Raw genomic sequence first — 72,089 nt, 5'->3', positions numbered from 1 at the left:
AGTTGGGTTGACTGCTTGAAGTTCCAACTCTATTGGATGCTCTTTGACTTTCAAACATTCTGAGAACACACAAATTTGCATTTTTCATCAGCACACACATATTTGTCAACACACCACTACTTTAAGATAAACTATATGATAAGCTACACAAATAGAAAAGGCTGATATAGAATACACTATATGGTAACAAACTCATTTTTCATAATAACACAATGATTTTTCACAAGATAGGCATAGACATTGCAACAAATTGATGCATGATCCCAAATTTCAGAATAACATATACATATTTACTATAAACTTTACATAAAAAACTGAAAGACACAGGGAAGCATTGCTTGATGATGTAAGTGTTATAAGCTCCTATTCACTTAGCTGTAGTGACATAACAAGATTTGAAATACGGAAATACAACTATAATCTACACATTCTACCACATATCCCTAATTATTTTTTAAATTACACAAAGCTAAAGGCTAAAGCAAAGAAACTATAGATACTGCAAACTATGAATATTAGATCACTAACCATCCAACACAACCATATGCTTAAGTGAAGAATGCACAACTGTTCAGTTAAGCACGGTCTGTGAGTCTATGATCACTCTATTTCAATCATGCATTATCATAATTAATGGTTGATTAGTACCATACAAAATGGTTGATTAATCGATCTATTAACACGGTTGGTTCTCAATGACATCTCTCAAAGTCAAATAACCTAATCTGAGGCACATCAGTCACTCTGTGGGAAAATTTAAGATGAATGGGTCCCAACATTTTCACAACCAAACGGTCTGTGAGTCTATGATTTGTCTACTTCAATCATGCGTCATTTAATTACAAGTGCAATCTAAAGTCTAAAGTCTGAAAGTTCAGAACAAATGTACATTCACAGCTCTATTAAAAATTTATAAACAGATCAACTATTGGGACACTAACAGTTAGTGAAGAATCAACCCAAAATCACCAGTGTCACGGCAAATATAATGCTCATAGAATTCTTACAGCACACGACAAAAACAACAGATCAAAAAACATTACCTGGATGAGCAGATTTTGTTGCTTTCCCTAGTGGTGATTCTTTCTGTTAAGGGGACAAACATAACTACCTAAGTGAGAATACAATCTTGCAAAACATATTGTCTAGTAGAAAGAATACTATCGAAAATCCAAATAATCCACAAGGAGATGCAGGACGACTAAAATCAACAATGCACTGATTGTTAATTGGCTGGCTAACATTTCACATATACTCAACCAAAATCAAATTGAAGAAAACCCTTACTATTCAACTCAAAAGAATAGAAAGTCCCAAAAATCGAAACCCTAATTTTCTCAGGAAAAAAATTGATTCTCAAAATTAAACATAGAATTATAGAAACATTCATGACTTACTTAGGTTTTCGATTAGATTAGAATCATTAGAAGAACATCAAAATCATACATCAAAATATGCAATCGATTTGGGGAAAAAAGAAACCTAACTTTGAAACATTAGAATCATTAGATTCATGACTTACTTAGTTACTTCTCTGAGAGTCTCTGATAATCACTCAGTTCGTCTCTCCCAATCTTCTCAAACTTCTCGATCTGATTCTCTTCTGTGTTAGATGTAGAATGAAAAAAAAGGAAGATAATATAGTAGTCAGTAGAGAAAGTGGAGATTAGAGAATATACATTCTCACTTCTCCGAGTCGATAGATAATACCTAGGGGTAGGAAATTAAAAGTACACCCCTAGGCTATCGGATGTCGGATATTAACCTAACGGAAAGACCCCAATCCGATTTCGATAAGAGGTATTATCCGATAGCTTATCGGATTCCGATATCCGATATGTCGGATTAAATCCTATAGGATATCGGATTTTCGGAAACGTATCTCGGATTTCGGCTATCCATTGTCATCCCTAGCAGCAGTTCACATTTACACTCTAGACAGTGGCACTGGTTGGAGAAACCTTGGAAAATTCAATATTGATTTCCGCCTACATCTTCCTGTACAAGGCGTTTTTGCTAATGGAACTCTTTATTGGATTGGCAAAAATTCAGAAATAATCATTCTTTCGATTTGGATGAAGAGAAATTTATTGATCATCTTTCAGCGCCTCCATTGCCACCGAACGGTAATCGGAGTCTAAATAAATAGGAGTTTTGCATGTGTTCTTGTATTTTGTTGTTTGGCTTACGGAAGGATATACTTGCGGTAGTTGTGACATATGGCTATTAGAAAACAAGAATGACATGAAAAAAGGAAAGGATCGTCAGTCATTAGGTTGTAGTTGGACTAAAAAGTTTAAGCTACAAGATATCCTACCAGTAACTGTTACGATCAATGGTGGTGCATTAACTCTCTATTGTGGTGACCATCTTAATATTTACGACCCGGAAACTTCTATCTCTAAAAGGCTTGTGGATTTCATGGAAATAATTGGTGAAATATTTTCTCACAAGAACACCTTAGTTTCTTTGAAACAATTAGGAGAAGAGGGTACAAAGATAATGGAGTCGATTGAAATTGAGAAGACAGAAAGCTGTGATTCGCCTTTGGAGCATCCGGAAGAGGATACCTAGTTTCGAAGAAGATCCATAACTTAGTTGGATCATGTAATGTCAAACATAGGTTGCTTGGACCTAATTCTTTTTTTTTTGTGTGTGCATGATATCCTTTGTGTCAACACCTAAATTAACAGTCTGAAAGTTTGATAGTTTAAGTACCGTGCTCTTTCCCATTAGGGTATACTCTTGAGTTTAAGATAGTCTATTGTCTTTTCTATTCAAGTTACAGTATATGGCTTCGTAGTGGACTTATTGGTTTGACTCGATGAAACTGGCATTTAAAATCAAATACTGTAATAATCTTAGCTGCTGTTGAATTTGTTATGTTCCCTGTGAAGTTGATCACTGATAGATTCGGCTTCAGTGCATGTAAAATCCCTAGCATTGAAACATAATAAGCAAGAACTCAAGGGGCCGGGACTAGAACTTGGAGTGAGGCTGCTGATATATTATTTGATCTATAGGATCTGGCAAGTGTTTCATGGATGTATCATGCATGAATTCGATCATCTATTAATATTTTGTTGCCAAGTTTCCAAACATGCACAAGTAGAGAGTACCCTTGAGTTTTACAGCCAGTGTAAAATCCCCTCTGATCATTATTTTGAGCTCTGGTACTTAAAATCTCCATCATCTCGATGATTTGGCGAATTTAACCCACAAACACGACATCCGTAGACGCATACCTCCTTTTTTTTTGAGCAGTGGGTTCGTAAGCGTAATCATAAGCATTTCGTTCTTCTATGATCATGTGTAACATATATATTCAAACTCGTTTGTAGCATTACTATACAACGATTCATCTTTACCATTTGAAGCTTCACCCACTTCATTATTTGGACCAGAATTGAGAAACAAACACTCGTTCCCCCCTCCCAAAACTTCTCCTCCTTCTCTCAACACCAACAATTCTAACTCTAAACTTCTAATCCTAACCATAATATATAACTCCCCATTACCGAAAATTTAGGCTAATTTAAGGGGCTTTCTGGATTACTTCAAAAAGTCCATATTTTGACATGTAGTGTGTAGGATCGAGCAAGAGAAAGGAGAGCACACACAGAAGCAATAAAACGATTACATTGATAATCAGTTTGGTGTACAATTCTGATGGCTCAATAGCCTACTTATAGTCTCACAAACTTGATGATCACTCAAAATACTTTCCTAATAAAAACAAACTTTAAATAAAGCACACTTCTAGAAACACAAAGAAACTCTAAATATAGTAAAACTCTAAAAACAAGCAACCGACACAACTTGCTCTTCTAGTTAACTCGAACTTCCAAATATCGCACAGTGTGTCAACAACGTATGTTGATCCAACTTGACTGTGTCAACTGCAGTAGTTGATCCACTTGGACTGGATAAACATCATATGTTGATCCACGAACCAAATCACCATATCTTGGTTTAACTTCCAACATCCTCCCTTAAACCAAGATATCATTCAACGAGAATTCTGTGACCCTCTTCTTCCATTGATAAACGTTTGCACGTCCTTGTCTTTTCTCATTTACCATTCCTCTTCTTCCATTGATAAACGTAAACACGTTCTTTCTTTTCTCATACCAGAATTCCGTCATCATTATCAAACTCAATTCACAACCACATCTCAAACTGTAACTCGGCTAACAAACCAATCTTCTTCATTTTCTTAACAGCAATCATCAAACATTCACTTCGTCCTACTATCATACCAAAAGAATAATCACAAACTTCTTTCACGTTCTTCTTCATCGCAGCGAAACACCATCTTTAACAAGCTAGAAACACCTTGTTGTGCTCTATTCAACTTGCTAACCAATTTGTTTAACTCATCACCGAGCATTGTAGCTCACCTTCAACTTTCTTCACTGAGCATTGTAGCTCAAACTCATCTCTTGTTTACCCACTTCACTTGCAGGATTTCCACTAAACTCTTCAAATTCCACACTGGAATTTCTTCACTTCTTGTGTGGGTAAAATACCCGATGACCACGTGTCAACATCTCAAGGGATGAATATATGATGAGATGATAAGGTAGGAGCACCGAATCATTCTCTAAAAAGGAGGATTTGTCTCAGTCGAGGAAACTGCACATGCGCCACATGAATGACGCGTGTAGGTAAAGGTCTAGTCCGCTCAGACGGTCAAGTATAAAAAGCAAGACCACATTCAATGACGGATAAGAACGGGACAGGGATAGTTGCACATCATGATGGAAGACTCGGACGATTTATACTACGACCCCGAGGCAATAGAGCACGAGGTTCTCCACAGAAGGCCAACACGATCTAGGGGAGAGCGAGATAACTCGGAGGGAGAACCAAGCAATCCATCACGAGGGATAGTATAGAACCAGCCCGAGGGAACTAGCATGATGGAAGACATCTCACCCAACTCGGACGATCAAGCCATCACGAGTTTATTTAGACTATAAATACCAGTCCATGTACAAGGAGATGACAACTTATGTAACATTAGATGGTCTTTCTACAGAGAATTCCAGAGAGAGATCTAGAAGATATCTGTAATACTTTCAAGGGTAAGACCTTATAATCAATAAGAAAACATCTTCTTCTCCGTGGACGTAGGTCTTCAAGGCCGAACCACATTATATGTTTGTGTCAATATTTACATTTCATGCTATTTACATCTTGTTCATATTGAATTTTGTATGTTTAAGTAGTTTGTAGTCTTATGTTTCACTTGGGTGTAGTAGTCAGAAAAGATGCAACTACATTTTGGCGCTAGAAACAGGGAGGTATGAAGATCTAGTCTACCTCCCTAACAACAACACTATATTGTTTTTCATAATCTCTGTAAGAGAAGTGTTTTCACACTACAAAGTAGATTTCTGTTGAGATGAATGAGTTGAGCTCGGACTCAAAAATGATCTTCACAATCTAAGAAGTCTAGTATAACCTCAAAATCAACAGATCTACAATTTTCTGCCGTTTTTCTTTAAGATTTCTTGTTATTTTCAAGTTTTTTAAGCCTTCCTCAAGTAGCTCAGGAGAGTTGCAGATCGGAGCAAATATGGAGCTTCAAACGCTTCGGTGCTCAAACGATCTCCTCCATGAAAGAGCTGGGAAGAGATGCTAGTCAGTAAGCCACATAAGGAATAAATCACCTTATGAGAGTTGAAAAGATAAATTTTCCATGATGTTCATCATCAAACTCAACATAATCTCCGATCTCCTTCTTAAAAGTCTAAGTTGAAGTCAAGGGAAGGAATTAATGAGTATATAATCATTCATCAAGCTCAAAGTTTGTTTTAAATCAAAAGTTAAAAGATGATGAGGTATATTTCTTAGAATGGGAAAACATACTCAATCGTCATAATTAGATTCTTTCCCTATAAGGGTATGGTGTGTTGAAGGAGATATTACCTCGAAAAAAGGGGACGGGAAAAACACCTTTTTCTCCATCATCAACACCTCATGCAAAGAGGGAATGTTTTGACATTTTCACAAGTCTCCAAAATTTACTGCATAGTCTTTTTGTACTAAACTGTCCAGTCTGAACTATGGCTTAGTAATTGCACGTGACCTGCAAACTTAGGGTCCCACTTTTCTGAAGAAAAGACAAATTAATTATTATTGCATATGTTGCAGGGAAGGTAATGGTTACACGACGATCTGCTGGCGTGAGCCAAGGTGAAAATGGTGGAGCCCAAACAGAAGGACTCGACGATATGGAGCCAGGAGAAGCTCTAGTCCCAAACGAGGGACAACCCGATGACCAGTATTGGGAAGGACTAACTTACAATTCTAGCTCCGAAGGCGAGGGAAACCCCTTCGAGAAGCATGATGACATCCATCTTACTCAACCAGGAGGGTTGAATCGCTTGCCAAGGCAAGTACTAAACACTGAGGTCAAGAAGGACAACCCTTCAGATCTCGCCGATGTTAATGCTGCCATAGCAGCCATCCTGAAAACCCAAGGAGCTCAGGTTGAGAAAATGGTGAAACTCGAAAGGCGTAGCAGGAGGCTAAAACGGAAAGCCAAGAAGAAGGTGACACTCACTACTATCAACGAAATCCCAGAGGAGGAAAGTCCCTTTGGACAATTACAAGATGACAAACGCGTTAACATCCCTGACACCTCAAACGAGGAAACAGCAGATCGGTTTCCTAAGGGGAGCCAAGGTGATCTTGATCACAAGGATAGTCCATCCGAAAGGTACTCAGACGTTAATCCCAAATGAATCCGAGAAGAGGACCAAATCGACGAAGTCCAAATTCACTACGAGACTGAGAATCTCGCAGTCGCAATCCCCAAACAATTGGAGAGCTTGAGGACAACTCGTCCCAGAATTGTGTCATATGGTGAATAACCAGAACGAACCGAAAACGGAACTGACTTCTGTGAATACCATCAGTTCCATAGCCACACGAAAGACTCGTTCAACGGCTTAAAGAAGGCGCTACGAGATATGAAAAGCGAGGAAACGCTCGCCGGGGCACCCATACATCGTGTGGAGATCCCCTGCGAGAAACAGTACCTAGGTTGTAATACCGTGTCACACTCGGAGATTACCATCCCCGTACGAGAAGGAAACATTACAGGGCGTATCCACAAGCACAACTTTAAAGGTGATGAAGTTTTCAGTATAGCCAGAGAACCCCCAATGGCGGAGTGGATGAAACTCCCCATAAGCTTTTTATCCTCGGAGGCACCAGAAGGACACAGCCACAACGATCCTCTAGTGGTCACGATGGCCATTGCACTCCAAGAACACGAGGGCGAGGACACAAGAAATAGAGCACTACCATGGGCAATGCCCAAAATCTTGATTGATGGCAGCAACTCAGTTGTTCTATGAAACATTCAAACAAATGGGTCTCGCCCGAAAGGTGAGATAACGTTAGAAATTCGAGTGGGAAAGATTCTCACCCTAACCACCTTCTGCGTGGTAGATGTCTTATCACCTTACACAGCCATCGTGGGGCGATCCTGGGTCCATGGGATCAAAGGAGTAGCCTTGACCTACCATCAAAGGCTAAGATTCCCGACGCCTGATGGGGTGGCAGAAACCACTGGAGATCCCGGAGAAGCAAAATACTGCTATGGGATAGAAGTTCAATACGGAGAGAACAAAGTAAATTCTGCCAGAGCAAAAAACAGGCGAGCTAAGAATGCCAAACACCAAGCCGAAATCGATGCCTACATAGCTAGAACCAACGAGGTAAGACGGTTAGGCAATGAATTCGTGACAGAAAAAGACCTCCCATCAGACTCACCCATGGGACCCGTCCAGAACCTCTCCGATGTAGGGGAGATCAAATCAAATTTCTCGGCCGCAGAGCCAACCAAAGAGGTCAACATCAGAACACCCGAAAATCCGGGTGTGGTAAAAATAGGAACACTCCTCGACGAGGAAGAAGAAGAGAAAATAATACAAGTTCTAAGGGAATATTATGATATCTTTTCATGGCGCATGGAAGATATGCCAGGAATAGACTCCGAAGTATGCAGTCATCACCTAAAAATCGATCCAAGCATAAGCCCATGCGGCAAAAAATGAGGAAGGTGGCACCGGAATATCATGAAGCCATCCAAAAGGAATTAAAGAAAATGGAAGCATCAGGGGTGATACAAGAAGTACAATATCCAACATGGTAATCGTACCAAAGAAGAACGTAGAAGTAAGGATCTGTCTTGACTTTAGCGATCTTAACAAAGCTTGTCCTAAAGACAGCTTCCCACTCCCTAACATTGACCAACTCGTGGAGGCAACCTCGGGATATGGATTGCTATCTCTCATGGATGGATACTCTAGCTATAACCAGATCCCCCTCGCCGAGGAATATCAAGAGCATACCGCTTTCTTCACTCCCCGTGTCCTATACTGCTACACCAAAATGCCATTCGCGATAAAAAAACGCAGGGCCCACATACCAAAGAATGGTGGAAAAGATGTTTGACGATTGGATACATAAAACCCTAGAGGTATATGTAGATGATATTCTTGTTAAGATCAAGCTTCCACAAGATCATGCACACGATCTTAAAGAAATCTTCGCACAAATGAGAAAATTTAACATGAAGATCAATCCAGCAAAGTGTGCCTTCGGAGTGACCTCAGGTAGATTCTTGGGATACCTAGTCACCAAACGAGGAATTAAGGTCGACCCCGAGAAGATACGAGCTATAGTATAAATGCCCTCCCCAGCAACGATCAAAGACGTGCAAAGACTAAATGGCAGACTGGCGGCCTTGGGTAGATTTATCGCCCGATCCTCCGACAAATGCAGAGACTTTTTCAATACCTTAAAAAAGGGTGAAAATTTTTCATGGACAAGTGCCTGTGAGGAAGATTTCCAAAAAATCAAGGAACATTTGGAAACTTTGCCAATTCTCCAAAAACCCAACCCGGGTGAAAATCTCTACATCTATATATCGGCGACAAATACTTTGATCACTGGAGTACTCACTCGCATGGATACAGAAGTAGAGAAGCCAATTTATTTCATCAGCAAAACTCTGACGTCAGCTGAGAAAAACTATTCAAAGATCGAGAAGATCGTACTATCTTTGGTCTACGCAACACAAAAGCTGCGTGCTTATTTCCATGCGCACACTGTGATAGTCATCACAAAGGCCCCCATAGAGTCTGTGCTCGATCATGCTGACAGAGCAGGAAGAATTTCCAAATGGGGAGCCCAAATCAAACAATTTGTTGTCAAATACCAAGCCCAAACGGCAATCAAGACCCAGGTGGTCGCAGACTTCCTGGACGATTTCCCGATCGACGATGCTGACGAAATCGAGGAAATCCCAGGAATAGAAGATGAACTATATGACACTCCCGAACTACTTTGCTCCGAGGACCCCAGCCGATGGGAAGTCTTCGTCGATGGGTCGTGTAACTTGGAAGGATCAGGCATCATAATGGTTTTTACAACCCCAACTCGCCGAAGAATCGTCTATATCTTTAGGCTCGAATTCCCCGCCACCAACAATATCGTTGAGTACGAGGAATTAATACATTCCATCCGAGTAATCATCGCGTTGGGCATCCATAACGTACGTCTGACAAGTGATTACCAACTCATTATCAGACAGATAGATGGAACGTACCAAGCCTCGGACCCATGTTTGCAGCGGTACCGCCAACTCGCCAAACATTACATTGAATAGATACCAAACATCACGTTCCGCCACTTAACCGAATCAACAACAGATATGCTGACGCTTTAGCATTCATAACTTCTATGATAGTAAACCCTGAGGCTACCAATGTCAGAGTTGAAAGGGTCTTACTCCCTTCCATTCCCTTGGAAGGAAACATGGACATCCTCCCTGTAGATTCAGTAGCCCAGGAAGAAAGTTTACCACAGGATGACTGGAGGACACCAATCATTAAGTATCTAGCTAATGGATACCTCCCAAGCGACCAACTAATTGCACCCAGGATAATATCAAGGTCTGGAAACTACCAACTCCGGGATGGTGTGTTATACAAGCAGTCCTACCTTGGACCTCTCCTTAGATGCCTCTCGTTTGCAGAAGGGCAAAGCATATTAAAGGAAATACATTATGGTTACGCAGGAAACCATAGTGGGAGACGTTCCCTCGCTCACAAAGCGAAACTTCAGGGATATTTTTGTCCTCGCATGAACGAGGACTCAAAATAAATGGCAAAAACTTGCATCGAGTGCCAAAAATTTAGCAAAAGGATCCATGCACCCTCAATGGACTTAAAGTACGTTCTAATCCATTGGCCATTCGCCAAATGGGGGGTTGATATTGTCGGACCACTCAGAGCTGGTACGGGACAAAGGGTAGACTACTTCACCAAATGGGTGGAAGCCTCAACTCTAAGAAACATCAGAGACCACGATGTATTTAAGTTCCTCTTTGAACATATCATGTGTCGTTTTGGTATCCCAGCCGCCATTGTATCTGATAATGGGGCCCAACTCTGAGGGAAAAACATCGACCTTCTCTTTAACTGTTTCAAGATCAGAAAAACAAATCCACGCCGATTTATCCTGAGAGTAATGTCCAGGCAGAAGCCACAAATAAGACCATCGCCGACATACTCAAAAAGAAACTTGAAAGATACGGAGCTAGCTGGTGTGAACAGTTGCACAATGTCTTTTGGGCCTATCGGACTACCAAGAGGGAAGCAACAGGAATGCCCCCCTTCTCCCTCACATATGGCATGGAGGCAATCATACCAACAGAGGCAATGATCCCCACAACGAAGACCGAGGCATGGGAGAAGAACCTGACCTCGGACATGATGCTCTCCAAGTTAGACGACTTGGAAGAAAATAGAGAGATCGCTCTCCAAACAATAGAAGACTACCACAGAAGATTGGGTCGGGAATACAACAAACGTGTTCACTTGAGACAATTCAGCCCAGGTAATAAAGTTTGGCGCGAGATTCCACCCTACCAGCGCGAGTCAGGAAAATTTGCACCCATATGGGAAGGTCCATTAACAGTCCTAGCTAAGGAGGGAGATTGAGCATACAGATTGCTTAAATCTGACGGCGAAGAAGTTGAACGCCCATGGAACATCGAATACCTAAAAACTTACAACTCTTAGAGGGACCACCAAAAGGTCCTAGAATGGGGCATGCTCCCTACGTGAACACGGGTCACAGAACCTTTCTAAAATGTACTAAACTCTCTTTTGCAAAAATAATAAAATTGCTCCTTTTGTCTTAATGTTTTTTCCTTTTCATTTTCTTTTATTTTTATTTTTTCTTTGTTTTCAAACATTTTTTCTCTTACCAATTTGTCTATTACTTTATCTCATATTTGCATTCCACTAAAGCCCATACACCACTATGGCACGGTGCTAGCCACACCTTCCATTCTCTTAGAATGATGCAGGTACTTTACCTAAGCTACCCGATACGGACACAGACCTACGGTAATGCCATCACGATCACAAAATCGGGTGACGTCCTCTACATGAGGAGATACCCAGCATCGAGATACTTTCCCTTGGCTGGGGAAAGTATCACTCGACCGAGGTATCACCCTCCAAGTCACAAGGAGAAATCATAGCCCAAAGCAAGGGACAAAAAAAAAACAAGAGCGAGAAGGAAAAAATCCTATGTATAATAAATCCAATATTGTAAGTAGTGTCTTATCCAAATACATGAACTGATCACTCCTTAGCTTTGACATCCATAGATGGACTAACATTACATATGGAAAAATCCTCAGAGCCATGCGTTTAATTACACAAAACAATCAAATACACAAACTCTGAACAGAACAGATACACAAATTATATAACATCCTCGGACATGAGCATCACACTCACACCTCGCTTGGAGCAACACGCCTTCACCATACTAATTTCTCGTCCGAGACAAAAAGCATGAGCAGGAGCAAAACCTTTGGCATATCTTACCCAATCAACCACCTCTCCATGCATACCACCAGCCTCCGGCGCTACGGCATAAAATAGGGGCAAGATATATATACGTTTAAACACAGAAACAGTATTTTATACCCCAGCGCCTCCAGCAGCAAACGTTTCTAAGCCAAAATGTGCAGACATGCGCACAGCATAAAGTGTTCCCAAGACCAATCGCAGGAAGAAACACAATTTACGAAGTGTTTCCAAGCTTTCCGGTAAAAGGAAAAACAGTGGTAAATACGAAATCCCATAAAAGGAGGTTCAGTCACTTGGCAAGCAGATGAGGCTAAAGACGTTATGTGAAAAAGTAAGTCTCTCTGAAAATACATTGGTGATGATCTAGAATCAGGAGCAAGAAAAACCGAAGTAACGCATAAATGAGAGGACATACCGTCATGAAGAACATATGAATAACCATCCCAATCCCATGAAAGACGAGGAGGAGAAAATTCAACATACATCAGAAAAAGAATGGAGGAAAATGGAACTCATACCCTCATTAGGACCCTTCTTAAATAGAAGAGGAAATCCTCGAAAAAATCAAATCTTCCAAACTCAAGAAGGTCAACGGCGCGGCAAACTAGACGATAAGAATCCTGGAGGAAAAGGTGCCCTATCCCAGAAAATCTAAGATAAACCGATAGGAATCTTAGAAGGGGCTGACAAGTACACACAGTGGCGAAAAAGGTGGGATTGTTACATAGTTTTCTTCCCATCATTCCCTCGGCAAGTTGCAAAGAAAATGAGAAAAATGTGTGGGTGAAATACCCGATGACCACGTGTCAACATCTCAAGGGATGAACACATGATGAAATGATAAGGTGTGAGCACCGAATCATTCTCTAAAAAGGAGGATTTGTCTCAGTCGAGGCAACTGCCCAGGCGCCACATGAATGACGCGTGTAGGTAAAGGTCTAATCCGCTCAGTCAAGTCTAAAAAGCAAGACCACATTTAATGAAGGATAATAACATGACCGGGGTAGTTGCATATCGTGACGGAAGACTCAGACGATCTATACTACGACCCCAAGGAAATAGAGCGCGAGTTTCTCCACAGAAGGCCAACACGATCCAGGGAGAGCAAGATAACTCGGAGGGAGAACAAGCAAGCCATCACGAGGAATAGTATAGAACCAGCCCGAGGGAACCAGCACGATGGAAGACAGCTCACCCAACTCGGACGATCAAGCCATCACGAGTTTATTTAGACTATAAATACCAGTCCATGTACAAGGAGATGACAACTTATGTAACATTAGATGGTCTTTCTACAGAGAATTCCAGAGAGAGATCTAGATAGAGAGAAAGTGAGGAATATAGAAGATATCTGTAACACTTTCAAGCATAAGACCTTATAATCAATATGAAAACATCTTCATCTCCGTGGATGTAGGTCTTTAAGGCCGAACCACGTTATATGCTTGTGTCAATCTTTACATTTCATGCTCTTTACATCTTGTTCATATTGAATCTTGTATGTTTAAGTAGTTTGTAGTATTTAATTTCACTTGGGTGTAGTAGTCAGAAAAGATGCAACTACACTACTCTAGCCAAATCCCCACTGTGATTGATTCAAACAACTCTATCCAAATCCCCACTGGGATTTCTTCACACAACTCACGAACACAACGTTGTGACGTCTTCACAACCTCTCTTCAATCTCTCATCACCACCTGGTGATTACTTCTCATTCTTCACAACCTTGTCGTTGTTCCTTCTTTTCTTCTTGTTTATTTTTTCCAGTCACGCTATTGTTACGAAACCTTCACAGTTCTTTTCTTTTCAAGATTCTCTCACAATCTTTCTCTTGTTACGCTTCTGCCACAAGCGATAACTAACACAAAGTCTGCCACACTTTGTAGGATTTCCAAGTTTCTCACACAAACTCTTCAACCACACTTAACATGTTTGATCTTAAACTTCTCACCATCCTCCCTTAAGCTCAAACATCACCACCCAACTTTCTTTGTCATTCTAAGTTTCTGAATTCGATCAACTTCATCAAATTGTACTAGTTCACACTGACTGCAATACCAACTGTGAATTTCTATCAAACTATACCAGTCCTTCCTGACTGCAATACCAACTTTGATCTTCTCTTGCGTCTATTTCGAATCCATGACTTAACCCATTGAATCAACCACTCACCCAAAGATTCTTACCTCAATCAACATCAAATATGCTTTCTGCAACGTCTCTCACAGAAACTATCACACCTTTTTACTGTTACAACCCTATGTCACGCTTCTTTCTCTGTTACGCTACTGTAACAATTCTTATAACACTTCAGTTAATCTGTAACAATCTCCTGCAATTGTGACTTTAACCTTTGTGACACCCAAACTGTTACAAACTTTCAAGCAAGAGAGAGGAGAGCACACACAGAAGCAATAAAACGATTATATTGATAATCAGTTTGGTGTATAATTCTCATGGCTCAATAGCCTACTTACTCACAAACTTGATGATCACTCAAAGTACTTTCCTAATAAAAACAAACTCTAAATAAAGCACACTTCTAGAAACACAAAGAAAATCTAAATATAGTAAAACTATAAAACAAGCAACCGACACAACTTGCTCTTCTAGATAACTCGAACTTCCAAATATCGCAGAGTGTGTCAACAGCGGATGTTGATCCAACTTGACTGCGTCAACTGCGGTAGTTGATCCACTTGGATTGGATCAACATCATATGTTGATCCACGAACCAAATCACCATATCTTGGTTTATCACTTCTACCGAACTTTGCCAAAAAAAATCAGCAACGTGATTGACATTCTGACCGAAAAGATTATAATCATTTAAAACAAAAAGACAGCCTAAAAAACAAGTAGTTCAACGAGAATAGGGAGTTCTAAATACAAGAAGCTTTACAGAGAAAAAAAATAAAGAGAAACAAAAGAGAACTAGCTAGCTAACATGGTTGACAGGTTGTATTCGATGAACATGTCGCTCACAATATTTTTCTGACTGGGTATTACATCTCTAAAACATCTCTGGTAAGCCATTCACCGGATGGGAGGACAACAAAGGACCTAGTGTGACTTCAGGATTCATTCAGAGCCCCTCCCTGTTTTTTCTATATCATTGTATTTTGTAAGCTCCGAGTCAAGGTAGAATCTATATACAAAATGCTGGGGAAACTACTCATAGTAAACCATCAAACTTCGTTTACCTGTTCTTAGAAAGTGAAAGTGAAAATACGTACGAGCTCATTGAATTTACCGGTGCAGTATCATAATAGGATACAAGACTTGCATGCATATTTCCTGTAAATGATTTTGAAGCTTGTTTTCCGCAGCAACAGAGTGAAAGCTAGCCAATTCTCTGTCAAACAAAATAAGGAGAAAAATGGATGAGATCCTGGTTATTGGTAAACATCTCAAATACATCTGTTCATGATCCAGAATATAATTGCAAGTTCTAACAATTTTTCTTTGCATGTAAGTCCTGATATGTTTAAGATAAAAATCAAATGAGCACATTTGAACAAACAAATAGTCTAAATGAGTTCTTTGTGCAATTTTTTATTTTTTTATCTCAGGCGTATGGTTATTTGATTAATCATATCTTAGAACATGACCAAGCATGGGAACTTTGGCGCAATGAAAGCGCATCTGTCGTCAGGTTCACTTTTGTATCTTTTAACCTTTTTGCGTGTTCTTATTTCAATCACCCTCCACCACCACTACCAGTCTCCCACCACCACGTTTAAGAAAATTCAATCTCCCCTTTTAAAGAGAACCGGCCGCCAGTTCTTACAATCCAGCCTCTTCATGTTTTCCCTCCTCTTTTTAAATGTGTAGGCAGATGCATATAATGTCGTGGGATTCAGGTCGAAAGAGTATGATGTGGGCTGAGTGCTTGAGATGGCCAGGCGGGCCTGTTAAATTTGGACAGCGAAAGCCTGAATGGTCAGAAACCTATTTAAGCAGCATGCACGTCGGTAGGACGACTTCTTTACCGACGGCGCACCTAGGGTTTTTGAAGAGCTTTCATGGATTACTTTAACATATTTAGTCGGGTACCAGCTGAATCGCTGCTTAATGATTCCAAATTAGTATGCAAGACTTGGAACAATCTTGTTCATCATCCATTATTGCCCTGATTGCACTTGCATCATATTAACCATGATGATTCTGGTAAGTTCGGTATTTTGCTTCCGCTGGATATATTGATAAGCAAAAATTTAAATATTTTTAATATAATCAGAAACACGAATCAATAACCCCCATCGAGAGAATTAGAAGGGTTAATTATTATTTTTTTGATCGATCAAAAAGAAGAGATTAGAATGCACACAAGCCGTGTGCGGGAGAACACAACAACCAAGACCCAAAAGCTCACAAAGAGTACAAAGAAATTTCTAAGAGAACAAAGAGTGTCAATAAAACAAACAACTTGTGGAACCTAACAAACAAAGAGCAACTTTCAAACTGTAATGAGGACCACTGCCTGAAGACATTTAAGACCTATCAATATCTTCTACAAATATATCATCGTTGTTTTTTTCTAAATCGCTAAACATCTCTTCGCGATTAGTTTTCAAAGATGAAAATTCTAATCCCCAAGAAGATCCAAACTCCACTAGAAGGGTTAATTTAAAAACTCCATTCTACTGTGTTAATATTGTTGGTTCGTACAATGGTCTAATATGTCTTGATGGACGCCCGTCTATGTATCACTACAAGAAAGTGGGTCTATTGCCTCATTATGTTGCCACACATCTATAAATAATGTGGCAATAAGGGGGGGGGGATTAGCCTCACGTCATAACAGGTGTGGCATTAAGTAAGAGTTTTTGCTACACATGTGAACAGACGAGGCAAAAGATACGTTTTTGCTTCATGTTATTCTTTGAAGACGCAATAGCTTAATTTCTAGCCACATAGAGATGGCAACAAGTTTAAATAATGTAGAATAGGATAATTAATAAATTTTAAATTTCCTTTTTTGAGGCTAAAAATATTTATTACATATTCATTTCTTTTTTGAGGCTAAATCATATCAATAATAACAATAATATCCGATTAATTATAAAAATAAATAAATCACGTGATTCACGTGCCTTTTTCTGTTCTTTTTTTGGGAAATCCCTGGATACGTATTCTTGGTAATGAATAGCCAAAATCTCATCTTTCTTTCCCTGTGCAATTTTCCTTACCCTGTGCAACTTAACCCTAGAACTTGATTTTAATTTTTTTCCCACGTCCACAGCTAAAATCATCTCGACTTGTTTTGTATTCTTAGTTGAGGAAAAAGAGAATGTCGACGGCTCCCAATATCAGGTACTATCAACTCACTCCATGTTTTTTTGGTAAATTTTTGATGTTAATCACTATATGCACAGATGAGCCACGTACTAACAAAGAAACCACTAAGAAAGTTATAGTCTTATAGAGTGGAAGCCACACGTAACGAAGGCATAGAAGCGTCCGTCATTAAAAATTAGGATTAAAAATGTTCACTTTTTTTCCCTTGTTTACACCTGGCCTGACCTAATTAATACACAAGAGTCTCAATTTTCTTTCTTTCTTCTTTTTCTTTTGCCTTTCCAAAACAAAGTTGCAGAGAGAACCGGAGATAACGAGGATAAATTTTGTGAGTATTTTCGCTTCAAATTATTGAAAGTTTGTTAGAGGAAAAGGGGAATTAGGGGTTATTCATAGAAGAAATAGTCTGGAATTTTTGGAAAGATTTCTGCATCGCCGTAGGATGAAAATCTGATGAAAACAAGAGTATTTTCACACGAAGCCATTAACCAAACCCCCATTACTTGACGGAGAAAATGAACAAAACCAGTGAAGTTCGAGTTGGTACGACTCTCTCTCGGAACAGCAGAATGGTGAACAGATTACAAGGGGTTCTTTGTTTACCTAAAATTGAGGTATGGATTTTTAATTTTGTTAAAGTTCCATCATTCTAAATTCATATTGGGTATAAATTCGTAGATTTAGATTTTGGTTTGTTTCTTGTTAGGGAAGAGAGCTATTTTCATCCCCAAAATCCTTTTTTGTTTGTTTGTTAGTGTTTGATTTTTGATGTTTTTGAAATAATTGATCCTTAGGTGATCTTCCCAATCTTTTTTAACATAAAATTGCATCTACTTGATCTTATTCTTATCCAAGCAGTAAAGAGAAGTCGGCGTTGCTTAATTGGCGACGTCGTTGCCCACCTTCTCCGGTAATCTGGTAGCATCTGCTTCTCTATTAGATTGCCTTGAGAAGTGCGGTGTTGCTTCACTGCAATGAGGACTGCCTGCCTCCTGAGTCCCTACACAAATCTTCTAACATTTTTAGATGGGACTATGATGGAGTCGCCTGCCTCCCATCAGAATTTTTGTTACTTGAATTTTGTTTATTTTATGTGTTTTCAATGTGAGAAGCTTGCAAGAGAGTGTGGTTGGGAAATTGAAAGGAGTCTATATGCAAACCATGTGATTCATGGTGCAATAAATTATTGATAAAATTCAGTTGCTTAAACCAATCATGGTACCTCTGTCATGTTAAGACTCAGTGATTTGAATCAAATGAAACTTCTAATTGCTTTCTCGCATTTGCTTCATGATGACTCAAACTCAATCCACGTATGTCCACCTCATGTACTAGCATCCAAACTAAGCCTATAAATATTCTCACCCTAAGTTTCTGTGGTTTCATCATAAACATTTTACTTTTTAAAAAAAAAAAGATTGAAAGGAAGATATTATTAAAAGCATCATAAACATTTCTATCTTAATGTTGCAAGCTTCAGAGCCATCCCAGATTTCTTATAGTCCTTGTAGTATTGTACAATCGTGCAATCAATTATGTTAAACTTAGATGCATTTGATTCTGAGATTCAAGTAGGTTCAGAATTTACTTCAAGGCCTTGTAGTATTGTACAACTGTGTAAAAAGTATTTCTCCCTGCTTTTAAGTTTCAATGCGCCTTCATTAATAGGAATGTGGTACTGTAAATTCTAAGATTCGAGTAGGTTCAGAATTTACTTTTTTTCTTTTATCTGTGTATTATGTTGATTGCCATCCTCCTTCAAAGAACCTGCAAAAATCATGCGGAATACGACCATCTGGTTTCTCACTTATGGAAAATTTCAACAGTGCATTTGATATTTTATTGTAGCAAAATTGTGAAAATTTTTTAACCAACTTGACGTATCATATGACATAACTATTTCATTTTTCACATTGAATTAATGTTGGGAAATTTTTGGCAGGAGCTGGTTGTTTTGTCATTGTTAAGCTTTGTTAAGCTTAGATGGATAAAAGTTGGATGCAGAAGGGTAGGTGCCACCCTGACTATTTCCGTGGCTGCGATGAATTCATAAATTTTGCTTGGTCTCATCGTACTCTTGATTTAGGTGAGAGTATTTTTTGCCCCTGTTTGAGATGCAATAATGTGAACTGCTTGGGTAGAGATGTGGTGCGAGAGCACATTCGAGAGAATGGAATAACACATAGTTACACTTGTTGGACAAAACATGGAGAACCTGAAGATCTAGTTAATAATATTGGGGAAGAAGTCACAAATGTTATAGGTGAGGGTGATATGCATGGGATGTTACAAGCTGCGTTCCCTGAATCAAGGTTTTTCGCCGGGGATGGTGAATTTCCAGATCAATCAAATACAAATGGATCAAGTCAGCATGATCGTGTTCCAGATGAGCCGCATGTGGAGGCCCAAAAATTTTACAAGTTGCTGAAAGATGCAGAAACACCGTTATTCCCTGGATGTACAACAAGTTCGAAATTATCTTTTCTTGTCTCGATGTTACACCATAAGTGTACTAATGGGTTGAGTAACAAATATTTTGACGAGTATTGTACTATATTACGGTCCACGAAAAGTTTTCCAGATAGCAGTATCCCTAAGAATTACTATGAAGCAAAAAAACAAATTCGAGATCTTGGTATGGAATGTATTAAAATAGATGCATGCCCAAATGATTGTATGTTATATTGGAAGGATAATCGTGATAAGGAAAGGTGCGACGCCTGTGGTGAATCTAGATGGATATCAGGTACTTGTCAATCTGGAGAAAAAGAAGCAAGTGGAAAACAGAAAGTCAAGAGAAAAGATGCCAGGGTTTTGAGATGGTTTCCGTTAATACCACGGCTTCAAAGGTATTATATGGACCCTAAAACCACAGAGGATATGATATGGCATGATAAAGAGCGTACCAAAGATGGTGTTTTAAGGCATCCGGCAGACTCGCAATGTTGGAAAACCTTGGACGAAAAGCATCGGGTATTTGGTTCAGAACGTCGCAATGCTAGACTCGGGTTGGAAAGTGATGGGTTCAATCCTTTTGGTGTTATGGGTACTGGTCACAGTACATGGCCAGTATTTGTTACTTCTTATAATTTGTCGCCTGAGAAGTGTATGAAGCAACCCTATTTTATCATGTGTCTGCTTATTCCTGGGCCTAAGGGTCCTGGGAATAATATTGATGTATACTTACAGCCACCAATCGGAGAGCTAAAGGAATTGTGGGAAATGGGAATTGAGACGTATGATGTTTATTCCAAGCAGAACTCAAATGCGTGCAGCTCTCTTATGGACTATTAATGACTTTCCAGCATATGCCAACCTGTCAGGATGGAGTACTAAAGGCTATCTCGCTTGCCCATGTTGCCACAAGGATACAAGTTCAGTAAGATTGTGAAATGGGAGAAAAAATGTTTATTTAGGGCACTGGAGATTCTTACCTGAGCTCTTTTAATGGCCGCAGAGAACATGATAGTGCACCAAAACCTTTAAGCGGTGAGGATGTTCTTCGGCAGTTCCGTGGTTATCATCAAATCACTTTTGGCAAGGAAGAACATGCTGTGTGTGAGGAGAAAAGAAGGAGGGATGACAATGAGCTGCCTTATAATTGGAAGAAGATAAGCATTTTCTTCGAACTACCTTACTGGAAAGATCTTCTCTTACGGCACAATATTGATGTTATGCATACCGAGAAGAACAACAGCGAGAGTTGGATAGGGACACTGTTGAACATAGAAGGTAAGACAAAAGATAACTTGAACGCTCGGGAAGATTTGAAAGTATTGAGTATACGTGGACCACTTCACCCTGAAGCTTTGGGGAACAACAAATTATACCTTCCTCCAGCAAAGTATACCTTGTCTTTGGCGGAGAGGAGGAAGATTTTTCAATTCTTGCATGACATAAAGGTACCCGATAGTTATTCATCGAATATTTTGCGGAACGTTCAGGTACAAGAATGCAAGATTCCCGGGCTAAAGAGTCATGACTGGCATGTTCTCATGCAATAACTTTTTCCTGTTGCGGTGCGTGGTATCTTACACGATGACGTGACTAGAGTTTTAGTTGAGTTTTCTGATTTTTATACTCAATTATGCTCCAAGACATTGAGAATCGAAGATTTAGAGGCGCTTAAAAAAATGTATCTCACTTTGTGCAAAATGGAGATGATATTCGCTCCTTTCTTTTTCGATATTATGACACACTTGCCTGTTCATCTAGCAGGAGAAGCTATAATTGCTGGACCTGTTCATTACCGGTAGATGTATCCAATCGAACGGTTAGTACGTATTTTTAAATAGTGAGTAGAATATTATTATAGTGATGTTTTTTTACTGATGTCTGTCTGAATTTTTCCTGTATTTATCAGGTACTTGTACACCTTGAAAAAGTATGTGCGAAATAAAAGTCAACCTGAGGGATCGATTGCACAAGGGTATCTTGCTGATGAATGTCTGAGATTTTTCTCCAGATACTTGAGTGCTGAGATTAATACAAAGTTCAACCAGATAGGGAGAAATAGTGATGGTGATGGTGCGACGACATCTAGTCATGAATCGCCTATCTTTGAAGACGCAGGTCGTTCTATAGGGAAACCAATTTTCCGAACTTTATCTGACAATGAGTGGGAGGAAGCCCGAATGTATGTGTTGAGTAATTGTGATGAAATTCTTCTGTTCATCGAGTAAGTCTACTTTCTGATGTTGAATAAAAATCATTATGAGTTGATAGATGATTTAATGTATATATACTTACTAACCGAGTAAGTCTACTTTTTGTATCATTTATGCAGTTAATGTATATAAACAAAAAACGAGTAAGTCTACTTTCTGTATCATTTATGCAGGAAACACAAGCAAACAATTCGTGATAAATATGGAGGAAAAATTCGTGATAATAAGTTGGAGCATTGGCATGCCAAAATGTTCGGTGGTTGGTTCGAAAACCATGTAAGTGTTTGTATCTTTTGAACTCAATTTACAGTAGTTGACATACTTCTCTCTTTGATATTATTACACGGCCAAAATATATCAGGATCAGAGCCACTTGCACACTTAAACATCCTCATGACAGGACGATATATCAAGAACGCCACCTGAGTAAGAATACAAGTTGTCAATACAGTCATACAAGTATACTACACAAGAATATTACCTTTTTAGTAGGCAAGGATACCTATAACTTAAGGTTATCGTAGATAGTAGCATCAACTACTGTGGAACCTACGATACCATGATGAAACTGATAGTTGTCAATACAGTCATACAAGTATAAAACTGATCCATTTCGATCTATATCATGATGAAAAACAATTACATGAAACTTCTAATCTTAAAAGAACTTCTTTATACTTTGTACAGATACTCCACATATTTGCATTTAGCATCCCTATGACGTTTTTAGCATCCCTATGTAAACTACTGTGGAAGATACTGATCCTGATGTTTGAAAACTATTATTCAATGTTGATTCAAAATCTTTTAAACATACCCATTTTCTTATTATTATTAAGTTTGTGAAATGAAGCGAGATGGTGAAATAGTGAAAAAGGATATTGAAATCCTATCCTATGGGCCTAAAAAATCAGTTAGTTGTTATAAAGGATATATTGTGAATTGCTTTAGGTTTCACACAATTGATCATGAGAAGAACAGAAACACACAGATTTGTGGTGTTTGCGTTAATGTACAGACTTCAAATAAAGATAGTATTGAATCTATTGATTACTACGGTAGATTAGATGAAGTCGTGGCATTACAGTATCGCGAGGGGAACCAAGTTGTTTTATTCAATTGTCATTGGTGGGATATCAACGAGACAAGAAAGAAGCAGCGAGATGCATTTGGGTTTACGTCGTTGAATTTTACAAGAACCGTAGCCAAAAATCAACCTTTTATGCTTGCAAAGCAAGCACATCAAGTTTTTTTATCTTCGGGACAATAAGGACAAGAATCGCCGAATTGTACTTAAAATGCAGGCAAGGGATCACTATAGTTTGGGGTCACCGGAAGTTGAGCTCATCCAAGAAGATTCATCCCACACAGATAATGTAACCAGTGCAGCTCAAATTGTCCAAGACTTTGAGAGTTGGACCCGAAATGAAATTGGAGGGGAAGAGGTGATTAGAAGTACAACTGACGGTGATAAAGGCGATCTAGATAATGACAGTGATAGTGATCACAGTGATTATTTTAGTGATTGTGAACGAGATGATCTCTCCTAACATAAAGTCAAAATTACTACTGAATGTACTGTTTATTTGATGTTTTCCTGTTTTATTTAGCTTGAATTACTTTCAATTCTCACTTAAATTTTATTTGCTCTCATTTTTCTTATGATGAACATTCGAAAAGTGATTAGACAAAATTTGTGATTAATGGTTCGGAACATATTGAATTTCATGAATGCACTTTTAAATTTCTCCAAGAGATCATTCGAAAATAGTTCAAACGAGGTTTATATACTAAGGTCATGGAGTCAATATTAATTGGATGTATTTTATTTTTGCGATAAAGATAAATTAGCTAGCTTCCAATTCTTCGATTAACTTTCAGTTTCCGATCAAGACGATTTGGCTTTCGTTATTTGGATTCACAGGTAGAATTATTTTCGATTTTCCAAAATCAAATGAATTTGTAGTCCAAATTAATTATCCGAGAGATCATTCGAAAATAGTTCAAACGAGGTTTATACACTAAGGTCATGGAGTCAATATTAATTGGATGTATTTTATTTTTGCGATAAAGATAAATTAGCTAGCTTCCAAATCCTCGATTAACTTTCAGTTTCCGATCAAGACGATTTGACTTTCGTTATTTGGATTCACAGGTAGAATTATTTTCGATTTTCCAAAATCAAATGAATTTGTAGTCCAAATTAATTATCCGAGAGATCATTCGAAAATAGTTCAAACGAGGTTTATACACTAAGGTCATGGAGTCAATATTAATTGGATGTATTTTATTTTTGCGATAAAGATAAATTAGCTAGCTTCCAAATCCTCGATTAACTTTCAGTTTCCGATCAAGACGATTTGGCTTTCGTTATTTGGATTCACAGGTAGAATTATTTTCGATTTTCCAAAATCAAATGAATTTATAGTCCAAATTATCCGAGAGATCATTCGAGAATTGTTCAGACGAGGTTTGTTCACTATGGTTCATGACACACTCAATATTAATTGGATGTATTTTATTTTTGCGATAAAGATAAATTAGCTAGCTTCCAATTCTTCGACTAACTTTCAGTTTAGGATAAAGACGATTTAGCTTTCATGGTGACTATGATCCAATTAAATTATGCAAAATTGAGCATGGTTGGATTAAATTATATGATAATCGGTCATAGAGAGTATCATCGAGTAATCCTATGGAAAAGTTATGGATATTTTTATTTAGTTATATAAATGGAAATACATAAATAAATTATTCACATCAAGTATAATCACTCATAATGTCTATGATCCAATGAATTCTTATTTAATTATGTAAAGCTAAATACAACTGGATTAGCTTATATATAAAATTGTACACAACTAGATTGGGGGCACTGTGATTTTATTTTTCTAGTTATGATGTTAATATCATGGTAAAAAAATTTATTTTTGACATAAAAGTGCTAGCCATCCAAAAGATATAGGTGTATAACTTGTTGCTAGGCTCCGTACAAATCCCATGTAATAACATTTTAATAGCAATTAAAAAATTAAAATATATTAAGAAAAATTAAATAAAATAATAATAACATGGATTTTGTCTTTGTATAAGTCGTATCTTGAATCCCCACTAACACCAATGATCCACTTACTAACAAAAGGTTGATAATTAACTTGTTTACACATGGCTTGACCAAACCAAAGTAGTCAATTTCGCTCGTACCGGCTGAAATATCGGCGGAATTTCGTGTATCGGTGTTAGAGCGAAATGAAAACACAAATATCGCGGTACGATATTTAATTAGCCGATAATATCGGCCGATATATACGAAACGATATAGTCCGATTTTCCCGATATGCGACAGTTTCAGAATTTTTTTATGAACGTCAGGTCAATTTAGGAATTTCATGTAGCTAGGCTGGTAGCTCACTTGGAGGTGGTTTAGCAAGTCCACGTATTAACACACATGAGCCACGTTAATAACAAAGAAGCCTCTAACAAGCCCACGTATTAACGAATGCATAGAAGGGTCCGTCTCACAAAACAGTTTCAGTTTTTTTTCTTCTGTTTTTCTAAAATTTATTTCCTTTCTTTCTTTTGCATTAACACAGAGCAACAGAGAGAACCGGAGATAACGAGGATAAATTTTGTGAGGTATTTTCGCTTCAAATTATTGAAAGTTTGTTAGAGGAAAAGGGGAATTAGGGGTTATTCATACAAGAAATAGTCTGGAATTTTTGGAAAGATTTCTGCATCTCCGTAGGATGAAAACAAGAGTATATTGAGAAGGAATGAAAGAAGAACATCTAGCGGGAATAATCTCGGTCAAATGTTTTTCGATTTGAACCATAAAATTTTCATTCTAGGCGGGATGAAATCAAAAGAAAGTCCTTTGGGCGCGATTATTCCCGCTTGTTGTTTTTGAGTATCTATAAATTGAACCCTAAAATCACCTTTTCTGGGTGATTATCAGTTCCGAGGTCAAAAACATCAAGGTATATCATTTTTATGCTTATATCAATGGTTAAATAACTTCCAATCGATCATAATAAGTTATTCTTTTTTATTTACAGCTTCACACAGTTCTTCGGATTGATTTGAGTTTTTCACTCTCCAGAGACTCATTCAGGTTATTTTTCACCTCCGCTCTGAATTTGAATTCGAATAGGGGTTTTCTTTAATTTTGGTTTTTGATGTTTTGATATTTTTTTTAATTATTTTTTGTAGGGTTCTTTAATTTCTGAAGATGGAATTTGAGGAAGAGTAAGTTTTCAATCCCTACTAACTTTCCCTGTCTTATAAGGTTTCTGTGGTTTTGGCAAGATTTTTTTTTTGGTTGGTTCTCATATTTGATAGGGCCATATTGAGTATCAGGTAAGGATTTTGAGTCTGTTTTGTTTCATTTCTTGTTTGGATTTTATTTTGTTTAAGGATTGCTAATTGTGTGTAGATGTGATGTTTAAATCTTGTAAAGATTGTGTCCCATGAAGTGAGTTGGCGTTGTATTTTGGTTCTGCCCAACCAGATTGTCCATCATTGGGTTTATACTGGAACACAAAATTGTTAAAGCCATCAGACCAGTAGGTAGCCTTGAAGGTTATATTCTGTAAGCCCTCCATGTAAGCAGGTGTTACACTATAGTAGGCCACTGCTGGTTTTCTTGACAGGGGACTTTTGTATAGTACAAATTTATGAGATGTTCTTCCAGTACCATACTATAAGCTCATTGTTACCTAGATAATTGTTAAACCACAATGACACATATTATGAGGTCACTTATTACCTAGCTAATTGTTAAACCACAATGACACATGTACCTTGACATCGAGAAAAAGAGGCATAATTGCACTACATGATTTTCATCTTTGCTCCTAAGTCCCAAGGTCTGTAGAATGATACTATAATAGGTGAAAGTCAGTGGAAAACATGCTATATACTAAAGAAAAGTACAAGGAAATGGAGATGCAGTGAGTAAGAGAAGATTATCTACCAATTTATTAGGTTCAGAAATGCATGAATTGTTGAATTTGTTTCTTTGTAATCAAGGACACGTAGCAAACCTGAAATGCTTCTTTGAAAAGTTTATCTAACAGTTCCTCCTCCATATAAATTTTGGGTTCATATCAGAACTTGGGTTATGCGTAGTTCAGACTAGTTCAGTTGAATTTTAGATGTATTTGCTTCGTTTTAGTGTTGCTGCTCAAAACTCACTCTTTTTTTATATTTACGTATGAGCTCCTTGATTAGATGTGGACATTACAAATTATCATATTCCAGCAGTTTTCTCATAGATTCCAATCTGAGAGTTCTGATTATAAAGGAAACCTTGTTTTATGCAGGATGGAAAATCAGCAAAATGGGGATCAAGGAGAGCATTTCAATTCCGAAACTACTAGTGATTTTTTTTTTTTGGGTACTGTTATGTTTAGATGTATTTTTAGTTAAACGTGTACAAAATGCTTATGTTACTCTCTAAGCAGTTGTTGTCCAACGAGAGAAAAAGGTGCGAGGTGATACCACTTTTGCATCTTTCATTGGAAAGAAAAAAGAGGAGAAAGAAAGGGAAATGGTCGACTGGGATATGAAGAAAGAGAGACCTTGTGGAAAAAACCAAGCAAAATATTCTAGTGTCATTGGTGTGTTTCTCAAACAATCTCGCCGTTGGAACTGGGAAAACCCTTGGAATTTGCAAGATGACAATGCTAAGGATTGGTTGTGGGCCGAACTTAAGGTGAACATACTCTGCAGTGAACTTAAGGATTGTTTGTGTGACTTATGAACTGAATGGCATTTTTTTTTATTCATTTCAGGATTTGTTTGTTGTTGATGAATGTCATAAACAAGGTACCCTGTCTATTGCTGGTGGAATATTTAAAGATAAGAAGGGCAAGTGGAAAAGGAAACACTATAAGCTCACAAATACACATGCAATGAATCTGAAAGATAAACCCAATTCGTCAACCGATGGGCAGTGGAAGTCTCTTGTAAAACTTTGGGATAGTGAAGCGCATCAAGTAAGTTTAAACATCTAAAATGTTTGCATTTAAGTTATGTTAAAACATTTATGTCTAATTAATTTTGACTTGTGTATCCGTATTACACTATGCAAGAAAAATGCCATTAGTAGAAGCCAACAGAAAACGAAGCACACAATGGGCAGGAAAAACTACTCTCGGTGCGAAGCTGAAATGGTATGTAGATGCATGTATTTTCAAAAATGCTTAAATGGCCTTTCTTTCCTTTAGCATGTTTAGCAGTTGTTGGTCATCTGTCTGGCTTAACTGCTACTGAACATTGGGTAGTGCTAAACCAGTTTTTTCTAATCATATAATTCTATTGGATACAATTAATCATTATGTGGCTGAATTTGTTTACGCTCAAGAGAACGGAGGGAACCCACCAACTGATGGTGACGTGTTCATTAAAACCCATATAAATAAAGTCAGTGGAAAAGCTTTGGACCCATTTTCACAAGGATACATTGTAAGTCTATTGTAATGCTTTCCTAGAAAAGTTCATGAATTTGCTGCTTATAGAAGACCCTTTTGCCTAATTTATTTTTTTCCTCTTATACATAGGCCCAATTAAGGGAACAGTCCGGGTTGGATGAGAATAGGTTGGATGAAGATGGTAACCAACATTCAATCAGTAATGAAGTCTATGCAAATGTATTACCCACAAAAAGACATAAACGTATAAGATTTCAAAGATGCCATCTGCAGTACTTGAGTAATGAGGATTTTGAGAGAGAAAAGGAAGAGCGAGAGGAAGAATTTAAGAGGCAAATGAAAGAACGAGATGCAGAATGGGAGAGGCGAATGGAACCGCAAAATGATCAGTATAACGTGCTCAGAACCAAATGATGGAGTATGTCAGATTGTGCAGGCCAGACCTATTTACGATATCGGGACTCTCAGGACCTTCAGATCACCTTTTCAGAAATTGGGAGCATCATCACAGACCTTGGGAGCAACTATCTATACGTGGGCCGACGCCTTCCGTACCTTTGGAGCAGCGCCAAAGACCTGGGGAGCAGCCTGGCATACCAGAGGAGCAACTTTTTGGACCTTCGTCGCGTTACAGGTGTGGGGAGAAGCCCAGCAGACACGGGCCGACGCATTTCATACCTTTGGAGCAGCGCCAAAGACTTGTGGAGCATCCTGGCAGACCCGAGGAGCTACTTTTTGGACCGGCGGATCCGCTTTACATATCCAGGGACCATCTAAACAGACCTCAAAATAATTGTAAGTGTCTCTTCCTTGATAATAAAGGTATTTGTTGATGTTCCATCAGACATGATGATTCTCTACATTTATTGATATCTTTTTGCTCTGTTTTGGTTTGTTTAGCAGGTACGCAGGGAATGGGAACAGACGTATGGGATTGGATACCTAGGCCGCCTGAGAGTTGATTTAACATGAACTAGGCCAAGTTTGAATTAGTAGGTTATTTTGTTTAGTTTTGATTGTGTAATTTCTTTGTTTCCTTATGGTTAAGTGGGATTCTACATGCCTTTTGACAACTACTTTTATTTAATGGAACTTAAATTCTTCAATTGGATTCACTTTTTGGTATCTTTTTACTTTTTTTTGTTACCCTGCATAATTTAAAACATAATATAAAAATAGCAAGTAAATCAGTAAATAAGTTTTAGCTACATTCAAGTTGTGGCATCAGGGTCTGCCTTGTCGCACTCATAGCCACGACAATGGTGTGGCAAAATATTTTTTGAATAAAATATAATTCAAAACAATTTTATATTAAATAGTAATAAATGTTTTTGCCTCACTCTATTGCCTCACTAATTGATGTGGCAAAAATTTTAAAATAAATAATTGAAACTTAAAATAAAAAAGAAAAACTAAAAAGAAAAAAACCTATTGCCTCATGCTATTGCCTCACCATTTGGTGTGGCAAGAAATACAGCTTTTGCCACTGTATCTTAAAGGGGGTGGAAACTATTTCTTGCCATCCAAGTTGTTGCCACTGGTGTGGCAAAATATTTTTATGTGGCAAAAAGAAATAGCCACATTAAATATGGGTTGTTGCCACATTTGGGACATGTTGCAATACACCCCTTTTCTTGTAGTGTATGTTTGTAATCTCATCACTAGAGAACAAGTCATGCTTCCCAGAATACAGTTTTTTGATATGTATAAGAATTCTCAGTGGACTAGCGGGTTCGGTTACGTTCCTAAAATAAATGAGTACAAAATTATAGGAATACACAAGAATTATTTGCTACACAATATTGCAGAAGTTCACATTTACACTCTAGGCGGTTGCACTGGATGGAGAAACCTTGGAAAATTTAATATTGATTTCGGCCTAGATCTTCAGGTACGAGGCGTTTTTGCCAATGGAACTCTTTATTGGATCGGTCAAAATTCTGAAATGGTCATTAATTTCGATTTGGCTGAAGAGAGATTTTGCGAACATCTTTCAACGCCTCCATTGCCGCCAGATGGTAATCGTGTTGGAAATAGTTAACTGAGACTTACTCAATATAAGTCGAAGTTATACTATGTTGGAACGTGAAGATTATATGCACAGAGCGAAAGTTATGGGAAGGTTATTTAAAGACGTACAATGTTGCTTGACAATCAAGCATTGAAGTTTCCAGAAGGTATTTTGTTTAGGAATGACTTGAGTTTGGAATATTCTAGAAGAGTTCTATTTTGGAGTTTGGTTTTATGTTAGGAAAGTGTCTTTGTTTAGAGTTTGATCACTGTTAGGAAAGTTCTTTGAGTGATCGTCAAGTTTTTGAACAATATAAATATGTTGTTGAGACATGAGAATATACACACTGAATTATTATCAATGTAGCCTTTTAATTGCTTCCGCGCATGCTCTCCTCTCTCTTGCTCGATCCTACATATGGTATCAGAGCGAGGTGAGAGGAAGAGAGAGGAGAGGAGATAGAATTCAAGAAAATTCTAAAGTTTTTCGGTGGGAGAGGAATATCGAGTTAAGGAATTTTTTCATCGTTTTTGTTTTAGGGTTTACGAGAGAGTCTTAAAAAAAGAAGAGGGTTTGAAGGTTTGTTAAGCCGTGTTGCTGGTTTTTCAGAGAAAGGCAGATGCTGTCATAAAGGAAGGTGATGGGTACCGTAATTAGAATATGAATTCAAGTTTGATTAGGGTTCGAAGAAAATACAAAGAAGAAGATGCAGGCAGAGATGATGATATACTATTGTGGTAGTTACTGCCATGTGTCGTAGCCAGTATTGAAGAAAACAGACGACATAAGATTGGTATGAGCTTAAGGAGATGAATCTCAGTCTCAAGATGATGAATGAGGAACTGAAAATAGCTTGACGCCATTGAATTCCTTTGATGGAAGGTGGTGATTGCTGTTGATATAAGAAGAAAACTGAGATGAGTTAGCTGTGTCGTTTGAGATGATGAAGGAAGGATTACGTTGCTGCTGTAGTCATGGTTTAATGGTTGTTGAACTAAAATCAAATCTGTTGGTACGAAATCAACACATAAGAAGGAAAGGTTAGTAAAAAAAATCGTGACTTGTTGCGATGGATTTAACTTGTGTTCCCCGAAGCTTGAGACGAGGGTTTGAGAAGATATCATGCTGTGGTGGACACGATCGAGAAAAATCAGGGAAGAAAATGATGAGGTGGTTATGACTGTTGATATCAAATCGATGGTTGAGGTTAAGGTGTGTTTGGCTGTTTGTACAAGATAACAAGGAAGCTCGGTTACTGAAAAAGTTAAAACGCTGGAAAACGTAGTTCCAAAGTTAACATGTTTCTACAATTGACAAGTGGTAACTACTTGGGTTCGTGTAATGCTTACAAAGGGTTTTGAGAGAATTGCGAAAGCAACAAGAATGAAGAGATGGCTAGAAGGTGATGATGGTTACGGGCACTGTTTACTGATGGATGATCGGATAATGGAATGCTGCTGCCATGGACGATGATGATGATTGGTGACTGTTGAAAGAACGATGATGAAGAAGCAGAGATTCCGGAGCCAGTGATGGATGTGGTGGTTAAGTGTGAAGATCGTTGACAGAGTTTTGTCGGGAAGAAATTGACAGAGATCACGACTGTTGGTGATGGGTTGATCGTGATCTGGAGGTTGCAGATACAACAAGTTAAGAGATTAGCTTTCAAGGGTGCTATGAAATTTGGATTGAACGATGGATTGTTGGCGTTAATGGTGAAGGAAGTTGAAGAATAGTTACAGAAGCATAACAGAAGAAAGTGTCACGGTTGTGACAGTGGGCGTGAACAAAAGGTTTATAACAGAGAAGTGTGACAGTTTCTGTCAGAGGCGTTGCAGAAAGCTGTTAAGGTATTTGAAGAAAAGAATGAAGAAGATATGGTGTGTTAGTGAAAAAGGAATGTTGTGGAAGAGCATTGAAGGATTTTAGAAGATGAAGGAGCTTTTGGTAAGTAGGTTGTGTTTGAAGGGTTAGGTCATGGATTCAAAGTCAAAGAAGGATCAAAGTATTTCAGTCGAGAAAGAGGGATTGGTACAATTTGATGAAGTTGAATTCGAATTCAGAGACTTAGAAGGACAAGGAATGTTGGTTGGTAAAGAAATTTATGGTGATTCGGAGTTATAGCAAGACTGTTGATAAGAGGTTGATTGTTGTAAACTCGAATTATGCGTAGTATGATGTCAGAAGTGTGGTTGAAGAGTTCGTGGCAGAAACTTGTAATACCGACAAAGTCTGACAGACTTTGTAAATAAAGGTTATAGCTTGTGGCAGAAGCGTGACAAACAAGATTGTGAGAGAATCTCGAACAAAAAAAATAAGTGTGAAGGTTTCACAACATAAGCGTTACTGGATCAAAGAAGAAAGAATGAATGAATGAAGAAGAAAGGAAACATGAGAAAAGAGAAATGAAGGAAATCCTGCGAGTGAAGTGGTTGATAAAGGAAAAGAACTTGGTTTCGATCGAGTTTGGAAGAAAAGGAAAAGAACTTGGTTTCGATCGAGTTTGGAAGAAAAGGAAAAGGACTTAGTTTCGATCGAGTTTGGAAGAAACGTTGAAGATATTAAGGGAATGAAAAGGAACTGAACATGCTACAGAGTGTGTTGAAGAATAAATCATTATGCTGGTTACAAAAAAAAATTAGTATATTTTTAAGTAAATCTCAGTTTAAAGGGAGGTTGTTGGACATAGTTAACTGAGACTTACTCAATATAAGTCGAAGTTATACTATGTTGGAACGTGAAGATTATATGCACAGAGCGAAAGTGATGTGAAGGTTATTTAAAAACGTACAATGTTGCTTGACAATCAAGCATTGAAGTTTCTAGAAGGTATTTTGTTTAGGAATGACTTGAGTTTGGAATATTCTAAAAGAGTTCTATTTTCGAGTTTGGTTTATGTTAGGAAAGTGTCTTTGTGTAGAGTTTGATCATTGTTAGGAAATTTCTTTGAGTGGTCGCCAAGTTTTTGAACAATATAAATATGTTGTTGAGACATGAGAGTATACACACTGAATTATTATCAATGTAGTCTTTTAATTGCTTCCGCGCGTGCTCTCCTCTCTCTTGCTCGATTCTACATATGGTATCAGAGCGAGGTGAGAGGAAGAGAGAGGAGAGGAGATAGAATTCAAGAAAATTCTAAAGTTGTTCGGTGGGAGAGGAATATCGAGTTAAGTAATTTTTTCATCGTTTTTGTTTTAGGGTTTACGAGAGAGTCTTAAAAAAAGAAGAGGGTTTGAAGGTTTGTTAAGCCGTGTTGCTGGTTTTTCAGAGAAAGGCAGATGCTGTCATGAAGGAAGGTGATGGATACCGTAATTAGAATATGAATTCCAGTTTGGTTAGGGTTCGAAGAAAATACAAAGAAGAAGATGCAGGCAGAGATGATGATATACTATTGTGGTAGTTACTGCCATGTGTCGTAGCCAGTATTGAAGTTTCCAGAAGGTATTTTGTTTAGGAATGACTTGAGTTTGGAATATTCTAGAAGAGTTCTATTTTGGAGTTTGGTTTTATGTTAGGAAAGTGTCTTTGTTTAGAGTTTGATCACTGTTAGGAAAGTTCTTTGAGTGGTCATCAAGTTTTTGAACAATATAAGTAGGTTGTTGAGCCATGAGAGTATACACACTGAATTATTATCAATGTAGTCTTTTAATTGCTTACGCGTGTGCTCTCCTCTCTCTTGCTCGATCCTACAAATCGGAGTCTAAATAGACTAGGAGTTTTTGATGGGTTCTTGTATTTTTTTTGTTTGGCTTAAGGAAGGATATTTTCGTAGGTGTTATGACATATGGCTATTAGAAAACAAGAAAGACATGAAAATAAGAGAGGATCATCCGTCATTGTGTCGGAGTTGGACCAAAAAGTTTAAGCTACCAGATGTCCAACCAGTAGCTGTTACGAAGAGTGGTGGTGTATTAACTCACCGCTGTGGTGACCATCTTAAGATTTACGACCCGAAAACTTTTATCTCAAGAAAGCTTGTGGATTCCAAGGAAATAATTCGTGAAATATTTCCTCACAAGAACACCTTAGTTTCTTTGAAACAATTAGGAGAAGAGGGTACAGAGATAACGGAGTCCATTGAAATTGATAAGATAGAAAGCTGTGATTCTCCTTTGGAGCGGCCGGAAGAGGATACCTAGTTTCGAAGAAGATCCATAACTTAGGTGAATCATGTACCAATCTGATTTTAAGTACCGTGCTCTTTCAGTTCAATCTTGGTCTACTCTTGAGTTTAAGAGAGTCATCTTGCAGACAAAAGCTTAATCATTCGCTTGTTTTTCCAATCTGTTGCATTCTCTCTATTCAAGTTACATGGCTCTTGGATTTGTTATTTTCTCTGTGAAGTTGATCACTGCTGATTCGGCTTAGGTGTACAATCCCTATTCCCTAGCACTGGAAAATTAATCAGTATAAGAACTCAATGGGCTATATGTATGTGATTCATTAATTATTATTGGATCAGCCTGTATGATCCGACGAGTTTCATGGATGTATATATAATGAATTCCATCTATTAATATTTTGCTGCCAAGTTTCCAAATATGCACACCTAGAGTATCCCTTGGGTTAATTTTACAGCTAGTGTAGAAACCCCTTCGATCCTTATTTTGAGAACTACAACGCTCATTTTAAAGAGACCTAGCTTATAACATGGTTGATATCTATACCCAACTCTCAAAAGAATTTAAAATACTTACACAATCCGCTACCAAGTTATTTCTAGTTGTCCAGTTTATTGGCTCCATTTTGCCATTTAGAGCAGATACACTAGAACAACTAACTGGATCTTAATTATAAATACAGACTCTCATTGCACTTCCCATGTTATAGATATCTCCAAGCAATTTTCTATTTTACATGTTTCTTCATTTTTTGCTTACTAGTGAAAGTATGGTATTGATCTAACATGGTAGAGCTACCTAGCTTAGTTCATCGATCTGCTAAATTGAAATATTTTCAAAGTTGAATGCTAATTAACAGTCAAGGAACTTTGCTTAATCTTGCTGATGCATGCATGGTATCGCTTACAATGGTCTGGACTCTTGGATTATATATAAATACAGACTCTCATTGCACTTCCCATGTTACAGATATTTCCAAGCAATTTTCTATTTTACATGTTTCTTCATTTTTTTGCTTACTAGTGAAAGTATGGTATCGATCTAACATGGTAGACCTAGCTAGCTTAGTTCATTGATCTGCTAAATTGAAATATTCTCAAAGTTGAATGCTAATTAACAGTTAAGGAACTTTGCTTAATCTTGCTGATTCATGCATGGTATAGCTTACAATGGTGAGATTTCACAATGGATAGAAGTTTAAAGTATGCCAACACTACATAACCCACACTCTGCTGCGCCTGGTGTGTCATGTAGATTTTGATGTCCTGTCGCGCAAAAGAAATAAATACCAAGATTAATGCATAGATCATTAGATTGTTTATCAGTCGAGGATTTGAATATTTTCTTATTTATTTAGGAAGTGATATTCTTAATCAAAATATTTTTCATGCATGGTCAAATTTGGAGTAAATGGCCATAACCACCATTAATGGCAGGCAGGGCAAACGTGACGGATGAATATATAACTTAATTATTCCAGTACATATTATACGGGGCAAGTATATCGGTAATACTATTGCTAATTGCTCTACGTAAGGCGTGAAAACATCACCTAATTAGTGTCATAATTAAGAAGATTGCTTTGTTTTTTACCATTTGATTAAGATATTCTCTGCGCTAATTATTCTCAAAAAAATATTTTCCATGCAAATACTTATGATCAATGTCTCTCTTGATTTGTCTATAAATACTTGCGATCTCCCATTCACTTCCACACCAAAAAGAATAAAAACTTGTTAAAATTTGGGTTTCTTTCACTAGCAAGTTCCTATTCATGGCTTCTCTTAAGATGTTTCTCCAAACGTATTGGTATTTCTTTACCATCTTGTTTTTCATTCGTCATTGTTCATGTTTCAATCCTAAACTCTCAGATGCTTCGTCGCTGGCTGCTGTGTCTGCTGGAGCTACATGGTACGGAGGACCATTTTCTGATGGTAGTGAAGGTAAGTCATAAGAGATCAGTGCGAGTGTGTACACCCGTGTACGTGCATGGTGCAGGTCCAATGTTTTGGATTTTCGACATTTTCTGCCAAATTAGAATTATTTATTTTGATCTTTTACTATGCTAGTCTTTTTTTTTCACCACTGGAATTATCTTGCAGATCATCCATAAATATGTAAAATGATAGTATGTTTTATGTATTTGTATACGCAGGTGGCGCTTGCGGTTATGAGAAGGATGTAGGGACACCACCTTTCGCTTCGATGATATCAGCTGGTGGCCCTTCTCTTTTTAAGAACGGTAACGGGTGCGGTAACTGTTATGAAGTGAAATGCACGGCAGCCGCACATCCATCTTGCTCAGGAAAACCAGTACGTGTGGTAATTACAGACTCTTGTCCAGGTGGACCTTGTGTTCAAGAATCAGTCCATTTTGATTTGAGCGGTCCTGCTTTTGGAGCCATGGCTATTCGCGGCCAAGAAGATAGATTGAGGAATGCTGGCCACGTGCCAGTACAATATCAACGGTCAGTATTTATTTTCTTTTATGCATGCATGCGCACTACTTGTTATTCCAAAGGTCTCCTGATCTAGGTACTGACTATATTTTTTTATGTGACCCGCTTGCAGAGTCAAATGCAACTACCGCACCAATATAGTGTTTAGGGTGGATCCTGGTTCGAACCCTTTTTTTTTCTCTACTCTGGTTGAATATGAAAACACAGATAGCGATATCGTTTCCATTGAACTTCGAGATATATCTTCGAATTGGAAACCAATGCAGCGATCAATGAGTGCTAAGTGGAAGTTGAACTCACCAACTCCATTGAAAGGTCCATTTTCTCTTCGTCTCAAGGCAGCTAATGGGAGGACGATTGTTGCCCAAAACGTTATTCCAGCAGGGTGGCGACCTGGTGCTACATATCGGTCCAACGTCAATTTTTAATTGGTGATTAATAGTAGCTTATTATCTCATTAGTAGGTTATAATTATTATAATCATAGATGAGTATCATGGAATCTATTTTGTAACTATGAGCTATTGGATTATTCCTGTTATGAAATACTCACTGTCGCATGCAATAGTTAATTGTTATTTTTAGCAATGTCAATGGTCTCTTCTAAATAGACAACAACGCAATTTCCAAGTGGTACTGGTACTTTCAGCTCAGTTCCTTGCTCATCCCTGTAGGAATTTAAAAAGAAAAAAAAGATTTATTGCACTCGTTTTTGTTCAAAAATTACAAAAATGAAAACAATAATAACCCACTTAACATAGTCACTGAGTTCTTCACAAACCACAAAACACTCTCACGGAATTAGGGCTGTTCATGGTCGGTTTTGGTTTGGTTTCTAGCCAAACCAAAACCGAAACCAATATTCTTGGTTTCTAAAAATCTAAACCAAACCAATCCATTAACCATTGGTTCGGTTTCCAAATGGTTCCAGTTGGTTTCGGTTTGTCCCAGTGGTTTTTGGTTAACCAATAATTATGTCAAACCAAAACAAAATACACAAATTTACAGATAAAAAAATCGTAGTTGCCGATAGTATTGGTTTACACAAATATACAGACAAAAAAAATCAAGAATAGTTAAAGCTTACTCTAATTATAGAGATCAAATGAAGATATATAATATATCTTAATTTAGGTATTGACAAATAAAAAAGAAGGAAGACGGGAAGAAAAAAGTCGAGTAGCAGCAGCTGTAGTTGGGGGTGGAGAAGGGAGGCGGCTGAGAGAAGGAGAAAGAGAAAGAGGGAGAGTATCATAATGAAATATTAGATTTAGGGTTTCTATTTATCCTATAAATTAATGGGTAGAATCTAATACTTTTAAATCGATGGTAGAAATTAAGTTTAAAAATTAATCGGTTCCCCAATGGTTTTTGGTTCGGTTTTCAGGTCAAACCAAAACCAAACCAGTAATGTCGGTTTTTCAACATTTTTTACCAAACCAATCCAAATCTAAATGGTTTGGTTCGGTTTCTTACTTATTGGTCTGGTTCGGTCGGTTTCCAATGGTTAACCGACACCATGTTCAGCCCTACACGGAATAGCCAAATATATACTACAGTCAACAATAAGTGGTTACCAGCAGGATATTGTTGTAAACTATTTCAAAAAGGAAATAAAACAATACTCGTTTGTTTCGTTTTGAGAGAAAAAAAACTCATAAATTTGGTTCAATGTGTCTCTAATCACTAATTATGATTAGAGAGAAGGAACTAGTTAAGAGTATGTAGAAATCTTTAATAGTAATATATTTATGAGTAATAATTTTTAAAATATATAAATTTAATTTTAAATCATATTTATAAGTAATATATATTTTTCCCATCAATTTTTTATAAAGAAATGTAGAATTTTATTATTTAGTATTGATCGGTAAAGAATTTGGTACTGTCGAATTTCGAATTCAGGTCACTGATATCATCACCCAGTAACTTTACCATTATATTATAGTGACACCGACATGGTAGGATTTTTTTAACCAAGTGATCGTATAGTATTGCCTAGTGCAGAATAAATATTAGTCTTGGACGGAGGTGACACTAGTAAAAAAATGATGTTCGGTGACAGTTAAAAACTGTTACTGTATTATTTATGTAACAGTTTTAGTTTTTTCTGCGGTGTTACGAAAGCCCCTGTTACGGAAAGTTTATAAAACCTGTTACAGAATGACTATTGAAAAATGACTCATAAATTCTAAAACTGTCACTGTTAGTAGTTTTTGGGAACAGTTTATTCAATATATGTTACTGAATAGTTACTACGGTAACTGTTTTTCATAAAAATGTTGCTATTATTTAAGTAACTGTAACAGTTTTTATAAAAACTGTCATCAAAAACATTATAAAGTAACAATTTATAGTGAAACTGCCACAACCTCCACCACTAGCGCCGCCACCAGCACCACCGCAACCATCTCCACCTGCCCGCCACCATTCCATAACCACGAGTTGACTTCTTGAGCTTGAAATATAAATTCTATAAAATTACTCTTCACGGGATTCGAACTTGAGACCTATTACACCTAAATATAACTCTTGAACCATTGTTCCACGCTTTGTATTTGGTTAATGTTATCCATATAAAATACTTATTCTCATTAAACAATAAACTATCGACCTCCACCACAACCTTCGCTACCACCACCTTCGTTGTCACCGCCCAACTACAACAAATTATATTGTAGTATTTCTACATGTCGTACCACTTGTTTATTATTTTTTATTAGATTTGAATTTATATTAAACCTTAGATAACCATCCATGCGAGCCATGGCTAGATCTAGTGCATGAAATTAAATCAACAAGTAAATTGTGACATGTCAGTCTAAGAGTTAGGTAATATTTTTGAAATGGATTTCCAGATAACTAGTTATGTAGATAAAAAGTAACAGTTGTTTTATAGAAATGTCACGATAAGGTCAATAATGGTGACATATTAAATCTGTTACAGTAACATGGGTATATGGTAACAGTTGGTCTAAAAAGTTTCACGATAATGTCAACTATGGTGATAGATATGTTACAGTAGCATAGGTACATAGTAACAGTTTGTCTAAATAAATGTCACGATAATGTCAACTATGGTAACATATTAAATCTGTTACAGTAACACGGGTATATAGTAACACTTATTATAAAAACTGTTACAGTATACAACCTAGATGACACTATGTAACAGTTTTTACAAAAACTGTTACCATTATTTAACAACCTAACATTTAGTAACAGGTAATTTATGAACTGTTACCTTATAAAAGCTTGAACTGTTACTAAATGTCACTTTTCTACTAGTGTGAAGAAGCTTAACAGAAGGCGATTCCAGAAACTAAAACCATCGGTCATGATTAGTGTAGTGCTGGTGAAGAAGTAGTACTAGTATTTGCAATCCTTAAGCCGCCGCTGCCAACACCTGCAGCCGGTGTCGAATGTTACAATTATTAATCCCATGTTTTCAGGGTTATTTAAGATCATGCAGTTTATAATCTTTAGGGCCACTCCACTCATTGCCAATTGATTTTGAGTAGGATGCTCGTCTTCTAACATGATATCAGAGCAGGCTATTTGTGTCGCGTCATTTGACCTTGACCGCACCTTTACTCCGCGTCAATTGATTTATTGTCCACGTCTTAGATCCAACGAGGCTACACATGAGAGGGCATGTTGAGGTTATTAATTCCACATTGTCTGTGTTATCTATAAATCCTGCAGTTTATAATCCTTGGGGCCGTCCGCCCGTATTCTAACGGGGAACTATCACAGGGTTTCTTGAACGGTTTCGGCCTTGATGAACATGTCACTCACCCTATGGGTATTGCATTTCTAGAACATCTCTGCTTAACCATTCGACGGATGGAGATACCACAAATTAAGGACTTAGAGTGTCTTGAGGATTCAGATCAGAGCCTCTACATGATAATAATACTACGCAGCTTCTAGTTGACTGGTGGTTGGTTTTAGGCTTTCAGCACATGATACGGAGAAGAACAATATCTTGAAATAAGGTGTGGCATGACAGCACGAGTCCTGAAATCTTCAACTCGGCAACCTCACCTACTAGATGGTGAACACTTCAAATCATCTACCCAATTTGATTTTTATGGAGTTGACTCTCACTATGGTTTTTTTTTTTAAATTATTTAGTCAGATCTGACTCAAAAATACGCGAATTAGTGACTTGATCTCATGAGTGACAAACATTTTATTACCTGATTCATACGGGTTCGAGTCAGGAATTAGGTCTGAATCAGGTAGTTAGTCAGATCTGATTCAAAATATAAACAAACGGTCAGTGGCGGAACTAGACTTTGGTTATGAGGAGGACTTGACTTTTTTTTGGGCTGGCTTAAGGGTAAAATTTATAAATGTGTTGTGGCCCAACTCAAAAGACACTATGAAAAAAATGTTTTTTTGTATCGTTGGGGTTGGCTTAAACAAGCCTTTGTCCAAGGGTAGTTTCGCCCCTACAAACGGTTTGGCATCACACTCGCGTCGAGTCACGGATAGGTTCAGTTCCAAACGCCAAGTCAGATGCAAACAAACATGCTGCTAGTGAGTCCAAATTTGTTCACACTCCTCTAACTAGTGTATCTTTCACATATTTTTCTGATTGGTTGATTATTTAATGGATGGCCCCATCACCCTACATGTTTAGAATCGCGGCCCTCATTACATAACTCTCTAATTTAAATCAAGGATAGAGATTAAAATGTGAAATATACACTCGTTAAAGAGTGTGCACGAATTCGCACTGGCTGCTAGGTCGGCAGCAGAATAACGGTTGGATCAACCGGCTTGTAGCGGCTTGATTTTTATCACGGCGGGACAGTCTTTGCCACGATTGACAGCAAACCAGCAAAATTAATGACTTGCCAATCTGGCAAGTTGGACCTAAAGGATCCAGAAACAAGTTGAAAATATCCACTGAGAAACCATACTTCAGTGGGCCCACATCCAAAATCTTCTTCATCGATCTCATCTCATCTCATCCCTCTGCTCCCAACAAAAAATCTTCCTCCTCTGTATAGCAAAACTATGATATAAGAAGAAGAATTATCGTTGAAATTCTCAGATGGAGCAGTGAAAAGTAAGAACCCTAATCCCTGATGATGTTATGGCTTAATTCAATTTATTGCTTTGGTTTTTTTTTTTTAGGTTTAATTTCTCTTTTGATATCAAATTTGCAAATGATAATTTCTTATTGAATGACGACAAGAGATCTTGTTAATTATACAAAATTCACTACAATTTTGATATTTGCATTTGGATTTGGATTGATTTGGTTTTGTTGCTGTTGTGAATCCAAAACAACAGCAGGAGATGGATACATTTGCCACTAGAAGTAACAGGGTGCTGCACTCCACTTGTAGTGGTGGAGATGAGGATTCCGAAGAGAAAGAAGCAATTAGGATGGAGAAAGAATTAATTAGGTTAGATAAAGAAGAAATCAGGCTTGAAAAGGAATCAATTAGGTTAGAAAGGGACTCAATTAGGTTAGAAAGGGAAGCAATTAGCTTAGAAAAGGAAGCAATTCGGTTAGAAAAGGAAGCAATTAGGTCAGAAAAGGAAGCAATTAGGTCAGAAAAGGAAGCAGTACAGCAAGGTTTGTATGAAGTCGAAGATGTGAGAAGGAAAAGGGTTTCCAAGGTAACAATCCAAGTACTATCTCTTTTCGTTTTGTTTAAACTCTAATTAAGATTTTTAACTGATGTTGAATTTCTCCATGGTTGGTTGGGAACATAAAGGGGCAAACACAATATCTTATAAAATGGTATGTAGCCGACAACAATTTTCTTTCTGTTTATTTTCTTTGATGCTGTTGTTTTTAGTTATCCAAATTATGGGATTTTTGTACTTGTATCAGGCTTGGTTGGCCGGAGTCGCATAATACATGGGAACCTATTGAGAATCTACAAGAATGTTTAGATATTGTCGCTGCATTTGAAGAAAGGTGCCTGAAACTTTGTCTCTCTTATAACTATTATAATTCGATTTTTTGTTTTTGTATTTTGGTTGTAGGTATTTGTTTGTGTTTGATTTTTTGTTTGTTTTCGGTTATGTAAAGGTTATGTTCGAGAGGGCGAAAGAGGAAGCGGAAAGGTACTTTTTCTCAACCCATGAAGACAGAGACTATTGACGAAGAGGGAAAAGGAAATGAGACTATTGACAACTTATTTTCTAAGAGTGGTAAGCTTTCTATACATATTTCTGATATGAGAACTTGTGACATGGTACAAAGTCATAGAGTTGGGCATCCAAAAGAAGATTTTGATGAAAGTACTAATCGTTGTACAGGAGCTAAATGGATGACTTATGAAAACGATAGGATGTTTGAGAATGAAAATACTTCCGTATTGGACCTAGACGATGCTCAAAATGGAGATGGTGAAGGACCGACAAGGGATGTTGCTGCAGGTGATCAGCATGAGGAGGAAATGTTTTCTAACCCATGTTCTAATGGTGTACAAGATGTGTGTGTCGAGTCTGCAGCAATAAGGTATGTCGATCAACTTCTGGTTTAAGTTTTGTTCTTCTATCTTGGTTGATTTACTTACTTAAGCATTGTTTAAGTTTCGTTCTTCTGTCTGGTTGATTGGTTCCTCTACTGTTATCTGTTGCAGTGAGCCCAACCTAGTTTTAGATAAAGAAGTTTTAGAGGAACAATCTAATGCCTCCGTCTGTGAGGCCAATATAGCCACCTCTGTGGTCCTTGATTCTGAGGTTAAAGGTTGCTCACAAGATGACAGAAATTTCACTGTTGAGGTCGGCTCACAGCCGCATCCATCTGAGAGGACTGAAGATCACTGGAAGCCGTGTCCCACTGATCTTCCTTGTGCATCTAAGGTACTTGCTCCTGATTGGGTCTTCATAATTGTATTTAATATGGCTAAGCATTTTAATATTTTTTTAGTGTGCGTGTTCTTGATTTCCATCTGTTAACTGTAGAGTGCCCAGGGATCTCCTCCAAGAAAAACATCTTGCCAACAGGGTTCTCCTTCAACAGAAGAAGTTACACAAGTGAATTCCAAGATGTCATCACATACTTCTCATGAAAGTCCTCGAAAATCTGCTGATGATACAACAACAGCTGGCTTGGAAGTTCCTAATGATAAAGCAAGTCCTCTTAAAAATGAGCTGCTCTTATGTAAAGAAGAGTGTCAAGACAGCGAGGGTGGCACTGATCAGGGAACCGATCAATTCATCTCTATTCCTGATGCTCCCGGAAAAGATGATCTCCTCAAAAGTTTCACTAAAACCCTTGAAAAGGTTACCCCTAAAAAACAGATAAAAAGAAGCTGGGACAGCACATTAAGTACATTGTCCCCTAGGTCATTGGGCGTTGTGAAATGTGTTGTCCCTGCAGAAGAGATTAGACCACTTGGATCTATTGAGGGCAGCAATACTGAACCTAGTCTTGTTCCAACGGTTCAACCGTCTAGTCTGCCAGATTTGAATATTTCAATTCCAACCTTGACCTCATTTCAACATCCTCCCACAGATTCGCGATAATTGCAATTGTGTGCTCAGGTATTTGTTTACGGTTCTCTCATGTAAGTTTGTCATTTATTACCAACATCTAAAGTTCTAAGGGATGCACTTGAGTGGGGAATGTCAGAATTTGCTCTCGCAGCCTGTAACAGAATAATGTTTAATGTTTTGCAGTGATGGAACCAAACCAGATGAGGCGTGTATGATGTCGGTATGTATTTATTACCCTAAATGATGTCTTTATATTTTGTGACCATTGTTGTCTTTTTCTTATGTACCTTACCAGATTTTTGCCACAAATAATAGGTGGTGGCAGAAGCATATGGGAGAATGTCTGGCATGTTGCTGTTTTTCAGCATCAGAAGTCTCCACTGACCTAGTTACCGTGAACAGCCAAAATGTTGCAGTTAAGGCCGAACTGGAACTGGGTACAATCCAACCCGCCCTCAGCAACAGTTGTGGTATGATTTTTCATCATTCTGATCAGCAAATACCAAGAGAAACAACCTAGTTTGCTAATCTTCTACATTAATAGAACCTTTCTTACGGATGGCATTCAGATTGTGGTGACTGGAGACTGATTAGGTGAACATTTACTGTAGGTGTTCGTAAATGTAGTGTGATTAGGAGATGATGCAAATGTATAAAAGTGACCCCTTGTATTTGTATTACTTTCTTGCTTTCATTTTCCTTTCAAGTCCGCCTACTCTAATTTCTTCTACATTAGTTCCGTGAAAATTATTTAATGGGAGCGGTACAGAGTTGGGGGAGATCAGAACCCCTAAACCAAAATGCAAAACAAAGAAATGCAACAGTATTAAGTTCAGGACTTTTATATTTCCTGTAAACGATCTGAAGCTTGTGTTCTGCAGCACCGGAGTAAAAGCTGATAGTGAAGCCTATTTGGTACCTGAATGTACATATGAGACCTAATTTCATCACAGGGATAGCCTCCTCTGCCAGGAATTTCCCATTTAACCTCGTGTCAACACATTACTCTACCTTACCTTGTTCTAATGCACCCTTGACCATATCACAGAGCACCACCACATCATCCTCCATATATTCCATATGCCCTCCCTGACCACATTGGAACGTTACTAGATTCCACAATGTAGTGGATTGCGTCCAGCTGGTGCAAATGTGTTAAACTCTTTGCTGTCCCAAGAATTATGCTGAACCTGTCTTGCACAACAGAATGTTTCCTCCTGGTCCTTTGCGAAGCTGCTTATACAGACGAGTTGCAACGAGGGAGTCCAGTAATACCCTTCAAGTGCCACAAGATTTTCATGACGGATTTTTCCCATCTTCCCCTCTCAAAATCTTCTTGGGACTGCACGAGGATGGAATCAGTTAGCTTCTCGATGGCAACTGGGCGTCCATCCGGGAGGACAGTCTTGTTAACAGCTCCAAACCCTCCACGCCCAAGCTCACAGTGCGTGGGCCTAGGGACTGAAGTCTGGGTCACCTAAGAACATGACAAGCTAACTCAGTGACTAAAGTTTTCCCATCGACTCATTTCACCAATCCAATTAGGAACTTCATGCCATCCAACTTATTTTCCCATGTAAATCCACATAGGAACCGATAGCATGACATCCCACCACCACCTAAACCTAAAACCCTGAGTTTCAACGCATACTAGGAGGAGATGAACTTGCACACTCCATAAGAATCGGTACCTGGGTCAACTCTCCGATTCCATGACTATCCTCACAGAATTTTCTTATCGATTCAGCAGATGGAACATTCAACTAACCCTAGCTAAATACCTCAATCAAAACATACATGCATTTCGAATAAAAAATTTAAAATCAAACAAAATCAGGAAATGAATCAGTTACTGACTCACTCACCGATTCAATAACATTCTTCATCTAAATCAAACCTACAAATTAAACCTCAATGTTGCCTGCCTTTTGTGTCGTGTGGATATCTGAAACGAGAGCATGAAATCTGAACCGAACCGAGCAATCATGACTAGATACAGCGGTAGATACTCCATCAACTAATACTGAGTGTATTGAGGGGCGATCCATTGACAGGGCCAACGGTGACAAGTTTTAACAGGCCAATGGTAATCGTTTGATCGAGATATCTTGACGGTTGACATTATTTTAAAATGATTTTGGTAATTCGGGTTATCTCGTGACCCATAGTAACTTTCACATACGGTTTTTTCTCTCCAAACAATTTTCTGCTTTCTTCCATGAAATACAACCGAATAGATTTGCTGTTTTGAACCAAATGCACCCAACTCGAATAAGGAAAATTTGATCGTTGATGAGAAGACTCTAACAGAGGAGAAAAATTCAAACCCAAGTCCTACGCAAAAAAAAAAAAAAATCATACCCAAAATTTACGAACAATGTGCCATATAAGTAAATCCCTAAATTGATAATATATTTTTAAGTACACGTGTATACATACGTGAAATTCAAATTAATAATTTAATATTATTATACTAGGTATCACCGGGGTTTTACGACCCCGGCTCAACCTCCCGTGATAGTTTTCAATTTACATACATTAAAACAGACTACATCATAATCAATGTATCTAAACACTTTTAAAATATAAGTAAGCAATTTGGTTACTTAGACTCCCATGATGTTCACATGTATTTCATAAAATACATGTCATAAAACTCAATTCGGATAATACTTTGAAAAAGTGATTTCATATTGATATTGTTCTCCATGCATATGCCGTTCCAACTCATTTTATTTTATTTTGGAATCCATAGATTTTTTGCTAAGGAAATAAGGGTGTCATCTGTAGGTTTTTTTGTTGTTGTGCCGTACCTAACATTATAACAATATGTTCTTCATTGATTGAACTATTTTGATATGAAATTTAAACTATCTTGTTGCGGAGGGATATTTTTTTTCTTTCTATTGTCCTCTAAAATCATATCTTATGTGTCGTAGTACGAAAACTATGTTATTTCCGGGTTTATGTAACAACAAACCTTGTTATTTTGTTGGTTTATAAAACTATTTTTTATACTGACTTGTGATTCGTAAGTGAGTATATACCGAATTATGACCAAATTTGGAAACCGTCTAGTTTTATGAATCTGTGTAGATTGTTTAATATGTTTTTGTATTTTCTACGTATTTTGGATTTAGTGTGCCTGGTTGGTATTGAACGTTAATATTTTAGCTACTAACTCAAAAAAATTGTAAGTATATTTGTGTCTTGTAAGCCAGTTTTGTACCCGAAAATACTGACCCTATAACTTGATTTTAATCATCGAAATTTAATAAAATTCAAAAATTCATGTGGTAAATAGTTACTCGAAAAATTCTTTAAAAGGTTATTCACCGAAATCAATATATTATGTTATCACTCTTGAGATAAATATCAATATTTTCCTAATCAACAACTTTAGCTGGAATTATCGACTAAAGTTTCAACAAAATTCCAATGTCGTCGCTGAAAATATAAGTACCTGGAAGGAGTTAATGACTAAACTGAATATCCTTTTACGCAGTCTATCATACAATTTATACCACCAAAGATTAATAAACTTATTAACAGAAGAGGGTAAGCACTGATTTGGCTCAAAGACTAAAACAAACTTGATGAGAAAGCACATATCAAAATTTTACCCTTTTTCTTGCGCGAGATCGCAACATATGCTAAATATGAACAATGATATTGGGTCTTGGAGTTTGAAAAAAAGAAGCCTCCAAAGAGACTTACAATCTGATACATTTTATGTCTATATATACCTACACACTAGTACCGGAAGCATAGAAGGTTTTGAGTTTTGGCTTATTCAAATAACTATGCCATCTGTAGGAGTCGAACCCGCAACTTCATGATAAAAACCATGTGCTCTAGCGTTTGAACTAAGATAGCAACTACACTTGCATCTGTTTGTCTAAAAGATTTAATAGTACGAGGTAATATCAATAAGAGATTGTACGTCACACCATCCTTCATGTACGCTAATAGAAGATCCGAGTTCTATACTGTAGTGTTAAAGTTATCAGTTCACATTGCCAAATATTTATTAAAAAACCCTTACCTTTCCAGATTTTCAGCCTTGTCTTGAAGAATCAAAACATCTGATGTCACCATTGAGTGCCTTAACAGAAGCATGCGCTATAATAAGGAGATTTTTAGCATCCTTAAAAAATATAGAAAAATGAAACCCTAGTACCGTAGAAAACTGTATCAACATATAAAAAATAAATTGCTTGATGGTCATATTTTAGAACTAATGTCTACTATTATGAGATGATAGTTTAAAATAGTTAACCAAGTCATTTATTGATCCAAACCTATAAATAGTTGGGGCCAACATATTTTGATCCTATTGTTCATAGACATTCTACTCTAAATGCACTCTATCATAAATGTATGATGCTCCAAAGGCAAGAAAATATATCATTGGACACACACGTTTGCCGCTTTCTTTTGCAGAATTCCTAATAGTTTTTCAAAGAGATATCCATACAACAACATTTTATCAAGAACCATGCATTTCATATCCACAGATATGTTAATTATTCCCCAGCAATTTCGAGAAAGCAATGACCGCACGTAGCAATTAACGGAAGTAGGCAATTATGTACACAGACGCGTACTCTAATTGTCTGCATATATTGATCATTTTGACTTGAAACCTTACCTCAAAAATCCAGGTGAACTGTCTCATGCACAACATCAATACTGCCATATACTATATGACTCTACATCAAACCTCTCTAAAATCCATCTCCAAAGTTAAAACATCGTTCCTAAGATTATATATGCAAGTAAGATAGCAAATGAAAACATAATTGAACTGAGTAATGATGTATTATATAAGTTCAATGGGAAATGAATCTACACCTTTTGGGTATGTTGTTTTATTTTGTAATGCAGGCACTTAAGGGTTTGCAGTGAACAAGGAACATGTCGTGATGACATTATTCAACCATGTTCTTTGGTTGTTGCTCCTTCACTCAAAATCGAAGCTTGTCACCTGGAACCCATTTATTCTGAACACGACAAAAATATATACACGTATTGATTTGTCGTTTAAGATTACGATATTTTCTCTTGCCAACACTATTACTTTACCCTTCTTATGATCCAGTGAAGACACAACCACCAAACACATCCATATTAAACCACAAAAAATATAGTGTGAACATTTAAAGAAAGCTACAGCCTAATTTCCTATCTGACCACCAGTCATTTGGCCAGGAAGCTGCAATTTACCTGCTTGTGAGCATAAAGAATAACATTTAAGGGAGAACTTTGCGTTGATACCAATCTTTGTTACATCCTAATAGTCTAAAGTCAACGCATCTGACCATTATGCATGACTTCTCAACAGCGAGGGTAAAATATGAAAGATTAAGCTCATACCTTTGGATTATCAGGGTTGTCAGAATCAACAGGAGCAAGTCATCCTATTGCAGTTTCACCAAATTTGCAATTAAAGTTTCAGTGTTGCAAACGAAGTCACAGTACTTTGAAACTCGCCAAGCAATACCCCTGCTGTGAACTTTAACTTGTCTGCAAAATAAGTACTCAGATATTTAGAGAAATTAAATTAACAAAGAACAATCTTTCGTATCAGCATGCTTAGACGTTGGAAACATAAGCAATGCCACAGTGAGTTACTCTCAAGTGGTAGGTAATTGATGACACTGGCTACTTCTACATGCTATATGGATACTTGGAGCATCAATATATAACATTGATGATACATGCCCAGAATTGATAAAAAAAACTTCAACAGTCTTGCATCCAAAAAGTAGAGTTAAGTTAAGGATGCCGTCACTTCCCCCTGATTAATACATCCAATTAAGGAAAGCATTATACTCACAAATCTGGTTGTCGTTTTAATTGATCTTATAATAAAAAAATTAATAGTTGAGCCATCTTATCAAACTCAGTACCTTTATGCAGCTAATATTGATAGCCTGTCCATAAAGGATACTACACAAACACAATGGGAGAGAGTAAGAAAAATTAACTTGTAAAGTACCCCCACAATAGGAACGACATTCGTGGAGTGTCTTGCGATGCGTATTGGAGGTGTTTTCATCGTTGGAGAATTAGTACACTTGCTAAAAAATTGACCACCTGATTTGCATTCGTTGTTCTTTCCTGCACTAATATTTTCTTTAGTGCTTAAAAACACTAAAGAAAATATTCTTGTTCTTTTTGAAATAAAGCTAGCTAATTCACTGAAAACTACAACCACGACTTTGATCAGTGCATACCTATTACCCTCGACATGAGATATATTACCCAGTAAGAGTTGCTAGAACAACAACCTAACTAACACATTGAAACTTAAAAAATATTTAAAACAATAATTGATCTTAATGTAGAAACTAATACATGATTTAAAATAAATAGTTATAGCTAAACCAATCATTAACTTATTTAGATTAGTTTGCATAAAATTATTTGCCTCCCAATCATTTATCTTTAATATATATGAACAATTGACTAAATATTAATCGCATATTAAAAATGTTTTAAGAAGAAAAATACATGAGGCTATCTCTTTTGACTCTCGTAAAGTTGTTGATCATGTTATTTCTCTCTTTTCTTAAAAATTGATCGAGTTGTAAACCTGACATTTGGTTTACGTTCCATTGATAGACCTTTTTCAAAAGTCTCCTTAATTGTCTATAGGTCACTTCAGAAATCTCTCTATGCCGCCTCCAACGGTTAGAAACACTTGTTCGAAACCCATCATTGCATAAAGCATTGGAATTGTGTAACTTATTGAAACCTTAGATTTTTACATCAGTCCTTTATTTTTTATTTTGGCTTTTGACATTTAAATATTTTCCAATAAGAAACTCAAATTGATGTTTGGTTCCCGTAAAAACAAATATGTTGGGTGTCTATTCTTCATTAATAATAATTACTTGTTAGATGATCAAATTCTTAAAACAGGGATATCTTTTTCTTGAAAACTGGTTTTTCTGTGAACGTTTGACACTTGGATTGTCACAAAGATCAACCCTTTAATAGCGATTCAATTCAAAGTTTGCTTCACACTTGTGGGCTCTTTTCCAAATAGTTTACGGTACACCTATCACCTATGTGACTGCTTGCAATATTTCATATTCCATCTTAATGTGTCATCAGCGCTCAAAACTATATATCTAGACAGTTGAACAATATAAATCCTCATTTCGAGCAACGCAAATATCATGTTGGAAAGAAAATTACCGAAGTGAATACAGGTGGTAGCAATTCTGAAATTTAACAAATAACAATACAGTGGTGTAACACTGATTTAGGCCTCTACATAACAGTACTGACATCTCATTTTAAACACTTGGTGAAAAAGAATTCTACATATAAAATAGATAAAGAAAACGCAACTGATATTGGATAATAGGAATATCCATATATATAATTTCCCGTAAAATAAAGAAAAAAGAAAAGTTCAGATTAATAAGATAAATTAATAATTCGAGAACACGTTACAAAAATTATGGCATGAGAAGACAACAAAAATATAATTCAATAATAGTAGAAAGAGCAAAACGAAGTTGGATTATAATTTACCTTGGTCCTGAACATTACATGCACAAATCTACTCCATTTACCAAAAACATTAGATATTAAATATTATAACACAAACCTAACAACTTTAAAAATCGCTTCAAAGACTGTTTTCAGACCACTTCGCTTTTTAGTAAATAAACAAATCAAAACAATGTAAAACCCAAATAGACAAAGAAAAACACAGAACCCATGAACATCTTTAAAATAGAAGTCCAAGATATCAATCCGTTCCAAGAGAATTTGAACCAAATCTAACCATAACTGATGATGAAAAACATCAGTAAACATATAAACATGACGACGGTTGAGATCACTGAGCCTGTGATTTTTACATACAATGAGCTGACTATCCTTGAACCTGTGATTTTTATGTATTTTATATCACTGAATCTGTGATTCGCACTACCCATAAACCTGTGATTTTTATGTATTCCGTGGCCATTTATCTCACTAAATCTGTGATTTGCACTACCCATAAACCGATCAAGAATCTCATAAGTGGTAGCGACTATTCTGGGTGAAGATTTCAAACCCACCTGCGGTAACATGTTCAATTCCTGCATTAGTAAAGTCACATAGGGATATCATTACAGGGAGAAATTTAGTTAACCACTAAATAGGAGGATAGTATCGTAGACCGGGTGGGAGTCCAAATTAACTGTTGGTAGTATAGGTTCCTGACTACCCTCCCCACGGTTTCTGAGAAGTCACCATCAATATTTATACCTGTGAAGGAAAAAAATATAAACATTTGATTACCTCTAAAATATAAGCACCCGTGAAATTTCATAGACAAAATGAACATTAAATTGTAAGTAAAATAGAAGCTGCTTGATAAAAAGGAATAGAACTACCTACTGATCTTCAGAGACAGCTATCTATGAACCTGTTAATCTCCATTGAAGTCCACTTCAGTAAAAGTGTGATGAGTAATAAGATTGGGTACTGCAGATAGAACCAAGTTAGATTATCTAAACATGTGTAATCATTAGAGACCCTGCGCCATCTGCAGGAATTGAACCCACCACCACATGGTTCAAACCGATGCGCTCTTCCAGCTGAGCTAAGATGGCAAGTGGAAACACGTGGAAACTGAAGGAGGTGTGGTACAACGATCACATTCACTTGGATTATTATATTATAGAATGTTCATGGAAAAAAAAAATCGTTACGACTTTAATCAAAATTAAAACTTATATATTAACCAATGGATCTGAACACTTGGCAATCCATTTAGCAAATATGGTCCTGGGTTCACAATCTGCAATGAAATTGCGATAAGGACAAATTTTTTAAGGAAAAACAGGTTTCCCATATCTAAAAGATGCAAAAGAAAAAACATCTGTTGATGGATCTAAGTTAACTAAACCCATCAACCATACTTGTAAAAGCAACCCCTTAGATATTGAGAGATATTTGCTTATCAAAGATGTCAGATTACCTTCATACAACAGAGTACAAACTCGGTAAGACAACGTCCAAAACAAAGGCTATGCAAAACATATGTTGCCAGGCCTTCCACAAATTAGTCCTTGGTTGAAAAACATCATTTTGGAATCGGGTTAGTTCACCTGCTTCAACCATTGAGCACATTAGATATGTGAAATAGGAAATAAGTAAGTCCAATTTGCTAATTAAGTGCATGCACAATACAGACAAACGATCAGATTTAATCCCAAAAATAATTGTTATACAGTTTACCAAACGGAGTGTAAACTATATAAGTCTGCCATCACTATTTTCATGCCTACCAATTGCATCATTTCCAATGCCCTGGCAACGACGCACTACCTCAGTCTGATAGCTGTCCTTCGAGAAGATGGACACGTTAATTTTCCCGTGGACATCGGAAAGAGAAACATCATTGACTTAATAAGAAACTCAGAAGTTTTATCTTAGAAATGAGATGATGAAGAAAAATCCATTCCAAATAAATACGAAATTCCTGAGAAGAAGCTTGATGTTCCTGCAAAGCAATAAAACCAAGTCAATTAGTCGTTTTTATATGTGGCAGTTGATGAGGATCATCCAAATACCAAGGGAGATAAAAAAAAAAAAATCCTGTTAACATACAATTATTAAATCAACTTTGTTAATCAACTTTGTTTGCAATTTCAGATGCTAAGTTTGGTTCAGTTGATGCACACACTCGATACTGACGTTTCTGGAGGCAATTGTGCGGGAAAACAATAGCAAAAAAGAAAAGAGGATTTATTCAGGGCATCAGATCTCTAAGGTGTTAACATCAATGAAGTATTTAGACAAAAATTACCCATTTACCAATAAAATTTTCTCATTTGCACCCTTGACATTCAACAGTAAAGAAAACCACAACTATCATTCAAATCAAGCTGATAAAAGCTTCGCAAAGTGCAAGGAAAATTAGTGTGAACAACAACAGAGGAAATTGACCTCTCGAAGAAGGACGTGTCTGACAGCTGAGGTGCAAAAGATAGAGCAACTCATAAAATTACATTACCGTAAAGGCAAGCATAATTTGCCAACAAAAATAGAACTAATAATAACTCGGGAAACAATTATTAAAAAAGCCCAAACAAACAGCTAGTATACAACTCCCCTTTCTAAATGAATAACATGTTCGACTGTGCATACAGTGTATATGATTATCAGTGGCAATAACCTGACATAACCAAAATGAATTAATTTGTACCAAAAACATGCAAGTACCATATGGCAGTGTGAATTCACAGAGGAAGCCAAAAACCACAGACATTAGAGTGCAATGTTGCCGTGCATGAGAATCTGTTTTTCAAATTTAGCCAAGGATTCCAACTCATTTCAAGTTCTATGAAAATAGGCATCTTGAGCACAATTACATTTCAAGGTCTCCTGCATATCCGCAATTCGAAGAAGCATTAAATGGACTATGAAGTTAAGAACTAAAGCTTCTCGACAATCATCATTGAGACCAAAACATAACTTCTGATTAGCGTAAATGTATGCAAGACTGCAAGTCCTCAATGTAGTTGCCTGTAATGAATATAGCAGTTCGTTTGGTGCACAAAACGCAGAGAAGACATTAAGTTAAGAAATTTAGTATAAGTACCTGAACTTCTTGGAGAACTGCAGACGACCTACTCGGAGAACTACACCCGGACTGCTCAGAATACCCCTTGGCTTGCTATTGTATATCCGTTTGAATTAACCCATTGTTTACTGTTAAAGATAAAAAGTTATAAGACATCTAACCCATTGTTTACTGTTAAAGATAAAAAGTTATAAAACATAAACCAACTTGAGCACAAACACACTGTATTTATTTCTCATCTCTATAATTTTTAGAAATTCCACACTTGGCTAGATTACCATCCCGAGTGTTAGCCGAAGTTTCCTGGAAAATGGTTCACAATTGCACTAATTCATAGAGAGTACTGATAACCTTTAATGAAAGTTTGATCTTTCATAACAACAATTTTATTCCAAAGAAAATGTAGAATAACAGAGCGAAGCGAGTTTGTGTACAATCCTGCCAATAAAATGCAGCAAAGTTGGTAACAACTCCTAATTTACCTAATTTCAAAAGCACTGTGACACAATACTACACATACTAAGCACAGAAACATTATGTTGTTGAGCTACAACACATAGCAAGAGATCAAAACCTTTCCCAAGAGCAGGGATGAATCATCTTCTATCTCACACAGTACTTCACTGCACTTCAGGTCTATGTCAATGCATATACTGCTGCAAAGGTTTATCACTCTCTGGCACAGAATCGTTACCTAAAATTACTTCAGGGATATCCCATATGGGTGTGAGTCACTCTCATATATTAACAAACCATATTAGCAATACTATTTTTGGTATTGACAGAATTGATACCTAACCTTTGCCAATTTACCTAACATTACTTCAGGTGATAATCGTTACCTAAACACACATCGACTCTGAGGAGCAACACCCTTGGGGCGTCCCTAAGAACTACAAAAGCCAATTCAATAAGTTTAAAGCCAAAACCTTAACTCACAAGTGCATACAAAAAAATGGAAATACACAGGAAACACACATGCACGATTCTTAAGCTTCCTTTTCATTAACTTCAAATCTACACTGGCTAACCCTTAGTTTTACATCGACAAATAAAACTACTGAATCACTGTGGGAATGAATTAAATTTCCGTAGATTGAAGCAAACAACTAATGATTACAAAAAAATATATAATACCCAATATTGCTGATGAAAATTCATCCCACATACAAACACTTATTTCGCAATAAAATGCAGTATGTCATACCTACCAATATTCTCTGAATTTTTTTTTTTGCGTAACATACAAAGCGAAGTTCAGCTGTGTAGTTTCCACCGATGAGTAGATGCCTTGAATGGTTGTGTAGTTGCGGACAGGAAAATACTTGTCAAGTTGTATAACTGAATTTAGTTGGTATATATATGTCTAATCACTCGGGCCTATTGGGGCAGCAAAGATTAAACAGATAATACCAACTAAATTCAGCTATGCTCGGCATCTTTCCCTTTGTGCTGCATATGTTAACTCGTAGCCGCAACACAGGCCGACACGTCAACTAATAACATAAAGTCTCGGAACAACTATTAGATACAGAGGTTGAGCCAAATCAAAGAAGCCAAAGGAAGACTGAAATTACCGTTAGAAATAGGTAATTGACAAAAAGAGCTATCGAACAACCAAAAGAAAAAAAAAATACATTTGGGCGCAATTGCACTTCAGGAGATCTATAAGCCAATTGCATCTTCAACTGGACCCATTGATTGAACCATGAAAAATCATTTGCGTGCAACTTAAACAGAAATCAGTCTAAATGAGCAACAACAAATAAATACTAATTAGAACAGGGCTATAACTGTATCACAAACTGATAGTGGATTCTCCCTGCTGAGATCTTAATAAAACATAATGAGATGATAAAAATGCATCTAGCTAACTTCTCCGTCATCTTTATGACTAAACAAAAGCACCGGGAAAATTTTGATATCACGTTATTAACTTTACACTATCCTCATACTTAACATGAATTACAAAAAAAAAGAGTAATATATTCTATTACTATATATTAAAAGGTCGTATAGTTCACCAACCTGGTCTCAATCTTGAGCATTTTAGATCTATTGAGTGTCGAATCCACTTTACTTTCCAACCCACGGGCTTTGCTGCTTTCGTACCATCCAGTTAAACCATTGAATTTTGTTGCACAACAAAAATACGGTTATAGTTGCACATAACCACAGTATGACATAGAAGCGGAATGGTGACTAAAATTCAATGATAACAACACAATTCATTTAGTTGACCAACTGAATTTTGCTGCACACCAAAACCAAACCAAATTAAGTAATGACACGAATCAAGAGAACAAAATGCAAACATAATCTGGATTATGGGTACCTTTAGTTATCTCATAATTTAGAGAGCAGTGATGTAGTAATTACGTTAAAAAGACTAACTAACCAACTTTTTATATGTTTTCCTTCAGCTTGTTTCCATAATATAACTAACCTACTGTATCTTGTTCAAATTATATGAAAAGAACTCATTAGAGTAAGGGACTAAATATGGAGGAATACCTAAAGGAAAATAACTAAAGTTATGGAGCTGCTTCTTAGCAATGAACCTAACTTGATCCAAATCTCCTGCTTTCATTGAATTTTCTCAGCTGTATATGCCTTAACAACTTCCGTCACAGAAAATCGATAAAAAAGAAAAGAATAGATAAGAGAGATTTACAATAGAGTATAATCAGTGAACACAATTTATAATCAGAAATTTACGACATAGCATAATTGATTAAACTACTTACTCAGTCATTCACAAAAAGTTCAGCTTAATTCGTGGAATGAATTTATTACAAACAGAAGCCCAGAAATTAAGTTGGAAAGTTTCTTATACAAAAGTAGAGAAATTGAGAAAATGTATTATACAAAAGTTTCGTTAGTGCGTATGAATTTGTTTACGCACTAACGAAATGTCCAAGGACAGATGAGTACCTCATGCAATAAGCAGACACGTTCATCCTCCAATCAATTTGGTGTTGCAGATGCCCTGGCAATTTAAGAACCGAATAAAAACAATAGCTAAACCACATCAAAATCTGGAGGTTCAATTTAAAATTAGACACCTACCCACTAAAACAGAAGTCCAAAGCAAACCCTTACTACAAAGCTCGTTTGCTCCAAAGCCATGAACTAAAACCAAATCTGGGCACGTGTTTCCAGCATCCTGAAAGCTAATGAAATAATCCCGTCATTTCCAAGAGGCAAATGCCAAATTTGGAAGCTTAAATCTGCATATTATTAAAAAAAAAAAAACCATTGTTAAATGCAAGCAAAAGTTTTTGTTTGAGAATAGTTTCTGCAATTTTCGTTTGACCGATATTTGAAGGATTAAAATGTGTGAAAGTAAGATTCCCATGGAGATAAGTTCATTATAATATGTCAAATAACTTGATAGTTTTATGCGGAGCTTCAGAAAGTGAAATTAGGGTTTGATGATGGACCCACAACTGTTATAATTCTGCGAGCAAAATTTTCAATTGATGACTAAAATCATTGGTAAAAACTAAGTATCATAAATATAATGGAAGGATTTTTTTTTTATCAGGAGTCGTGAAAACTCGATAATTACTTTGGTTTTAAAACTTTCCCTTTCTCACTTCCTTCAACATCAATCAATTAAAAATCCTAATCAAGCTAAGCATGTAACAATTAACAATAACCCATATCATTAAGATACAACCCACTTCAAAATTGATATGAAAACACGGTGGATAATGAGGAAGGGATTCAACAATATCTTCAAAGATTCCCTTGTTGTGAGTAATAATTGCTAGAAGAATAGAAGAGTGTCCCGAGAAAGTGGAAGATTTTCCATCGATACCTGGTGGATATGATGAATAAGAAGATAAGTTTCCATTAATCAATCAATCTCCGAATAAAACCAAAACTTAATGCAATTAAAATAATGAATGACTGATAGAAAAAAAACTAAAAAATTATAAATTCTAATACCATCAATCCAACAACCCTAAAAAGCTGCACATCTTAGATTCCGATTCAATCAATTCAAAATCCTTATTTTACTTTGACCATTGAATAGACATGTAAAATTCATCAACCCGAAATTCTGTATAATTACAATTCAATGAGCTACATCGGAGAACCAAGGATGAACAGAAAAGAACAACACGGACAGAAAAAAAAAGTTTGAGTTTTTCTTTTTTTTCTTTTTTTCTTTAGGTCTCTAGATAAACTCACCTCGTAGCAATACTGAAATTTCGTGGCCGTCCACTCCAAAAACACAATCCGGACGATATCAATACTCCAGAGCAATCTAGCCTCATCCTCTGATTATTGAACCAAAAAACCCTAGAAAGATTAAAAAGAAATAACCTTAATATACCTGCAGTGTATGTTGATAGTCGTGTGATTCTCAGCTAGTTTCCTTTCATCTATATATATAGATTTCCCTAATTAAAAATCCAGAAGGGAGTAAGCATTGCAATTGCAAACATAATACTGACTACAAAAAAATCAAGCGAAGCAAAGGTCTAGGGTTTGTCCGTGAAACGTTTCTCAGAGAGGCGAAGAGAGAAAAAAAAGTGTTCGTAGCGATAATTAGGTTACATACGACGCGCCCACCCCCTATTTTATTGACTCACATCCACCCACGAAAACCTGAGTCTTTCACAGCCGTCCAAGTCATAGCTCGATCCGGATGATGCCGACCGCCGGATCAAGGTCCCAATCAAATCCTGTCCGTCCAATGACTCTCAAATCTCACAGTCAATTACCACCTTTTTTTTATTACACTGATTCAATACGCTAATAAATTATGGAGATTTTTTGAAATGTTTTTTTTTCTATTTATATCAAATTCAATAAATTTCATCAATGAGCTAAAAGAAATAAAGAAACAATCCCTAGATTTGGAAGATAGATCTTTTTATTTTTATTAAGTTCAATAAATTTCATCAATGAGCTAAAAAAAAATAATGAAACAATCCTTAGATTTGGAAAATAAATCTTTTGACCACTTATTTTTCAGCAAATGCAGTTCCCATAGCTAATCCCACACCATTAGTAAACTTTCTTTAACAATTTTTTTTTCATGTTCATGATCGAATAACTGAGCATCAATCGACATATCAGTACCATTAAAATTATCTTCAAAATAATTCATTGTGTATTCGCGGAGCCGATCAAAGTCCGAGATAGTATTCCCATTTTCATTAACTGATGACATTAGCCCAGTTGGACAGGCGTTGGATTCCCAACTTATAGATTGCGGGTTCAATTCCTGCACTGATCGTGTCAACTCTTTTACCCAAAAAAAATTAAAAAAAAGTTACCATTTTCATTCACACAATCATTATCTCCAAGTTCCATTAGACAGGCTGTCACTTAACAGCTGTCACTATCTCATTTGCTTTAGCTGATCATAGTTGTACCAACTCTTCTCTTACACGTGCCACTGTCTGATTAGTTCATTGCTTTGCTGAGTCATTTGTAATGTCGACTCATATATTTACTCTGGTCTGTCGTCCTTATTATTTGGTTATTAGAGAATAACCAGACTTTGTATGGTTTTATCATTTTCATGGTTTATGTAATAATGTTATTGAATAGATTCATTGTTTCATCAAGAACATAATTCCATTATGGTATCAATCGTCTAGTACGATCCTTTTTCCGTTGTTCCTTACTCTTTTATCTTCATCTTAGATCTCTCTACAAGTTTCTTTTATCTTTACTACCTTGATTTCGATCTCTCATGGCTTACTGATGTAGTTTTTATGTTGTTGTAGAAAGTGGTAGTAAAGTATCGTTCATTCAGACTTGTGAAGATTCGATTTTAGATTCAAACTCAATAGAAAACTTAAGAAGTTGTTGTTATCAAGATTATAAAAAGCACCAAGACTCAGGACTCCACCATTGACCAATTAAGTAATTTAATCTAATCAATATTCATGTAATTCTTTGTGTTTAAAGTGATTCTAATTTGTTGTCTTTACTAGATTTTTGAAGTAACAATTGTATACATTAATCATGAAACATCAAAAGTCTTGAACTAAGCATGCTCCATCAAAACGGATCACAATCATTCAATAAAAATCAATTTTCCAATATTAGTTCCATGCAAATAATCATAAAACAAATTGCAAGAATTAATTAAAATAGAAATATACCACTTTTCATGGAACAATGGCTTCCTCCGTCGCCTCGGCTAAGGGGTTTAGCTCCTCATATTATTCAGGTGCTCAGAATACATGTTTGTTGCCCAAAAGTTGATTAAATAGAAGAGAAGGTATGATGCAACGTGTTTGTAACAGTTGTAATTATTACAAAACGCACTGTCACAGAAAGCACTGTTACAGAGAAATACTAACAGTAATAATTGTTGCAGACTGTTACAGGAACGATAGAAAATATATGTTGTTGAATAAAAGACTGCTCTGAAAGGTCTAATGTTCTTCGTGTTCTTCAGCAGCAGCAGAACTCAACTTCCTGCAACTTCGATTTCTCGACTCTGTGGTGTTCTAAACTTTCCCCAAACTGTCCGACCTTCTTCCTTGAACTCCCAGAAACTTATATATAGCCAACAGAGCGATTTAATCTCCCCAAAACTCCTCGAAATCTTTTCTTTCCTTCCTCGGCAGTTACGGCAATAATCTCTTCCCAAAATTGTTTCACGCGTTTCTGAGCTTTCCAACTTATCTCAAACTCTTCCCTATATAGATATGTATCTTTGGGAAGAGTTTCTTGCCTTTAGTCTTCCTGGAATTCCAAAAATAAGTCCAACAGCAAACCGTGTATAACATAACTTCTATTTCTTTTTCCGGCTATTCTAACCAATTTGGGTTCAAACAAAAGACTTCACCAGGCCTGTGTAAGCCTAGGGAGCAAACCCAATCAATTTCAGCCATTGAATCGCTCTGGAACTCGATCGAATAATCACCCAAAAATCATGCAGAGGTGAACAAAATTTTCCCGCCAATTTTTTTTATTTGAATTTGGGAAGAAAGTGACCTCCCCCTTATCTGTGGCTGGTCTCCCTTTAGCAGATGTCTGGAAATGGATCACCCCTTAGTAATTAGGTTACCCCTTATCCAAAGTGAGAGTCCGTAGAGTAATTTTCTCCCACGAGCGCAAAAACCACGTTTTTAGCCAATTTCGCCGCAAAAGTTTATTTCTCCAAAAATACCTACAGGGACATAAAAAGCCATAATAAATATAAAATCGAGCACTAATAATATATACAATTGAGATTATATAAGACACAAAAATGTTCCTATCAAATACCCCCAAACTTATTATTTGCTAGTCCTCGAGCAAATCAAATAGAAAATAAAATCCTAACTCACTGTCGCAGGCATCGTCGATTGCATTTAGCGTATGCAATAAGCCTTTAAACCCCTAGGTGGCCCTAGTGGCCGAGTTATAGTCTCGGGAGGGCTTACCAGAGATATACACACAAAACCTTTACTCCATACCCTAGCTATCTAGGCAGAACCTTGGAAGGCACTAAAGAATCTCCTTGGTTGGCATACTTATTGACTACAGGAGGAAGTACCCTGATGCGAAATTCCAATTTTTGTACACGTGTTTGCACTCAAGCATACTAAAATTCATATAAAGTGACAGAGCTCTACCCAGATAGTCGCATTATGGACATCAATATCCGGAGTCAAAACTAATCACATGGATAGATCAAAAAAATGGATATAGAGAAAAACTTAGATGGTTTTGATGTTTACTAAGTGAACGGCGTTTCCCATATCTGTCTGAAGGCCTCCGCAAAAATGAACCTATCCTAATGGATTGAGATACTGGTCTGACTAATATCAACACAACTAGCATATACAAGGGAACCAGTGATCGATAATCCTAGTTCTAGTTCAACACACCTAGCATATACAAGGGAACCAGTGGTCGACTTTATTCACTGATTTGTTTTTCCAGCTTTTTCGTTTCATTCATTTTTTTTTGATCCGTTTGGTCTAATTGGTCTGGTATTTTTTTTCTTTTTCTTTGTAACTCAATCACTCTAATTCACCCTAGCATTGGTAACAACTTGAATCGTGGTCCCCACCTATCACTTAGAGAAATATGGTTTAAAAACAAAATAAAATAAAAATAGAAGCGAAAAGGACTCAACGAGATATGGTGAAACTATCATGTTATTTCTAACACCTGAGCTATGTGCTTTTATGAATAGACTCTTCTAGATGTTTCCATCTAATCAAATTGGCTCCTCAACTCCTACGATCAAAATGCTTTCATCCACTTAGATTAGTTAGTGCAATCCTCAATAGGCATAAATTTCTAGGTTCTGGAGTTTATTTATTCATACTGCAACTAAAAAGTTTCTCTCATACCCCCAAACTTAAATCTAACATTGTCCTCAATGTTCTAAAGATAAAATTAAAAGCATGAACAAGGAGAAACTGTTACCATTTGAAGCAGAAGATATAAGGAAAGATATTACCATGTTGCATGAGATTGGGTCACCTCCCAAAAAGTGCTAAATTTAAAGTCTTCAGCCAGACGTCAAATACCACAAAATGGATAATTACCTTTCAAATCATATATCAATAGTCGAAACAATCGTGGGTCAACAAAAGCAAATAAAATTGCCACAATTATCAGACAACTGCACCAAATCAGAAAAATGAACAGACATAGCACATCCTCATCCAAGGTTTCCTGCAAGACAACTGGGTTTTTCTGTTGTGCCCATTTGGGCTTCATATGAGTGTCTTGACAAATTGACTCATTCGAACAACAAGTCTTTAGAATTTCCTCATGGAAAATATCACGAGGATCCGGTTGCAGAGTCGGAAGTGACTCAATTAATACCTCAGGTACACTAGGCTCGAATCCCAAGTTAAGGACTTCTAATGGGGATAATTGACCATTACTACCCCCAAACTTAGGGTAGTCAGTATTCTCGGACAAACCTCTAACTATTGCTTGAATTTCTGGATCCTCAGAGTCTTTAAAATACTCAAGAGCTTCTTCTAGTTCAAAAGTTTGGTCACCTAACTGACTTAAGAGAATTTCCTCATCAAGTTCATCTAAGGAATCACCAAATAAAGTGTCGTCCCAATTATCCTGAGTTAGATCCTGAACTAAAGTGTTAATCATATTCACTTCCTCTAAATCGTCAGAAGGTTGTCTATTAACATTAAAGACATTTAGTTCAGTGGTCATATTACCAAAGGAGATGTTCATAAGTCCGGTCCTACAGTTGATGACAGCATTAGCTGTGGCTAGAAATGGGCGACCTAAAATCACCGGTATTTGAGCACTAGGATCCTGAACATGCTGAGTATCTAGAACAACGAAATCCACTGGATAAATAAATTTATCAACCTGAATCAGAACATCCTCTATGACACCACGAGGTACTTTGACAGACCTATCAGCTAATTGCAATGTCATTTTAGTCGGTTTCAACTTTCCAAGACCTAGCTGGTTGTATACATGATAGGGGAGTAAGTTCACTAGCTCCTAAGTCAAGAAATGCCTTATCTACTGAATAATTACCGATCACACAAGATATGGTGGGGCATCCAGGATCTTTATACTTAGGGGTTGTTTGGTTCAGAAGGATTGAACTTACCTGACCAGCTAAAAAGGCTTTCTTATGGACATTAAGCTTACACTTTCGTGTACAAAGGTCCTTAAGAAACTTGGCATAAACAGGAATTTGCCTAATTTCTTATAATAAAGGGAGGTTAATGTTTACATGCTTAAATATCTCTAGTATTTCGTTGAAAGTAGACTCTCTCTTTGTTGGAGCTAACAACTGTGGATATGGGGTTTTGGGTACAAAATGAGACCTGTCGGGAACCACATTGGCATCACTAGAAATTTTATCGGTTTCTTCAGTTAGTGGCTCCTTATGGGGCTCATCTTGGGAACTAGAAGGTGGATCTACAGTATGTCCACTATTAGGCATGGCTACCTTATTGTCTACCGTTTTACCACTCCTAAGGGTTGTGACAGAATTCACTTGATTAAATGTTTTATCTCTTCTAGGATTGGGTATCGGTTGACTAGGGAATTTACCTTTTTTTCTTAGAGACTCATTGATCAGACTAACCTGGTCTTTCAATTCAGAAATGGCCTGACTATGTTCTTGTCTTATCCTATTACTAGCTTCTATGCTTTGTGAAAGCAATTGACGCATATTTTCAGTATTTTGAATAAATGAGGTGAGAGTTTCCTCTAGACTTAAGATTTTCTTATCAGACTGATTCTGAAACTGAGATGATCTTGAAGTATTCTTAGTATAGCCAAAACCTGGGGGAACATTAGAATTACTAAACTGACCTTGGTCCTTAGACCATGAAAGGTTCGGATGGTTTCTCCAACCAGGATTATAGGTTTCTGAATATGGGTCAAACTTTGACGGTATCAAGTCTAGTGTTATTATAAAGAGCATTGGCCTTTATTATTCTGGCATTCCCAAAAAGGCTCTACTCTACCACTAGTGTGACCCAATTCTAAGCTTCTAACCTTTTTGCTATAGCAGCAATTTTGGCATCTGATTCATAGCCTCCTTCTACCCTATTAACGTTTCCTCTACCTAGAAGAATTGTTCTCTTGGGTCCCTACAATATTCCCATTGCTGGGTCTTTTCGGCGATTTCATTCAAAAATTCCATCGCCGCATCAACAGTTTGGTTTTCAAAACCACCAGTGCATAGAGACTCAACCATGGTTGTTGTCGAATAATCTAAACCCTCATAAAGGATTTGAACTAGCCTAACCTTTTCTAAACCATGATGAGGACATTGGGCTAATAAGTCATTGAACCTTTCCAAATACCTATATAACGATTCTCCCTCCTGTTGAGAAAATGTGCAGATTTGCGTCCTAATAGACGATGTTTTGTGCCTAGGGAAAAACTTGTTCAAAAAGGCAGATGTAAGTTGTTCATATGTTTCTATTGAACCGGAAGCCAAACTATATAGCCACGATTTGGCTTTATCTTTCAGGGAAAAAGGAAATAACCTAAGTTTCAAAGCATCATCATCAAGGTCTCTAATCTTTAGGGTACTACAAATTTCCTCAAAATCCCTAACATGGAAGTATGGGTTTTCATTTTCTTTCCCTAAAAAGATTGGGAGCATCTGTAGGGTCCAGGCCTAAGTTCATAATTTGCTTCAGTTTCAGGCTAACCTGATACAAGAAGGACGAGTAGTCCTAGTTGGGTTCAACAAAGCTTTCAAAGTTGCCATTGGCTATCGGGATATTTGGGATTCTATGCAATCACAAAACAAGGCTGACTCAACCAAATCAAACCTAATTTTCTAGCAAACAAAAAGCATGATGGTTCCACTTAGATTGTTTCTAGACCAGCTTCTATTCTTTCGAAAAGGAACTCGTTACAATCTGAGCAAACCCCTCTGGAATCAATCCGAGTCAAAGTAAGTTGAATCGAGGCGAGGGAAGCTCAGTGGAGCTTTGATACCCAAGGCCTCACCGGTTACAAGGCGGCGCAGTCACGCATTCAACTCACAGAAACCATCATGAACTTCGAAGTATGCTCAAAAGAGTAACCAATATTTTTCGAACGACTTTCCTATTAAGCTCGTTACCCTATAGGTCTCGTTCTAGTCAAAATTTTAGGCTTAGGTTCGCGGTTTCGTTTTCCTAAGGCGGGCAAGAAGAGAACGGTGATGAAATCCGAACCCTTATCTTGTATGGCCAGTCCTTGCCCTTTACTAGGAAATTAAAGCAGCCGTTTTCAAGTCCTCAGCATATATGCAAACGAAGGAATACAGTAAACCCGCTGACAGGGGATTCGCGGGTGTTTCGAAAAACTTACCTCCCGTACCAGACGGGCGAAGAACCGCTGAAGTCGACTCGGGCCACGACTCCTATGTCATGTACGAACCCGAGGGGCCGAGGCGATATCGTAATCACCGTCCTTCTCTGCACACAGTTTTTTATTTAAACCAACCCTTCCTTAGGGTTTAAAAATAATAATGTCCCAGTCCAAAAATAAAGTCCAAAAAGTGTCCAAAAATAAAAAGAAAAATTACAAAAAATAAAACCCTATTTACAGTTTCTAAAAATAAAAAAAAATAACTATATACAAAATATTCTTCTTCACTCCTTTTGGATTCCTCTTTTCTTTCCTTCTTTGGCGATGCTTTCCTTTTGTAGTACTTTTTCTTTCCTTGTAGCTTCGCTCCAATCTGAAAAGAATCGAAAAATACCAAAGGCGTAAAAGAGAACAAAAATTCTAAAAGAAATAAAATAAATCTAAAACCTAAAACCTAATACAAATCCGCGTCAGTGGCGCCAAAAATTGATGTAGTTTTTATGTTGTTGTAGAAAGTGGTAGTAAAGTATCATTCACTCAGACTTGTGAAGATTCGATTTTAGATTCAAACTCAATAGAAAACTTAAGATGTTGTTGTTATCAAGATTATAAAAATCACCAAGACTCAGGATTCCATCATTGACCAATTAAGTGATTTAATCTAATCAATATTCATGTAATTCTTTGCGTTTAAAGTGATTCTAATTTATTGCCTCTAGTAGATTTTTGAAGTAACAATTGTATACATCAAGCATGAAACATCAAAAGCCTTAAACTAAGCATGCTCCATCAAAACGGATCACAATCATTCAATAAAAATCAATTTTCCAATATTAATTCCATGCAAATAATCATAAAAGAAATTGCAAGAATTAATTAAAATAGAAATATACCACTTTTCATGGAACAATGGCTTCCTCCGTCGCCTCGTCTAAGGGGTTTATCTCCTCATATTATTCAGGTGCTCAAAATACATGTTTGTTGCCCAAAAGTTGATTAAATGGAAGAGAAGGTATGAAGCAACGTGTTTGTAACAGTTGTAATCGTTACAAAACGCACTATCACAGAGAGCACTGTTACAGAGAATACTAACAGTAGTAATTGTTGCAGACTGTTACAGGAACGATAGAAAATATATGTTGTTGAATAAAAGACTGCTGTGAAGGGTCTAATGTTCTTCGTGTTCTTCAGCAGCAGCAGCAGCAGCAGAACTCGACTTCCTGCAACTTCGATTTCGCGACTCTGTGGTGTTCTAAACTTTCCCCAAACTGTCTGACCTTCTTCCTTGAACTCCCAACAACTTATATATAGCCAACATAGCGATTTAATCACCCCAAAACTCCTCGAAATCTCTTCTTTCCTTCCTTGGCAGTTACGACAATAATCTCTTCCCAAAATTGTTTCACGCGTTTTTGAGCTTTCCAACTTATCTCAAACTCTTCCTTAGATAGATATGTATCTTTAGGAAGAGTTTCTTGCCTTTAGTCTTCCTGGAATTCCAAAAATAAGTCCAACAGCAAACCGTGTATAACTTGACTTCTATTTCTTTTTCCGGCTATTCTAGCCAATTTGGGTTCAAACAAAAGACTTCACCAGGCCTGTTTAGGCCTAGGGAGTAAACCCAATCAATTTCATCCATTGAATCGCTTTGTAACTCGATCGAATAATCACCCAAAAATCATGCAGACGTGAACAAAATTTTCCCGCCAATTTTTTTATTTGAATTTGGGAAGAAAGTGACCTCCCCTTATCTGTGGCTGGTTTCCCTTTAGCAGATGTCTGGAAATGGGTCACCCCTTATTAATTAGGTTACCCCTTATCCAAAGTGAGATTCTGTATAGTAATTTTCTCCCACGAGCGCAAAAACCACGTTTTTAGCCAATTTTGCCGCAAAAGCTTATTTCTCCAGTAATACCCACAGGGACATAAAAAGCCATAATAAATATAAAATCGAGCATTAATAATATATACAATTGAGATTATATAAGACACAAAAATGTGCCAATCACTTACAATCATGATGAATCTAGAATTTCTCAAATTCCTCTTAATCATATTTCTCATATCATTCATTTTAAACTCACAGAAGATAATTTTTTAACCTGGAAAAGTGTTATGTTTCCTTTGTTGAAGAAATACAAAGTTTCAGGTTTTCTTGAAGGATCCATTCCTTTCCTTAGGAAATACATTCAAGAATGGATTGATGGCGAAGATCGAGATATCATCATTCTTTCTCATACAAACTGAGTCGAAGATGATAACACCTTAATTCTATGGATTCCATCAACAATTTTTAATTCTGTTATGCCTTATGTTGTTGGTGCAAGCTCTGTTAAAGAACTTTGGGATAATATTGAGTTTCGATTTGCAAGAAGTTCCACAACTCACTCAATTCAACTTCGCACCAAACTTCAGTCGTTAAAGATTGGATCAGGTTCAATGTCTGCATATCTAGGTGAGATCAAGAAAATTGGTGATCAATTGGCTGCATCTTAATCTCCAATTTCAGATGATGAACTTGTTGTAACTATACTGAATGGAATTGGCCAAGATTATCAAGCTTTTAGCACTTCGATTCGCAAACGGTATCCTCCAGTTGATTCTCGAGAGCTTCATAATCTTCTTCTTTCAGATTCTTTCAGAAGAAATTGTTGTCCAAAATCGTTCTTCGACACTTCTCTCTGAAGCTAACAGTCGAGCTTTTGCTTCCTTTCAAGCTTCTATGCGTAATCAACATGCCTCCAGCTCTCGTGGTCGTGGTAGAGGTAATTAATTCACTCAACCATCTAGGAATCAATCTCATTTCCATCCACGCTCTCCAGGTCAATTCAATTTTACATCTGTTCCACCACCACCACCACCAACATTTCATCCTGCTCCTAAAACTGACCATCCTGATGCTATAGTATGCCAAATTTGTATTAAACCTGGTCATGATGCTCTATCTTGTCGCAATCGGATGAATTTTTCCTATCATAACAACAAGACTCCTCATCATCTAAGTGCAATGTTAGTTTCTGCAAATATTCTAGGAGAGAATCCATGGTATGCAGATACTGGAGCCAATAATCACATCACAACTGACATTTTTGAACTTCATTCTTCTAATCCTTTTGAAGGTTCTGAAGAAATTCACACTGCAAGTGGCTCAGGTATGAAAATATCTCATGTTGGTTCTACTATTAAGTATACATCAACTCAAATGTTTGCCTTGAATAATATACTTCATGTACCACAAGCTTCAACAAATTTATTATCAGTGCATAATTCACCGCAGACAACAAATGGTCAATAACTTTTGATCCTCTTGGTTTCACTGTTAAGGATCTCTTCTCTGGGAAGATTACTTTACAAGGCCCAGACAGTAATGGCTTATATCCTATCATATTCCATACCAAGAGTACACCTACAACTAATGCAAAGTTAGGCCATCATGCTTACTCAAGTTCAACTTCTCCAACAACTGCTATCTGGCATAGGAGCCTAGGCCATCCTTCCTTCAATACAATGAAATATTTTAGCAGAGTTTTCTCTTTGTCAAACATAATAAAGACTCCTATATTTTGTCATAAATGTCAACTTGGTAGAAGTCATAGATTACCTTTTTCTACTTCTTCACATTGTAGTACTAAACCATTACATTTGCTTTATCTTGATCTTTGGGGTCCAAGTCTTGTAACTTCAAATGCTGGATTTAAGTACTATGTGAATATAATTTATGATTTCTCCAAATATTGTTGGATTTTTCCACTTTTTGACAAATCAGATTTCAAGACTATCTTCTTTCATTTTAAGTCTCAAGTTGAAACTATGTTTGGTCTTACTATATGCATCATCAGAACTGATGGAGATGGTGAATTTCTTCATAATGAATTAACATCTTTCTTATCCTTATATGACATTCTTCATGATTTTTCTTGTACACACACTCCTCAGCAGAATGGTGTTGCTGAAGTGAAGCACATGCACTTAGTTGAAGTTGGCAAACGCTTTATCATTCAGTCAGGACTCCCTGACTCTTATTGGGTTGAGTCATTTCAAACATCCAATTACACTATTAACAGATTACATACAAAGTCTTTAGGTAATAAGTCTCCCTATGAGATTCTCTTTAAAATATCTCCAGACTATCATTTTTTGAAGTCATTTGGCTGTCTATGTTATCCTTGGCTCAAACCATATACATCTCACAAACTTCAACCTTGGAGCATGCAATGTATATTTCTTGGTTATAGTTTGAACCAAAAAGTCTACAGATGTCTTCATCCTTCTACTGGTAGAGTGTACATTTCTAGAAATGTTGTGTTTGATGAGACTACTTATCCTCTCAGGTCACATGCCATTATATTCTACACCTACTGATTCTTTTACAGCTCCTGCATCAGCTTGTGATTCTCCACTTATATCAGCTACATCACTTGAGTCAGTGATATCTACTTCTGTGTCAGATGTTATTTCAACCACTTCTCCACATGTGTCAGAGACACCTATTTCTGTGACAGATAATGGTCCTTCTGCCTCTACACCTATGTCAGAATTTCTTCCATCTACTAAGGTTTCTTCCACTCAAGCACAAGATGTATCTTCTTCTCATTATACTTCTTCTAACTCAGTTCCTCATGTTATCATAAATCAGCACAATATGGTCACTAGGGGAAAAATGGGAATTAGAAAGCCTAAAGATTATTGCTCTAAATATGCTTTGTCTGCTTCTATTGTTTCTACTACACCACCCCCTCTGCCAAATTGTGTTTCTCAAGCCAAAAAGCATCCTAAATGGGGTATTGCTTTAGTTAATGAGTATACTGCTTTACATACCGTTGATACTTGGTCATTAGTGGATCCAGACCCTTTTCAAAACTTAGTTGGTTGCAAATGGGTTTTTAAAGTAAAGTAGAATCCTGATGGTACTATAGACAGATTTAAGGCTAGACTTGTTGTTAAGGGCTTTCATCAACAAGATGGCCTTGATTATGATGAGACTTTCATCCCTGTTGTAGGATCAGATTCTCGCAACAATTGTGTCTCAGCGAAATCATCAATGGAATTGCACAATAGCGTCGCAGAACAGTTTCAGAAAACCACGTCAGCAAATATCATGGGAAAGATGTGATAGTCTTGCGAAAATTAGAGAGCTTGGGAAGTTAACATTTATAAGGTTGCGAGAATATCGCAAACCATATCCGAAAATAAAGGACAGATTAGCTGTCATCCACTATGTATTTTTTTATAAATAGTCATTCGAGTTGTAAAGGAGGGAGATATCTTTTTTAGAGTGAGAGATAAGTAAATAGGAGAGAGAAAGTTGAGAGCAGAGATCATTCTTGATTTCTTTAT

The 72,089-nt window shown here is 37.0% G+C and overlaps 2 protein-coding genes, 2 long non-coding RNA genes and 1 other non-coding gene across 7 annotated transcripts; 3 read left to right on the top strand and 2 right to left on the bottom strand.

Annotated features, from left to right (window-relative positions):
- Positions 1-25,700: 25,700 nt before the first annotated feature.
- On the top strand, positions 25,701-29,414 carry LOC113283649. Of its 2 annotated transcripts, none has more exons than XR_003327556.1 (9): positions 25,701-25,854; positions 25,933-25,988; positions 26,087-26,122; positions 27,199-27,590; positions 27,670-27,873; positions 27,970-28,050; positions 28,242-28,342; positions 28,438-29,103; positions 29,209-29,414. It is a non-coding gene; the product is annotated as an uncharacterized LOC113283649 (long non-coding RNA). The 2 variants fall into 2 exon arrangements; XR_003327557.1 differs by having other exon boundaries at positions 29,212-29,408.
- A 6,763-nt stretch (positions 29,415-36,177) lies between these two features.
- On the top strand, positions 36,178-37,445 carry LOC113278135 (expansin-B5-like). Its single transcript, XM_026527058.1, has 3 exons — positions 36,178-36,386; positions 36,599-36,911; positions 37,015-37,445. The coding sequence occupies exons 1-3, from the start codon at positions 36,218-36,220 to the stop codon at positions 37,328-37,330; spliced, it is 798 nt and encodes a 265-aa protein (XP_026382843.1). The 5' UTR covers positions 36,178-36,217; the 3' UTR covers positions 37,331-37,445.
- A 4,358-nt stretch (positions 37,446-41,803) lies between these two features.
- On the top strand, positions 41,804-45,104 carry LOC113283648. 2 transcript variants are annotated; one of them, XM_026532980.1, is made up of 10 exons: positions 41,804-41,981; positions 42,209-42,541; positions 42,640-42,665; positions 42,759-42,845; positions 42,960-43,081; positions 43,190-43,391; positions 43,516-43,738; positions 43,841-44,422; positions 44,558-44,594; positions 44,690-45,104. In XM_026532980.1, exons 2-8 carry the CDS (start codon positions 42,215-42,217, stop codon positions 44,402-44,404), a joined length of 1,551 nt encoding a protein of 516 aa, XP_026388765.1. In that variant the 5' UTR covers positions 41,804-41,981; positions 42,209-42,214; the 3' UTR covers positions 44,405-44,422; positions 44,558-44,594; positions 44,690-45,104. The 2 variants fall into 2 exon arrangements, with proteins under 2 accessions (XP_026388765.1, XP_026388766.1); XM_026532981.1 differs by having other exon boundaries at positions 41,823-41,981; positions 42,212-42,541.
- Positions 45,105-52,098: 6,994 nt separating this feature from the next.
- Positions 52,099-56,539, bottom strand: LOC113278134. Its single transcript, XR_003325310.1, has 4 exons — positions 56,179-56,539; positions 54,990-55,099; positions 52,777-53,888; positions 52,099-52,648 (listed from the first exon to the last, which is right to left on the bottom strand). It is a non-coding gene; the product is annotated as an uncharacterized LOC113278134 (long non-coding RNA).
- On the bottom strand, positions 54,138-54,228 carry LOC113285010. Its single transcript, XR_003328526.1, has one exon. It is a non-coding gene; the product is annotated as a small nucleolar RNA Z101 (small nucleolar RNA).
- Positions 56,540-72,089: the final 15,550 nt, after the last annotated feature.

This window comes from Papaver somniferum, chromosome 5, assembly GCF_003573695.1.
Source record: "Papaver somniferum cultivar HN1 chromosome 5, ASM357369v1, whole genome shotgun sequence".
Lineage (NCBI taxonomy): Eukaryota > Viridiplantae > Streptophyta > Magnoliopsida > Ranunculales > Papaveraceae > Papaver > Papaver somniferum.
This window is presented reverse-complemented; position numbering and strand designations above follow the sequence as displayed.

Excerpts from the sequence above, each read along its gene's own strand:
- LOC113283648 (XM_026532980.1), top strand. The coding sequence starts at position 42,215 with ATGGATACATTTGCCACTAGAAGTAACAGGGTGCTGCACTCCACTTGT. Across the intron at positions 42,666-42,758 it reads ACACAATATCTTATAAAATG|GCTTGGTTGGCCGGAGTCGC; the intron begins GTATGTAGCCGA and ends TACTTGTATCAG. Across the intron at positions 43,392-43,515 it reads GTCGAGTCTGCAGCAATAAG|TGAGCCCAACCTAGTTTTAG; the intron begins GTATGTCGATCA and ends TATCTGTTGCAG.
- LOC113278135 (XM_026527058.1), top strand. The coding sequence starts at position 36,218 with ATGGCTTCTCTTAAGATGTTTCTCCAAACGTATTGGTATTTCTTTACC. Across the intron at positions 36,387-36,598 it reads ATTTTCTGATGGTAGTGAAG|GTGGCGCTTGCGGTTATGAG; the intron begins GTAAGTCATAAG and ends TTGTATACGCAG. Across the intron at positions 36,912-37,014 it reads GTGCCAGTACAATATCAACG|AGTCAAATGCAACTACCGCA; the intron begins GTCAGTATTTAT and ends ACCCGCTTGCAG.